Source organism: Aegilops tauschii, chromosome 3 (genome assembly GCF_002575655.3).
Source record: "Aegilops tauschii subsp. strangulata cultivar AL8/78 chromosome 3, Aet v6.0, whole genome shotgun sequence".
NCBI lineage: Eukaryota > Viridiplantae > Streptophyta > Magnoliopsida > Poales > Poaceae > Aegilops > Aegilops tauschii.
The window spans coordinates 365,174,895-365,246,983 of record NC_053037.3 but is presented as its reverse complement, the minus strand read 5'-3'; the positions used below and the strand labels follow the sequence as shown (position 1 = coordinate 365,246,983).

The 72,089-nt window shown below is 44.3% G+C and overlaps 3 protein-coding genes across 5 annotated transcripts; 1 reads left to right on the top strand and 2 right to left on the bottom strand.

Annotated features, from left to right (window-relative positions):
* Nucleotides 1-4,871: 4,871 nt before the first annotated feature.
* On the bottom strand, nucleotides 4,872-8,403 carry LOC141042410 (FBD-associated F-box protein At5g22730-like). Its single transcript, XM_073510611.1, has 2 exons — nucleotides 5,521-8,403; nucleotides 4,872-5,398 (listed from the first exon to the last, which is right to left on the bottom strand). Exon 1 carries the CDS (start codon nucleotides 6,624-6,626, stop codon nucleotides 5,649-5,651), a length of 978 nt encoding a protein of 325 aa, XP_073366712.1. The 5' UTR covers nucleotides 6,627-8,403; the 3' UTR covers nucleotides 4,872-5,398; nucleotides 5,521-5,648.
* A 43,966-nt stretch (nucleotides 8,404-52,369) lies between these two features.
* On the top strand, nucleotides 52,370-56,964 carry LOC120976748 (uncharacterized). 3 transcript variants are annotated; one of them, XM_073510610.1, is made up of 7 exons: nucleotides 52,370-52,455; nucleotides 52,554-52,620; nucleotides 54,311-54,376; nucleotides 54,469-54,936; nucleotides 55,021-55,076; nucleotides 55,149-55,239; nucleotides 55,732-56,964. In XM_073510610.1, the coding sequence occupies exons 3-6, from the start codon at nucleotides 54,338-54,340 to the stop codon at nucleotides 55,222-55,224; spliced, it is 639 nt and encodes a 212-aa protein (XP_073366711.1). In that variant the 5' UTR covers nucleotides 52,370-52,455; nucleotides 52,554-52,620; nucleotides 54,311-54,337; the 3' UTR covers nucleotides 55,225-55,239; nucleotides 55,732-56,964. The 3 variants fall into 3 exon arrangements, with proteins under 3 accessions (XP_073366711.1, XP_040260020.1, XP_040260017.1); XM_040404086.3 differs by having other exon boundaries at nucleotides 53,074-54,376; XM_040404083.3 differs by having other exon boundaries at nucleotides 52,435-52,620.
* Nucleotides 56,965-57,777: 813 nt separating this feature from the next.
* Nucleotides 57,778-60,214, bottom strand: LOC109732773 (uncharacterized). The gene is made up of 5 exons (XM_020291963.4): nucleotides 59,737-60,214; nucleotides 58,567-58,647; nucleotides 58,323-58,486; nucleotides 57,979-58,236; nucleotides 57,778-57,897 (listed from the first exon to the last, which is right to left on the bottom strand). Exons 1-4 carry the CDS (start codon nucleotides 60,044-60,046, stop codon nucleotides 57,982-57,984), a joined length of 810 nt encoding a protein of 269 aa, XP_020147552.4. The 5' UTR covers nucleotides 60,047-60,214; the 3' UTR covers nucleotides 57,778-57,897; nucleotides 57,979-57,981.
* Between the last annotated feature and the right edge of the window lie 11,875 nt (nucleotides 60,215-72,089).

Genomic DNA, 72,089 nt, shown 5'->3' with positions numbered 1-72,089 from the left:
GAAGAGCTAGGAGGTGGCCACTAACCACCAGGGCGCGCCAGGGGCCAAAGTGGTGGGTTGGTGGGTAGTGGGCACTCATGGCCCATCTCAACGTGAAACCGACGCAAAAAATCCTATAAATACAAAAATCCCTAGAAATAACCATAGATCAGAAGTCCCGCTGCCGCAAGCCTCTGTAGCCACGAAAACCAATTTAGACCCTGTTCTGGCACCCTGCATGAGGGGGAAATCATCACCGGAGGCCATCTTCATCATCCCGGCGGCAACCATGATGAGGAGGGAGTAGTCTACCCTCGGGGCTGAGGATTTGTACTAGTAGCTATGTGTTTGATCTCTCTCTCTCTCTCATGTTCTTGATTTGGCACGATCTTGATGTATCGCGAGCTTTGTTAATATAGTTGGATCATATGGTGTTTCTCCCTCTCTATCTTGTTCTGATGAATTGAGTTTCCCCTTTGAGATTTTGTTACTATTGGATTGAATACTTTTATGGATTTGAGAGCACTTGATGTATGTCTTGCTATGAATACCCGTGCTGACAACGAGGTATCAGATTGATTCACTTGATATATGTTTTGGCACTCAACTCGTGGATTCCCGAGGTGACATTGGGGTAATCTATGCATAGGGTTGATGCACGTTTTCGTCCTTGTTTCCCCGATAGAAATCTTGGGGCACTCTATGAAGTTCTTTGTGTTGGATTGAGTATTATGAATCTGAAATTGTTTGATGCATATCGTATAATCAACTCACAGATGCTCGCGGTGACATTGGAGTATCTAGGCGACATTAGAGTTGGTTGATGTGTATCATATGGTGTTATTTTAGTACGAACTCTAGGGTTGTTTGTGACACTTATAGGGATAGCTCAAAAGATTGATCAGAAAGAATAACTTTGGGGTGGTTTCTGTAGGATCGAAAGTATGTCTAGAGGGTGGGGGGGGGGGGTGATTAGACTATTTGACCAAATACAAATCTATCATTTTCGCAATTTTAGTTGTGAGCAGATTTTAGCAATTAGCACAAGTCAAGCAATCAACCTACACATGCAATTCTAAGAGTATAGCAGTGGAAGAACATTGCATATGAAGGTAAAGGGAAGGGTTTGGAGAAGGCAAAAGCAATGTTGACACGGAGATTTTTGGCGTCGTTCCGATATGTGGTGCTATAGTACGTCCACGTTGATGGAGACTTCAACCCACGAAGGATAACGGCTGCGCGAGTCCACGGAGGGCTCCACCCACGAAGGGTCGACGAAGAAGCAACCTTGTCTATCCCACCATGGCCATCGCCCACGAAGGACTTGCCTCACTCGGGTAGATCTTCATGAAGTAGGCAATCTCCTTGCCCTTACAAACTTCTTGGTGCAACTCCACATCTTGATGGAGGCTCCCGAGCGGCACCTAACCAATCTAGGAGACACCACTCTCCAAAAGGTAATAAACGGTGTGTTGATGATGAACTCCTTGCTCTTGTGCTTCAAATGATAGTCTCCCCAACACTCAACTCTCTCTCTCTGAGATTTGGCTATGGTGGAAAGATGATTTGAGTGGGAAGCAACTTGGGGAAGGCTAGAAATCAAGATTCTTGTGGTAGGATTGGAATGTCTTGATCTCAACACATGAGTAGGTGGTTCTCTCTCAGAAAATGTATGGTGGAAGTGTAGGCACGTTTTGATGGCCCTCTCACAAATGGAGAAGAGGGTGGAGGGGTATATATAGCCTCCACACAAAATCAAACCGTTACACACATTTGACCCATCTCGGTGGGACCGAATAGTAATACTCGGTGGCACCGATTAGTTAAAAAATGTGAATGTTAGGAATCTTGGTGGGACCGACTGGAACAACTCGGTGGAACCGATGTGCTAGGGCTTAGGGCAAACCTCATGTCGGTGGCACCGATTGCATCAACTCGGTGAGACCGAAGTGAAGCAATAGGGCAACTGATACGTCTCCAACGTATCTATAATTTTTTATCATTCCATGCTATTATATTATCCATCTTGGATGTTTTATATACATTTTGGTACTGTTTTATATCACTTTTTGGGACTAACCACTACTGCAGGATGCTGCTAATGCGACACTACAATCAGAGACCCTTGAAACTGTGTGCGATGCAATAATCGCAAACGGTGGTGTAAAAAACCGTCAAAAAGGTGCAAAACGTTTGCGATGGAGGATGCATCAAACACGGTTCATATTTAAGTTGCGTGTGCGATGCAGGGCATACGGTTCAGTTCAATTAACTGTTTGCGATGATGAGGAACAAAAGAAACGGGCAACCAGATGAAGGTGTGTGTGATATACATCATACGGTTCACTAGGATGAACTGTGTGTGATTAGGTAACACAATGGAAACGGTTCAACTGAACAAGATGTGTGTGATACGCGACAAACAGGTCCGTAATCAGAAATGTTTGCGAAGACCAATAATAACATAGACGATTGCTGCTAATAAGACGTGTGATTTGCTCTATCTATAGAAGAATAACATGTATAAGGACTTGATTCCATAAACAGATTGAACATCGAATTACATATGTGGCTAGTACACACATGACTTTTGCACACACGAAAGTAAGTTCCAAAATGCCTATGAAACTCAAATAATGTATAAAAAGGCAAAATGAACCGTGATTAATTTTATATTTTTAGGACGACACTACTATATATAGTTGCATGTTGCCTCTGTAAAATAAATCAAGGCGGGAAGAGACATCGTATGTCGTTTCACACACATAGGTGACAAGGTCCCTCTCGGAACCATGAGCCTTTTTGAGAGAAGCTCCGGTTTGTAAGAAGATTGTACCAAAACTTGTCCCAAATTAGACTAATTTTTTACCACAACATGTTGGTGCTATGACATAACACCATGCCAAGTTTCATGATTTTGAGGCGAGTTTTGGATTTACAATAATTTTAAAACCAGGTTTCTCAATGTTTACTGTCGAGTCGGCACCGCCCTGGATAGGCTTTTTCCTTGTGGGTCCCAAATGATAAATCCAAATCTGTGACTACCATGCAGCTTTTCTTATTAAGAATTACAGCCCTTGGTGTGCAAGCTGAAAATAAGTTAGTGGGTGCTGGTGGGCACTAAAAACTTGCGGTTCTGTAATGAACAAAGATCTCAAGGATCCCACGAGAGTGATGTTCTTTGCCTAGGTTGTGAATGCTTATAATATTTATGCCTTAATTAAAGAAATGGCAAGCCATTGACCCAGTATGAAAGAAAATATGGGTCAAAGCCGAGTTGAAAAGGGCAACAACATCTAACTGTTGGGGAACGTAATAATTTTAAATTTCCTACGCACACGTAGGATCATGGTGATGCATAGCAACGAGAGGGGAGAGTGTAGTCCACGTACCCTCATAGACCGTAAGCGAAAGCGTTATGACAACGCGGTTGATGTAGTCGTACGTCTTCACGATCGATCGATCCTAGTACCGAACGTACGACACCTCCGCGATCTGCACACGTTCAGCTCGGTGACGTCCCACGAACTCACGATCGAGCAGAGTGTCGAGGGAGAGCTTTGTCAGCACGACGGCGTGATGACGGTGATGATGAAGCTACCGGCGTAGGGCTTCGCCTAAGCACTGCAACGATATGACCGAGGTGGAATATGGTGGAGGGGGGCACCGCACACGGCTTGGAACAATCAACTTGTCTGTTCTAGGGTGCCCCCCTGCCCCCGTATATAAAGGAGCAAGGGGGGAGGCCGGCCGGCCTTGGGGCGCGCCAAGGAGAGGGGGGAGTCCTCCTCCTAGTGGGAGTAGGACTCCCCTTTCCTAGTCCAACTAGGAAGGAGGAAGGGGGAAGGAAGGAGAGGGAGAGAGGGAGGAAAGAGGGGGCGCCGCCCCCCTCCTTGTCCAATTCGGACTCCTAGGGGGGAGCGCGCGGCCAGCCCTAGGCCCTCTCCTCTCTCTCCCACAAGGCCCATGTTGGCCCATTAGTTCCCCCGGGGGTTCTGATAACCCCCCGACACTCCGATAAATATCCGGTGACCCCCGGAACTCATCCGGTTTCCGAATATAGTCATCCAATATATCAATCTTTATGTCTCGACCACTTTGAGACTCCTCGTCATGTCCGTGATCACATTCGGGACTCTGAACTATCTTCGGTACATCAAAACACATAAACTCATAATACCGATCATCACCGAACGTTAAGCGTGCGGACCCTATGGGTTCGAGAACTATGTAGACATGACCGAGACATGTCCCTTTATCATCGGTATGTTACTTGCCCGAGATTCGATCGTCGGTATCTCAATACCTAGTTCAATCTCGTTACCGGCAAGTCTCTTTACTCGTTCTGTAATGCATCATCCCGCAACTAACTCATTAGTCACATTGTTTGCAAGGCTTATAGTGATGTGCATTACCGAGAGGGCCCAGAGATACCTCTCCGACAATCAGATTGACAAATCCTAATCTCGATCTATGCCAACTCAACAAGTACCATCAGAGACACCTGTAGAGCACCTTTATAATCACCCAGTTACGTTGTGATGTTTGGTAGCACACAAAGTGTTCCTCCGGTATTCGGGAGTTGCATAATCTCATAGTCATAGGAACATGTATAAGTCATGAAGAAAGCAATAGCAATATACTAAACGATCAAATGCTAAGCTAACGGAATGGGTCAAGTCAATCACATCATTCTCTAATGATGTGATCCCGTTAATCAAATGACAACTCATGTCTATGGCTAGGAAACTTAACCATCTTTGATTCAACGAGCTAGTCAAGTAGAGGCATACTAGTGACACTCTGTTTGTCTATGTATTCACACATGCACTAAGTTTCTGGTTAATAGATTTCTAGCATGAATAATAAACATTTATCATGATATAAGGAAATATAAATAACAACTTTATTATTGCCTCTAGGGCATATTTCCTTCACTAACTCCAGTTAACAAACAGTACAAAAGCACGAGGATTAATTGCTCATCAGGTTTAGACAAAATCCAGATTGAACAGGTCAATGACATCTAACTCAACCAAAATTTTCGGCAGTCACAATCAAATGGATCGGTCTGATCCATAAAATCAAGATCCCCGGCCAGAAAATCTACTGGTCCATGATGACAAGCTGTTGTAAATAGAAGCCGAGCACGATCAGAAGCCCTTAGGTCCACATGAAACTTCTTTTTATGTTGTTCAACACCTGCAGCCGTAAGAAATTTCTTGTTGAAAAACTTAATCCTCACGGACAATAGTGCCCTCGCATTCAACATGAAGAATGTGACAAAGCTAGTGTTTGCATTGTTGGATGCACATCCTTCCAGTGTTAATGTCTTCAAACGAATGTCGTGAGATCTGAGAAAATCCCGGTGCTTCTTGAACCATCGATTGGTTATACCCTTTTCTCCATGTGTTAGTGCCTAAATAGAGATGAAGATTGAAAACAGTTAATGTCTAAAAAGGATTATGTTGAAAGAGTGATAGATGAACGATTAATTATAGTACATTATATATGGGCTTTCAATGTGTGTGAAATCATCACCTTCATATACAAATTCTCCAGACATGGAAAGCATTGCAGCAAGGCAATAATGATGTTGAGATCAAAACACCACATAGTGATATATAAGGTCTTGATAGAATCCACCACCACTGATAGGGACAAGCGCTTCATTGAGCATAGAACATAATATTAGCACTGAAAGTGTACTCCAAGATGTAACTTATGCGCACAAATGAAAAATGCAAATTACAAAAGTGTACGTGAATAATATACAGTACCTCAATAGGTGTGGAGGCAAACAGCATCTCGAACCATTCAAATGGATCACTAATTGCACCCAAGGTCTCCAGTTTAGGCGCAGAGACCACATTTATTTGTGAAGGTTTATAAGAACAATTAAGGAGCAACCTTTGAAGTGAAGGGGCGTCTTCGATGATGAGCTCCTGTCCTTCAAAATTAATTCCAATGCTTACAAGCTGAGACGACTTTATTTTGAGACAAGGGATATGGATTCCTAGTCCAAAAACAAGCACCAAACGCTGCAGTGCAGGGCAGCTAGAGTGGATGATGCTGTGAAGTGAGGCCACCGACAGATCAACCAACACAAGTGCAAGTTTTTTCAGCACTGGCAGTCGAAGCATTTGTACCAGATAGTCTGCTAGATGGCACCGGGTCAAGGTGGCGGTGTGGAGAGAGGGGGGAAACCATGAGATGGGCATCGGTGGTGAGGGCACGGATGGAGCTCTTGGTGGTAACCTATCGCTGTAGTAATGGTAGAACTCAAGCTGCTGGAGTTTATCGAATTGACGGGATGTCAGCCAGGCAGCCACCGTGCAGGGTATGTCCAGCAGGTAGCATGCCGGGATGCAGATGCGTTGAACGGAGCCCTCGTGGGAGGAGATGATGGCTCCGGGGAGTTCAGAATCATCATCGATAGATAGCTGACGACAGTCAAGATTAAGAGGCGCGATGCACCACAGAGTGCGCCACCGAGATGGGAGGACTTGTGTGCGGTAGCCATCCTTGGTGGGGAGAAGGGAGATGATCTCCCCAAGGATTCCGTCCGGGAGATCGCTGATGCTGTCCGCCGGAGATTCTACTGGTTCCTCAGGTCCAGGGGGGCGCTTGTGGGGACCCTGACTCATAAGTCGTGATCACCGAATGCACGTGTACAGTGATCCCAGAGATCAATGCTCACTAAACACACAGTAGCTGAATAACAAGAGTCTTACATCCATACATACCGTCTTACATAAATTATGACCATTATGGTCAAGTCTTGAGTATAACTTCGCAGCGGAAATCTTCGTCGATAACTTGGACCCATGCCATCTGCCTTAACCCTACATGCATTCTGACTGGGAAGCGTCCTAGCTCGCACGATCGTCACCAAAGAACTCTTCAATATATCTTGTCTCTCATGCCTGGCCAATAAAATAACCAGTGGCAAGCCAATGAGTACTTTGAATGTACTCGCAAGCAGCCCATGTTTTGGTTCAAGATACAACAATGCATGATATAGGTAAAGTTTTGCAGAAAGCTAGTTTCGAGTGCAATGGCATGTTCGACAACTTGGAAGACGTGCATCAGGAGAATTCAAGTAACCATGAGGACAGGTTACAGATATCAACATAAATAGAGTGGGCATCAACCCAACTCAATTATGTCAAGTCCTTTGACTTGACCCAAGTAGTTCTTCCACTTATCCAAACACACTCACCAGGTTTCGTAAACATGTGGATGTAGCCCAAGAGCGGTTACCCAACTGTCATTGACCATGGACACGGCTATTCGAATAGTTTTACACTCTGCAGAGGTTGCACACTTTACCCACAAGATCCGGGGAACTTCCGTGTCATCCACGACCCGCGATACCTCAAGTACCCGGGGTAAGCACCCGATCACTATCTTTCCCTAGACGACACTAACATGGAGTCCACTCGATTGGTAGTAACCCCCGTGCCCAACATTTCACATCTTAAAATTGTGGAGCCTCGCTCCCATATTTATCACATACCACTGGCACGGGGTACCAACGGTGTGTCCGGTGCCCCATAAAAATGTTCTTGGCCGCCCTACCTGGCACGACCCCATCCTGAGAGAACGCACCAGAAACTCTCCTGTCACTAGTAATGCGGGCTCCAAGCTAGTATCGGCCTAGGTAATCAATAATGCCCTTTCCCATATAAGGGTAGAGTGGTTGCGCATGTAAGGTTGGAATAACGGTCGCAACTTAAACCAATCCGTTTTTGAAACCACACTCACATATCCTTCTCCGGTACACCACTTCTTTGTCAAGTGGTTACCTAGCTCAACATCTCCCTCGGGCGTTAGTGGCACCCGACGGGGTTTTCAGAAAGTCTTTGGGAGCATACTTGCCTCCATCACCATGCATATACCCGTCCCATTTGCGTAGCATCTACTTTAGCATCCTATCTACTCCCACCCGCATAACCCTCGTAGGAAGGTAGGGTCATGCACAATGCAAGTATCAACAAGGAAGCAACAAAGGCAACCCACCGAAGTGGTTACCATCTCATCATGATTCCGATGCAACAATAGTAAAGTGCTATATGACATGCATAAAAAAGGTTTCATGGACATGGTCAAAGGGCTGCTTGCCTGGTTCATCAGAGCCTTGAAATCTTCTGGTCCTTCTCCAAGTACTCCGTCTACTTTGTCAACTAACGCCGGAAGCAACCATAATAAGCAACACAACAAGGCAGAAAATAAAAGTGCTCTAAAAATATTAATTTGACTTTTCTAGGACATCTCTGATTATATGAAAAAAAACCAGAGTAGTTTAATTGGAATTGGGTCAGTGGATATTTCTAAACATTTTGATATGATGGAATCAAGGGGTTTATGGATTTGCAAGAAGTGTACATAAATATATTTTTGAAAAATGAGCAAAGGCACCCATTTAACAAAACATGATTTTAGAAGCACCTAGGAGTTGGTTTCACTGGATTTGGAGTTCAAATGATTTTCCTATGAATTTGCAAAGTTGACAAATATGAAGAAATGGCTCCTTATTTTGTGTGGTACAGAAAGTATTAGTAAAAATGTTCATAAACTAAGTTATGAACTTAGAAGCATCTAGGAATTTGAATCATGGCATTTGGATCAACTTTGAGCTTTCTGTGATTTTCTAAAGTTCATCACAGAAATGGAAAATGGGGTTTTGATAAATATGTGTGAAGAAATTTTTCCTGGAAAAATGTGCAAACAACACCATGTGATAGATCATGCTTTATGGATCCCCTAGAAATTTGAATCATCAAATTTGGAGTTAATTTGATTTATTTAAGTGCTTTTGAAGTCTACTGGGAAAAAGAAAAAGGGAAAGGGGGCTTTACCCTTATCATGCGCGCAAGGCGAGAGATAGGCAGCGGGCCGGCCCAGCTGCTCGGCCGCGCGCGGGCTGTCGAAGCAGGAGGCGCACTCGAGGGAGTACGCCTTCCCCGAGCGAAGGCGGTGGCAGGCAGAGCCCGTCTCCACTTAACGAGGCGGGACGAGGCCCACTAGCCAGCGGCTCCGCCTTGCTGGCTGACCGACAGGGGGGGCTCGGCTGTCGGGTTCGTCTCCCTCCCCCCGCTCGAACAGATCAGCGGCAGGAGCGACTTGCCGTCGCTCGCGCCGGCGACCCAGGCAGCCTCCGGCGATGTTCCACCCACCAGCGTGGTCAGCGCGAAGGGGCGCATCCATCCATGTGTCACACGCATGCCGGAGAGGACCAGGTCAAGGAGAACGCCGACCGTGGCGGACGTGGCCGATGGCGATGGCGGGCACGGCGCTCCGGCCGTCGGGAGGAGTAACCGGAGTGCGGGGGAGCTCCGCGGGGGCAGTAGAGATGCAAAGTAACCCATAGGTGGGGAGGAGGGGGCCTGGACGACGAGAATTTAGGCGGTGGTCGGCGGCTCGGCTCCGGCCATGGACGAGGTTGGAGGGCGCGAGGAGGGGAGTGGGTCGGTCCAGGGGGTGCACGGGAGGGAGAGAAAGCCAAAGGAGTAGAGAGGGGGCTCGGGGGTGGCCTTAAATAGAAGGGGGCGAGGTGCACCGTGGACGGGTGCGTCGGCGAGGTCGTTGCCGTTGCTAGGGGTCACGGGGGCTCGCGTGTGCGTGTCCGGGGCGTTTGTAGAGATGGTCTACGGCCAGGGGAAGGGAGAGAAGGAGTGGGGAGAGCTCCGGGTGGAGCCACGAACTCGCGCCCGCATAGGCCGAGCCGGGCGGCTCTGGGCACGCGTTGCTGGAGGTGATAGAGAGGGAGAGAGGAGGGGGCCAGCAGGGCTGTCGTGGTGCGGACGTCGAGGGCCTCGACTGGCGCGCTGGGGCGGCCCGAGGTGGTGGGGGAGGGCGGCGTCAACGGTCGGGTGCTCTGCCAGGCGCTCCAGAGCGCGTCTTTGGCCGGCATCCGCGGCTTTTCCGCGCGCACTCGCGCGTCCACTTGTGTCTGGCAGCTGCAGGGGGTATGGGCAAAAGCTGAGGAGAGCCTTGGATGCTCTGGAATGTCAAGGAGGGAGAGAGAGGCTGCGAGAGAGAGAGAGAATGCTGCTGCCCAGAGAAGAAAAATGGGGTTCTACCCCCCTTATTCATGGCTCCTCGGGCAGGGAAAGATGCAGGAGGTAGAGGAGGAGCAGGTGAGGCCGTGGGATAAAGTTCAGCTCATGGAGATTAGTGGAAGAGGTCAAAAATGGAATTTTGGTAAAGTGGCGGAAGGTGTTTGATGCTTGTTGGTTAAGCAAATGATCTACATTTGGCATGAGACTCCACAGGGTGAAATGGCACATATAATTAGGTCCTTCAACCAACTTTGAGCTCATTTGGCCAAAGTTGCCAATGCAACTTTTGTAAACCCTAGAAATTAGCAGAAATGGACTTTCCAAGATTTAGTCATGCAAAACTATTCTCCTTGATTCACCACTTAGTGTAGTGTCATCATTTGAGGTTCTGAACATGTCCACAAAAGTTGAGATCAAAAGGAGAAAGTTGCCAATGTAAAGTTGTTCAAACTTGGTTCTGGACAGGAAGTGTTTTGGGGCACTTTGATCAAGTTAACTTGTTCTCCAACTTGTGCCACTTTGTCTAGATGCATTATTACACCATTTGAGCATGTGCACCAAGTTTGAGAGCATTTGGACATGTTTGATAGTGCAAAGTTGTTCAAACTTGAAAAAGGACAGAAGTGGTTTTGAGAGGGTTTCATGGGGTTATACTGTTCTTCATGACAGGAGACTTGGCAAGATCATCAAACATGTCATATGTGACATGCTATAATTTTCTTGGAATTTTTTTGGGGAATATTTCCTTTGTAAATATTTCAAAAGCTTGAAATATCCAGAAAGGGTTTTTGAGGGATTTGACCAATATTTTGAACATGACCATGTGTTGAAACTCTTCTATATGTACAATATATGTCCACTGAGTTTCCCTAGGTTTTTCCCAAATATTTTTAAAGCAATAAAATAATTTTAACCTATTAAAGACCATTTCTGGACTTAAGAAAAAGCCTTTAAATAAAATAGGAAAATAAATTTTAAAATTATTTTTTTGTCATTTCTGGGTGTCCTATATCTAATAGGAGTCAAATATATTTTTGGAAAGATTTTTACTGCCCTTAATTAAGTACTTGCAGTGCAAATCTCAATTTAGGGGTTTTTGGAAAACTAAATTTTGAAATTACTATTTAGCCAAATTATTTTTGTAAGAAATTATTTTTATGTCCTATACACATGGCATGATCATTGGGCAAGGTTTTGGATCAAGGAGAAGGATTATAAGAGTTCGAGAATTTATTTGATTTTTAGAGCGCTTGCAAACAGCAGTCAAACATTCAATGAAAGCAAAGACAAAACACTCAAAAGTTTTTCTCAAACCACATTTTATCATGATTCATTAGCTTAAGTGTTGTGGCATGAAAATCAGGGTGTGACAGACCTACCCCCCTTGCAAGAATCTCGTCCCCTAGATTCCCAAACTAGGCACGGAAAGGAGTATGGAGACTTGGATTTGGGGTAGTCTTCACGTCCTCACACTGCTTCTGCTTCCGAGTGGTGCTCCCTTGAACTTGAAGTACTTGATGGTGTGGCTTCGTGTATGATGTTCTTCTTGATCCAGGTTGCTAATGGGTAGCTCGCAGTAGGTTAGATTGGGCTAGGGGTCGATGGTTTGGTGATCGATATCCTTGTAGAGATCGGGCTTATCAGGAAGTTGGAAACACTTCCAGGGTTGTGATGCATGGAAAACGTTGTGCACATCAGGTAACTCAGGTGGCAACTCTAGCTGGTAACTGTCTATTTCTCGTTTTGCAGTGATCTCGAAGGGGGACGGTAAATCTTGGTGTGAGCTTCCTTTTGACATGGAAATGCTCGATTTCTTTAATAGGAGTGGTTTGCAGATACGCGTGGTCTTCGATGAGGAAGTTCACTTCTTGACGATGGTGGTTGGTATAATTCTTCCTCCTTGACATGGCAGTCTTCAGATGTTCCCTAACCAGCTGAACAACTCTTCTTCCGTCTTCAGGTGGACATGCATGTCCTCAAATAAAGATGATAACTAACTTTCCCAAGTACTCTATGAAGTATATGGGGTATGTAGAGTGGGCTGAGGCAATGGTGGTGGTCACTGTTGAGTATTGGCCAAACTCTCCTCGTCCTAGGTCCAAAGCCCATGGTCATGATCTAGCCATGTTGTGGCTTGGTAGGGCTTAAGGGTTTCAAGGATTCTAGGGTGCGAGTGAACGTTTATCATCTTATCCTTGAGCACAATTCCTGAGATGCCAATTGTTCTATCTAGTCCTCCAAACAGATCACCTTATACCGCTGAAAGCATCATTCCGTATAGGTCAACTCCAATCATCACTCATGTGGTTCATAACCTCATGGCTCCCGAGAGGAGGTCTAACGAAATCGTATATTTCTACGATCCCCGAACCCATATGTATGGCTACCCCTAAAAATCCATGGGTAGAGCATATAAGCTGCTAAGCTTGAATTTAATCACCACAACCCAAGTGCTCAGTCTATTGATCCAAGGTCCATGATAGTGCATCTCTATCCTAAGGAAACATGTCGTATGCCACTCCAAGATCTTGGTGCCTTCCTATGAATCAACTCCAGCAGCCCATTATCTTCCGTCAATCACTACACAATCCATTAATTCTACAAATCCAATGTTTATGGTGTTCCACATGATCTCCTAATGTCCTATAATCCCCAGATACTTGAAAGGGCTATCTTTGCTATAGTCAGTCCATCGATTCCCATTATCGGGGTCGAATAAACTCCAAGGTCAGGCTTATATAGATCCCTAAATCAACTCCAACAATTTATCCAATATCCTAGTTTACCGTCCACCGAGAACATGGTATCATGATCGAGATCTTTAATCTAAATCCAATTTACTCCGAACCATGTAGACTTACTCAGCACCTTTACTCCACTAGGGTCACCCTATTAATCCAAATCTCATGTCCTACGAGAATTCATACACGTTTCCCCCCAAGTCATTTTCGTAATGTCAACAACCTCCTATTGATATTATCTGATCAAGTCAAAATCGTATTCCTCCAAGAATCTCAGCTTGTGATCCGAATTGTCCAATTTACTCAGGGGCAATGAGAGTCATGCTACTGTATTAACTGATCCCACCAAGTTCATCTACCAACATGAAAGCCTCATAATCCACCAAATAGTCTCATATAATTTCTCAAAGTCATTGATATAAACTCATCAAGTCATTTGTCCTCTATTCCTATATCCTCAAATTGGTCTTCCCTATGGCATCGTTAGTTTGGTGCTATCTTAAGATGATAACGTGCTTGTTCACTATGCCCACTAGTTCCATAATGAACCCAGTGATAAGCAAGGCTTACTGTAGCTTAACTTGTTCTCTTGTGATTCTGTAGGTTAAGCTCATGGTTAAGGATTTGTTATGGGGTATCTTGTGAAATCTCGAAGGGTCTAGGAATGGGTTTCCAGTCTGGAGGGTTAAACATAATTCTACGGGTTGCACTTGGTCGTGGAGATTGTAGCAGAAGTCTTCATTGCTAGTTGGTTGCTGAGCAGAATCCTTGGTGTAGCTTGTCTTGCCGGTCTTCAGTTGAGGAGAGAGATGAGAGGGAAAAGTAGCATAGAGGAGGTGGGATGCCTAAAGGGGGCTTCTATAGTGCAAGCGCAAACAAACAGGTGCAAAAAGGGCCAAACAAAAGAAACAAGGTAAGGAAGGTGATATAGTCGCGTACCCGTTGCCTAGGGCAAAAGTGCGACTTATATCGAAACACAAACAATAAAAACAAGCAACACACAATCATGGTTTTATTCGAACCATCACACGGACTCGACTGCGCATAGGGGGTACACGACTCATCCTACCCTAGGGGTTCTCGGATTCAGTAGTCGTGCTTTGCTCCGTGCCTCGTGCAGTCTTCTGGGTTTCCCTCAGGTGTTGCTACGTCTCTTGTAGTTGTTCGATGAAACAATCCAGGTTGAGCCTGAAGATTCTTCAACAACTTCTCGCCTGTTGAAGTGGTGGGGTGAAGGTGGCTTCTCGTAGCAGGGCATTGACTCGGTCTTCTGTTGTCTCCTTAATCATGACGATCCCTTTTTGTCTTTTAAGGCGTCGATGGTACCATGTAGGTAATACTTTATGCAATGACCTTAACAAGGCATAGTAGAGGTCCAACATGTCGGTTATGTTGATGACAACACCGAGAGCGGGGGATGAAGAGAACCGTTTTCCTGCTCACTATAGTGAGGCGGACCAAATGGCGAGGTTCTCATCCACCGGTGGTTGCCGATACAACAACGGTAAGGACAGGGTTGCTCTATTAGCGATGTATATCATTATCTTGCATATCCTATGCCCTGATTATTGTAGGCCAAGGTTGCATCATCCTGGGGCAAATTCAAAGGTATCACCATCCTCTGGGTCTTCATGTCCTCATTCCTGGAAGACGTATCTTCTGTTGGCATCGTTTGCTCGGGTGTCGCCAATCTTGTGTTCAGAAGAGGTGGGTGAGTGTTTGGCAAGGTGTACTCCTTCGAGGATTACAAGGAATCCTGTGGTCAGGGGCATAAGGGTAGTAGCGACCAAAATTTTTGAAGGGGAAGAGATCAATAAGGAAAATATACCTTAGTTTTCGAAAAACTGAGAAGGGAAGAGAAGTATAGATAGTTTTGAAAACTAGTAATAGTTTTGGAAATAGTTTTACCCTAACTAACGGCCATGCTAACTAAGGCTTCCTACAGTCAGGATGGCTCTGATACCAGCTCTGTGGGGACCCTGACTCATAAGTCGTGATCACCGAATGCACGTGTACAGTGATCCCAGAGATCAATGCTCACTGAACACACAGTAGCTGAATAACAAGAGTCTTACATCCATACATACCGTCTTACATAAATTATGACCATTATGGTCAAGTCTTGAGTATAACTTCGCAGCGGAAATCTTCGTCAATAACTTGGACCCATGCCATCTGCCTTAACCCTACAGGCATTCCGACTGGGAAGCGTCCTAGCTCGCACGATCGTCACCAAAGAACTCTTCAATATATCTTGTCTCTCATGCCTGGCCAATAAAATAACCAGTGGCAAGCCAATGAGTACTTTGAATGTACTCGCAAGCAACCCATGTTTTGGTTCAAGATACAACAATGCATGATATAGGTAAAGTTTTGCAGAAAGCTAGTTTTGAGTGCAATGGCATGTTCGACAACTTGGAAGACGTGCATCAGGAGAATTCAAGTAACCATGAGGACAGGTTACAGATATCAACATAAATAGAGTGGGCATCAACCCAACTCAATTATGTCAAGTCCTTTGACTTGACCCAAGTAGTTCTTCCACTTATCCAAACACACTCACCAGGTTTCGTAAACATGTGGACGTAGCCCAAGAGCGGTTACGCAACTGTCCTTGACCATGGAAACGGCTATTCGAATAGTTTTACACTCTGCAGAGGTTGCACACTTTACCCACAAGATCCGGGGAACTTCCGTGTCATCCACGACCCGCGGTACCTCAAGTACCCGGGGTAAGCACCCGATCACTATCTTTCCCTAGACGACACTAACATGGAGTCCACTCGATTGGTAGTAACCCCCGTGCCAAACATTTCACATCTTAAAATTGTGGAGCCTCGCTCCCATATTTATCACATACCACTGGCACGGGGTACCAACGGTGTGTCCGGTGCCCCATAAAAATGTTCTTGGCCGCCCTACCTGGCACGACCCCGTCCCGAGAGAGCGCACCAACAACTCTCCTGTCACTAGTAATGCGGGCTCCAAGCTAGTATCGGCCTAGGTAATCAATAATGCCCTTTCCCATATAAGGGTAGAGTGGTTGCGCATGTAAGGTTGGAATAACGGTCGCAACTTAAACCAATCCGTTTTTGAAACCACACTCATATATCCTTCTCCGGTACACCACTTCTTTGTCAAGTGGTTACCTAGCTCAACATCTCCCTCGGGCGTTAGTGGCACCCGACGGGGTTTTCAAAAAGTCTTTGGGAGCATACTTGCCTCCATCACCATGCATATACCCGTCCCATTTGCGTAGCATCTACTTTAGCATCCTATCTACTCCCACCCGCATAACCCTCGTGGGAAGGTAGGGTCATGCACAATGCAAGTATCAACAAGGAAGCAACAAAGGCAACCCACCGAAGTGGTTACCATCTCATCATGATTCCGATGCAACAATAGTAAAGTGCTATATGACATGCATAAAAAGGGTTTCATGGACATGGTCAAAGGGCTGCTTGCCTGGTTCATCAGAGCCTTGAAATCTTCTGGTCCTTCTCCAAGTACTCCGTCTACTTCGTCAACTAACGCCGGAAGCAACCATAATAAGCAACACAACAAGGCAGAAAATAAAAGTGCTCTAAAAATATTAATTTGACTTTTCTAGGACATCTCTGGTTATATGAAAAAAACCAGAGTAGTTTCATTGGAATTGGGTCAGTGGATATTTCTAAACATTTTGATATGATGGAATCAAGGGGTTTATGGATTTGCAAGAAGTGTACAGAATATATTTTTGAAAAATGAGCAAAGGCACCCATCTAACAAAACATGATTTTAGAAGCATCTAGGAGTTGGTTTCACTGGATTTGGAGTTCAAATGATTTTCCTATGAATTTGCAAAGTTGACAAATATGAAGAAATGGCTCATTATTTTGTGTGGTACAGAAAGTATTAGTAAAAATGTGCATAAACTAAGTTATGAACTTAGAAGCATCTAGGAATTTGAATCATGGCATTTGGATCAACTTTGATCTCTCTGTGATTTTCTAAAGTTCATCACAGAAATGGAAAATGGGGTTTTGATAAATATGTGTGAAGAAAAGTTTCCTGGAAAAATGTGAAAAGAGAACCATGTGATAGATTATGATTTATGGATCCCCTAGAAATTTGAATCATCAAATTTTGAGTTAATTTGATTTATTTAAGTGCTTTTGAAGTCTACTGGGAAAAAGAAAAAGGGAAAGGGGGCTTTACACTTATCATGCGCGCAAGGCCAGACATAGGTCGACGCAGGAGGCGGACTCGAGGGAGTACGTCTTCCCCGAGCGAAGGCGGTGGCAGGCAGAGCCCGTCTCCACTTAACGGGGCGGGGCGAGGCCCACTAGCCAGCGGCTCCGCCTTGATGGCTGACCGACAGGGGGGGCCCGGCTGTCGGGTTCGTCTCCCTCCCCCCGCTCGAACAGATCAGCGGCAGGAGCGACTTGCCGTCGCTCGCGCCGGCGACCCAGGCAGCCTCCGGCGACGTTCCACCCACCAGCGTGGTCAGCGCGAAGGGGCGCATCCATCCATGTGTCACACGCATGCCGGAGAGGACCAGGTCAAGGAGAACGCCGACCGTGGCGGACGTGGCCGATGGCGATGGCGGGCACGGCGCTCCGGCCGTCGGGAGGAGTAAACGGAGTGCGGGGGAGCTCCGCGGGGGCAGTAGAGATTCAAAGTAACCCATAGGTGGGGAGGAGGTGGCCTGGACGACGAGAATTTAGGCGGTGGTCGGCGGCTCGGCTCCGGCCATGGACGAGGTTGGAGGGCGCGAGGAGGGGAGTGGGTCGGTCCAGGGGGTGCACGGGAGGGAGAGAAAGCCAAAGGAGTAGAGAGGGGGCTCGGGGGTGGCCTTAAATAGAAGGGGGCGAGGTGCACCGTGGACGGGTGCGCCGGCGAGGTCGTTGCCGTTGCTAGGGGTCACGGGGGCTCGCGTGTGCGTGTCCGGGGCATTTGTAGAGATGGTCTACGGCCAGGGGAAGGGAGAGAAGGAGTGGGGAGAGCTCCGGGTGGAGCCACGAACTCGCGCCCGCATAGGCCGAGCCGGGCGGCTCTGGGCACGCGTTGCTGGAGGTGATAGAGAGGGAGAGAGGAGGGGGCCAGCAGGGCTGTCGTGGTGCGGACGTCGAGGGCCTCGACTGGCGCGCTGGGGCGGCCCGAGGTGGTGGGGGAGCGCGGCGTCAACGGTCGGGTGCTCTGCCAGGCGCTCCAGAGCGCGTCTTTGGCCGGCATCCGCGGCTTTTCCGCGCGCACTCGCGCGTCCACTTGTGTCTGGCAGATGTAGGGGGTATGGGAAAAAGCTGAGGAGGGCCTTGGATGCTCTGGAATGTCAAGGAGGGAGAGAGAGGCTGCGAGAGAGAGAGAGAATGCTGCTGCCCAGAGAAGAAAAATGGGGTTCTACCCCCCTTATTCATGGCTCCTCGGGCAGGGAAAGATGCAGGAGGTAGAGGAGGAGCAGGTGAGGCCGTGGGATAAAGTTCAGCTCATGGAGATTAGTGGAAGAGGTCAAAAATGGAATTTTGGTAAAGTGGCGGAAGGTGTTTGATGCTTGTTTGGTTAAGAAAATGATCTACATTTGGCATGAGACTCCACAGGGTGAAATGGCACATATAATTAGGTCCTTCAACCAACTTTGAGCTCATTTGGGCAAAGTTGCCAATGCAACTTTTGTAAACCCTAGAAATTAGCAGAAATGGACTTTCCAAGATTTAGTCATGCAAAACTATTCTCCTTGATTCACCACTTAGTGTAGTGTCATCATTTGAGGTTCTGAACATGTCCACAAAAGTTGAGATCAAAAGGAGAAAGTTGCCAATGTAAAGTTGTTCAAACTTGGTTCTGGACAGGAAGGGTTTTGGGGCACTTTGATCAAGTTAACTTGTTCTCCAACTTGTGCCACTTTGTCTAGATGCATTATTACACCATTTGAGCATGTGCACCAAGTTTGAGAGCATTTGGACATGTTTGACAGTGCAAAGTTGTTCAAACTTGAAAAAGGACAGAAGTGGTTTTGAGAGGGTTTCATGGGGTTATACTGTTCTTCATGACAGGAGACTTGGCAAGATCATCAAACATGTCATATGTGACATTCTATAATTTTCTTGGAATTTTTTTGGGCAATATTTCCTTTGTAAATATTTCAAAAGCTTGAAATATCCAGAAAGGGTTTTTGAGGGATTTGACCAATATTTTGAACATGACCATGTGTTGAAACTCTTCTATATGTACAATATATGTCCACTGAGTTTCCCTAGGTTTTTCCCAAATATTTTGAAAGCAATAAAATAATTTTAACCTATTAAAGACCATTTCTGGACTTAAGAAAAAGCCTTTAAATAAAATAGGAAAATAAATTTTAAAATTATATTTTTGTCATTTCTGGGTGTCCTATATCTAATAGGAGTCAAATATATTTTTGGAAAGATTTTTACTGCCCTTAATTAAGTACTTGCAGTGCAAATCTCAATTTAGGGGTTTTTGGAAAACTAATTTTTGAAATTACTATTTGGCCAAATTATTTTTATGTCCTATACACATGGCATGATCATTGGGCAAGGTTTTGGATCAAGGAGAAGGAGTATAAGAGTTCGAGAATTTATTTGATTTTTAGAGCACTTGCAAACAGCAGTCAAACATTCAATGAAAGCAAAGACAAAACACTCAAAAGTTTTTGTCAAACCACATTTTATCATGATTCATTAGCTTAAGTGTTGTGGCATGAAAATCAGGGTGTGACAGCGCTTCTGGCCGCACAGTCGGTTCCAAGATCTACATCCGGCGGCGGCGCTGGTCGGACCCTCATCTGTGTACATACCAATCTGAAAGAAAAAAATGGCATAACATGTAGGACATTCGAAATCAATTCGCAAGACTACAAAGAAAAAAGGCACAAACATATATGTAGGACATTCAAAATCAATTCTCAAGATCTGGCCATGAATTATTAGCATGCAAGCTAACCCTAGTCGGATTATTAGCAAAAATCATTTGTACAGAACAAACAATTAATCACTAACTCTATACGGGTAACATTCAAACAATCAATACACTACGTGCATCTAACGGATCTTACTTACTCTGATTTCATGGACTAAGAGAACATAACCGTAGGATTTGTATTCCAGGAAAATTATAGAGGGGCCGGGTGGGGGGGATTAACCAGAGAAAACACTTGATATGTTTGCTGCACAAATGGGTATATAGATGACTAACCGGTTTTCTGTCGGAGTCGCAGTTGTTGCCGGAGTTGCTGTTGACCTCCGGCTCCGGTTGGGGGGGGGGCATGACGGCGCCGATGAATTCAAGATCGTGCTGCTGCCCGCGTGAGACCTCGTCGGCGGCGACGGAAACCTCTGTGGCCAGCTTCACGGGTTGTGCAGGTGCTTCACCAGGCCCGACGTCGCCACTCCCTCCGATGGTGCGCTTCGGCGGCATTGCCATACACTCCGGAGTCCAGACGTCGGTGACCACTGTGGAACGGGGGTGCGGCCGCTTATTATGGCCGACGGCTCGGGCGCGCAATTAATATGGACCAGTGGGAGCGAGGCAGGCTGCGGTCAAAAGTTGTCTCGCCTCCCGGTGAGCCTGCGTAGCGGACGTCTGCCATTCCTACCATCGTTGCACACAGCTACTCGCACGCCTCCCCGTCAATACACACATCTGCACGCACGCCTCCCGGTATGCATGCGCGGCGGACTGCTCGCATGCGTCCCGTCAACTCACGCCTGCTCGCACGACACACGGGGCGTGTGGCAGCACGTATATTTTTTGGTTTATTTTCTGCCGCTTTACTGCTTCACTGAACCGTTTGCGTTGAAGAGATGCACAAATCCTGCGTTGAACATCTCGCACGCTTCCTGGTGAACCTGCGCACCGGACGAGTTTTGGATTTACTAGAATTTAAAAACCACGCATCTCTATGTTTTGCCGGCAATCAACAGTGCCCTGGTGTTTAAAATTCATTCCCATTTCTTGCATGGGACCTAAGCATGCACATAAGGACACATATTTGATTTTTCAACCAATTTATATGCACTGGAGCATGTGCATGTAATCAAATTTGAATTATGCACATAAATGCATTGAAAACTCAGTTAATGCATAAAAATGTCCAAACGAACCCCAAAAAATCACAAAAATTGACACAACACTCCTGTTGTTCTATGTTGACACGAGAAAATTTTTGAAAGCAATAAGAGGCAATGGATATCGTTTCGTCCCCAAAGGTGGGACGTTCCCTACCGAAACCATCATGCTTGTCGTGAGAAGCTCTAGTTTGTGAGAAGCATATACCCAAACCTGCCCCAAATGGGACAAAATTTTTACCACGGCATGTTGATGCCGCTCCATGATAGCATGCCAAGTGTCATGAATTTCAAACGAGTTTTGGATTTACTAGAATTTAAAAACCAGGCATCTCAACATTTTGCCGGCAATCAACGGTGCCATGGTGTTTGAAATTCATTCCCATTTCTTGCATGGGACCTAAGCATGCACCCAAGGGCACAGATTTGATTTTTCAACCAATTTCTATGCACTGGAGCATGTGCATGTAGTTCAAATTTGAATTATGCACATAAATGGATTGAAAACTCACTTAATGCATAAAAATGTCCAAACAAAACCCGAAAAATCACAAAAAAACACAACACTCCTGTTGTTCTATGTTGACACGAAAGCAATAAGAGACAATGGATATCGTTTCGTCCCCAAAGGTGGGGCGTTCCCTACCGAAACCATCATGCTTGTTGGGAGAAGCTCTGGTTTGTGAGAAGCATATACCCAAAACAGCTCCAAAATGGGACAAAAAATTTACCACGGCATGTTGATGCCACTCCATGATAGCATGCCAAGTTTCATGACGAGTTTTGGATTTACTAGAATTTAAAAACAAAGTATCTCAATGTTTTGCCGGCAATCAACGGTGCCCTAGTGTTTGAAATTCATTCCCATTTCTGCATGGGACCTAAGCATGCACCCAAGGACAAAGGATTGATTTTTCAACCAATTTATATGCACTGGAGCATGTGCATGTAGTTCAAATTTGAATTATGCACATAAATGCATTGAAAACTCACTTATTGCATAAAAATGTCCAAACGAACCCCGAAAAATCACAAAAAACACAACAATCATGTTGTTCTATGTTGACACGAGAAATTTTTTGAAAGCAATAAGAGGCAATGGATATTGTTTCGTCCCCAAAGGTGGGACGTTCCCAACCGAAACCATCATGCTTGTTGTGAGAAGCTCTGGTTTGTGACAAGCATATACCCAAACCTGCCCTAAATGGGACAAAAAATTTACCACAGCATGTTGATGCCGCTCCATGATAGCATGCCAAGTTTCATGAATTTCAGACGAGTTTTGCATTTACTAAAATTTAAAAACCAGGCATCTCAACATTTTGGCGGCAATCAACGGTGCCCTGGTGTTTGAAATTCATTCCCATTTCTTGCATGGGACCTAAGCATGCACCCAAGGACACAGATTTGATTTTTCAACCAATTTATATGCACTGGAGCATGTGCATGTAATTCAAATTTGAATTATGCACATAAATGCATTGAAAACTCACTTAATGCATAAAAATGTCCAAACGAAACCCAAAAATCACAAAAAGAACACAACACTCCTGTTGTTCTATATTGACACGAGAAAATTTTTGAAAGCAAGAAGGGGCAATGGATATCGTTTCTTCCCCAAAGGTGGGGCGTTCCCTACCAAAACCATCATGCTTGTTGTGAGAAGCTCTGGTTTGTGAGAAGCATATACCCAAACCAGCCCCAAATGGGACAAAAAATTTATCACGGCATGTTGATGCTGCTCCATGATAGCATGCCAAGTTTCATGAATTTCAGACGAGTTTTGGATTTACTAGAATTTAAAAACCAGGCATCTTAATGTTTTGCCGGCAATCAACGGTGCCCTGGTGTTTGAAATTCATTCCCATTTCTTGCATGGGACCTAAGCATGCACCCAAGGACACATAATTGATTTTTCAACCAATTTATATGCACTGGAGCATGTGCATGTAGTTCAAATTTTAATTATGCACATAAATGCATTGAAAACTCAGTTAATGCATAAAAATGACCAAACGAACCCCGAAAAATCACAAGAATTGACACAACACTCCTGTTGTTCTATGTTGACATGAGAAAAAATTTGAAATCAATAAGAGGCAATGGATATCGTTTCGTCCCCAAAGGTGGGACGTTCCCTACCGAAACCATCATTCTTGTTGTGAGAAGCTCTGGTTTGTGAGAAGCATATACCCAAACCTTCCCCAAACGGGACAAAAAATTTACCACGGCATGTTGATGCCGCTCCATGATAGCATGCAAAGTTTCATGAATTTCGGACGAATTTTGGATTTACTAGAATTACAAAAGCAAGTACGTCGACGTTTGCCGGAGAGCCACTATGCCGTGGTGTTCGAATTTCATCTCCATTTCTTGCATGGGAGATAAGCATAAACCCATGGACACATATATGATTTTACAACCCATGTTGGTGCACCGGAGCATGTGCATGTAGTTTAATTTTGAATTGTGCACCTGAACAGGGGCGGATCCAGCCCAGCCCAGCGCCCCGAGCCCCCTTCGTATACTGCAGCAATTGCTACAGTATTTTCGCTACAGTCTCTGAAGGAAATGGGCCTCACGCCCCGGGCCTGGGCCCCCCGGCCTGGGGCCTAGATCCGCCACTGCACCTGAAATGGCTAGAAAACCAATTTAATGTATAAAATGTTCAAACGAACCCTGAATAATTCCAATTCTTTTACGACACACATATAGTTGCATGTTCAGTCCAGATAAAAGGTCTAGCAATTCAAACACCTTCCATTGCCGCCGTGACCCCATTATGTAATTCAAATCAAGATGAAAAACAAGTATATCACACACAGTTTATTATCACCAATTGTGTGAGATGCAACACAAAATATCCTGGAGCACCGTTGGTGTATAGTACGCCTATGGCTTACGCGAGGTGGGTCGGCTACAGTCCACAGCCGGCGTCTCAAGCACACTAGCTCGCTCCCCAAATATCGTTTCACTGTTCAATCGTCGCCGGTGAAAGATGGGCACGTGGACCTGCGTCGTGAGGGCAACTTCGGTGGCCCACTCCGGCGAGAGCGCGGCCGCAGCCGCCATGCGCGTGCTAACAAGGTGCATGAGCGCAACCGCATTCTATGACCACGCGGCCATGGCAGTCCAAACGGCCGCTGTTGCTTCTCAGGTGGTGGCAGCAACATCTGGCTCGGGGATAACAACTGGCGAGAGCGGCACAGCAGCTGTCCGTTCCGCAGCGGCGGCCTTAGCCCTGATGGAGGCCACCCACGACCATGTCGAGGCCGCCCATGCCCAGCTCCTGGCGGTCACCACACAAATCGAACGAAGCTTCTCCGACAACGGCCAGCAACCCACGACCGAAGAGCTGGCAATCGCCGAGAGCGTTCGAGCAGCCGTTCGTTCCTCCGCCGCATACCTTGCGACGATGGAGCCCGTCCAAGCCCAGATCGCGTCCGCCCACGCCCAGCTCATGGAGGATGGCGAGATGCTTGCCGAGTATGGTGCGATGGATGACATGGAGCCCCTTCCCCAGGAGACCATCGGGCGCGAGCTGGACATGGAGGCGGCGGCGGAGATCGACGAGCACCAGCCGTAGTAGTACTCTTTGTTTTGTTTAATTAAGAGCACCGGTCTTTAATTTGTTAGAGTAATGTTTAGGTCAGCTAGCTCTGTTTAATTGCTGAACTTGCTCGATTAAGAAGTGTGAGTGTGCTATAGTCTCCTTTGTGTACCCAAATTATGCAATGACATGGATGACCACTGTAACCATGGAAATTCGAACCAAAATTTTTGACGTTCAAACTCATCACACACGGGTTAAGCTATCTGAATCGTTTGTGATGTTCACATATCGTACATAGTTCTGAATAAGGGACCGTGTCTGATGACACTTTGCGCGCCAGTTATTTCACTGAAGCGATTCCAAATTTTCGGCTTCCGCGGAAATATTTACCTCCCCGCCCCACCCCCTTACCAAAAGCCACATTTCCCCTATTTCTGCCTTCCTTTCCAAGTTGAAACCTTCACTCCTTGCTTGCAGCGCCGCCTCCTCGCCGGCAACCCTCCTTCATGCTGCTCAGCCTCGCCTATCCAGGCAGGTAATCCACACCCGACCCCTATCCTCCTCCTCCTTCCACATCCCACATGCCCCGACCACCGGCGCGAGCGCGACACCTTCCACCCAAATCACTGACCCCTCCACCAAATAAGCGCCGCCCTAAGCCATGGTGCACGCAGTATAGCCAGGATCTCAAGGAGCATTTGGCAGCGGAGAAGTAAATCGCGGTCGCACGCGTGGATGAGGTCGCGTTGGCTGCCATTCGTGCTGACCCCCAGATCTTGGAGGAGCACCTCGCCGTCGAGGCCACTGTTGATGCCTCACGCGCCGACGCCGCGACGCGGTTGGCTGCTTTAAACGACAGTTCGTGGCATTTTATTGAGGCCACTGTCGGTGCCTTCGACAAAGACTACGAGGTGTTTTCTCAGCATGCACGTGCTTACCTCATCTCGAGAGCCAGCAGGTTGGTGCCTGGAGCGGCTCAGGAAACTCACCACTACAACGAGGGCACCCACGATGTAGAGGCCTTGCCCTCTTCCATGTCCAAGGAGCCAATCGTCATCGATATCTCCGACAATGAGGAGTAGCTTGTCTTATTAGCTCACTATAAGGACCCATGTTCAGTTTGCTAGCTACTGCCTTTCCTTAACAAATTCTAGTGAATTGTGCTATCTACTTTTACCATGCAATCTTCTGCTATAGTGTATATGTTCTATATGTCATTCAATGTGGTGTTCAGTTAACTGCTTGGTTCAATTCTGCAAATGTGATGTTCAATTCTTCAGGGTGCAATATTTCCAAGTTGTTAAGCATGCTTGGTTTGGTTAACTGTCTGATCTTATATTACGAGTATGTTATATTGTGCAATGTGGTGCTCAGTTAACATTTGGTTCATTTGTTGTGGTGTTTAGTTAACTGCTTGGTTCAATTCTGCAATGCGATGTTCAATTGTTGTGGCTGCATTCTGTTATTATATACCATGTGAGGAATAAATCGAATTTGGCTATACTAAATACACGAGAAACAAATACAATTGCTATATTTCCAAGTTGTTAAGCATGCTTGGTTTGGTTAACTGTATGATCTTCTATTAGGAGTATGTTATATTGTGCAATGTGGTGCTCAGTTAACGTTTGGTTCATTTGTTGTGGTGTTTAGTTAACTGCTTGGTTCAATTCTGCAATGCGATGTTCAATTGTTGTGGCTGCATTCTGTTATTGTATACCATGTGAGGAATAAATCGAATTTGGCTGCACTTAATACATGAGAAACATATACAAGTGCTATATTTCCTAGTTCTTAATCATGCTTGGTTTGGATAAATGGGTTTTCCATGTGGCTTGAATTAATCTGATGAATCTGCAATGTGCTTATTTTTCATCAACATATTTAACTGATAGCATGTGAACCCTTACTTAACCTGATGACTAACTACCTTATATGTGTTGCAGAGAAACAATGGGAAGCACTGAGGTTTACAATCGAGGTTAGCACGTGCATGGTCCGTTGTCTAATAGCACATTATTGTGCAATTGCAGGAACCATTCTAATATTTTGGTTTTTAACAATTTGGTCTTGCACATGTAGGTCCTGCTGTCAGAGGTTTTGACCCACTGTTCGACCCTTTTTGCATATGGGGAAATGAGTTGTCCATGAATATCAGTCAAGTCAAGAAACTCGGAAAGATTGTTAGGATAAAGAAATTAGCGACAAAAAACAACAAGATCTTTGTCTGCACAATGTTGAAGACATCAGTTCACTACAGGATGGTACTAACTATTATACCTTGCCTTTATTCCTTTGCCCCATTTCCAATATAGAGAAGATATTTATGCACATCCTTGTTTTCAGGCCTTTCCAAAGCAGTTCACTGATGATTACCTCTCAAACCACCTGTATGGTCAGGAGGCGAGGAAGGTATTCATACAACACCCACGGTTCAATATTGAAGTGTTCCTGAAGAGGACGAAGGATGGACGGTCAATCATCCACAGGCACTGGCCTAAAGTTACAAAGACCTTCAACATCAATGAAGGCTCAATATTCGCCTTCTGCTTCAGCAGTTTTCCAGATGAGATACATCTATCTATGTACTGACTATGATGCTAATTTCGAAAGGTTATAGATGTTGCATGTGAAACTTGGTCCTAGTGTAGTTGTGTAATGGGGTAGCTGAGTGCTGAAGCTATATGATGTTGTACTCTAATGTATTTCAATTATGAAATTCTGCTTCCTTAATATGGAAATGAAATATATTATGTTGTTAATATGAATGTCAATTAGATTAATAAATGGATTATTAATAATAGGGCAATTAGCTTGCTAATTGGGTTTTGCTATTGCAAACGGTTGTTGAAAAAATACTGTGGGCGATGACCTCAGGCAACGCACACATTTTCTAGGAATAAACCGTGTTGGATCAATGAACAATCACACACGACTTTCTCTTGAAAACTGTTTGCGTTAGGCCACCTTGCGGAAACGTTTACCACATAAAAACTGTGTGTGATGGACAACCTTTGCCACATAGTTTCTTCTACGGACCGTGTGTGATACATTCAATAACACAAACGCTATAACGGGAAAAATTGTGTGTGATGTACCTGTGAACGGAAACGTTTTTCTTGGAGCGACTGTGTGGGATGTACATACGAACGAAAATGTTTAGCAGGGACTGACTGTGTGGGATGTACTTGCGACCGGAAACAATTTCGCCATATAATTGTATTTTTTAGCTCTATGATACGTCTCCGCCGCATCTATAATTTTGATTGTTCCATGCCAATATTCTACAACTTTCATATACTTTTGGCAACTTTTTATACTATTTTTGGGACTAACATATTGATCCAGTGCCCAGTGCCAGTTCCTGTTTGTTGCATGTTTTTTGTTTCGCAGAAAATCCATATCAAACGGAGCCCAAACGGGATAAAAACTAATGGAGATTTTTTTGCAATATATGTGAATTTTGGGAAGTGGAATCAACGCGAGACGATGCCCGAGGGGCCCACGAGGGTGAGGGGCGCGTCCTGGGCCCTCATGGCCACCCCTTAAGGCGGTTGGTGCCCTTCTTTCGCCGCAAGAAAGCCAATATGCGGATAAAAATCGTGTCCAAACTTCATCCCAATCGGAGTTACGGATCTCCGGGAATATAAGAAACGGTGAAAGGCCAGAATTAGGGAACGAAGAAATAGAGAGAGACAGAGAGACAGATCCAATCTCGGAGGGGCTCCCGCCCCTCCGCCACCATGGAAGCCATGGACCAGAGGGGAAACCCTTCTCCCATCTAGGGAGAAGGTCAAGGAAGAAGAAGAAGAAGGGGGCTCTCTCCCCCTCTCTCCCGGTGGCGCCGGAACACCGCCGGGGCCATCATCATCACCGCGATCTACACCAACACCTCCGTCATCTTCACCAACATCTTCATCACCTTCGCCCATCTATCTACATCGGTCCACTCTCCCGCAACCTGCTGTACCCTCTACTTGAACATGGTGCTTTATGCTTCATATTATTATCCAATGATGTGTTGCCATCCTATGATGTGAGTAGATTTTCGTTGTCCTATCGGTAATTGGTGAATTGCTATGATTGGTTTAATTTTCTTGTGGTTATGTTGATGTCCTATGGTGCCCATCATATGAGCGCGCACGTGGATCACACCATAGGGTTAGTTGTATGTTGATAGGACTATGTATTGGAGGGCAAGAGTGACAGAAGCTTCAACCTAGCATAGAAATTGATGCATACGGGATTGAAGGGGGACCAATATATATTAATGCTATGGTTGGGTTTTACCTTAAGGAACTTTAGTAGTTGCGGATGCTTGCTAATAGTTCCAAACATAAGTGCATAGAATTCCAAGTCAGGGATGACATGCTAGCAGTGGCCTCTCCCACATAAAACTTGCTATCGGTCTAGTAATGTAGTCAATTGCTTAGGGAAAATTTCACAACTCCTACCACCACTTCTCCACACTCGCTATACTAACTTTATTGTGTCTTTATCTAAACAGCCCCTATATTTTATTTACGTGCTCTTTATTATCTTGCAAACCTATCCAACAACACCTACAAAGTACTTCTAGTTTCATACTTGTTCTAGGTAAAGCGAACGTCAAGCATGCGTAGAGTTGTATCGGTGGTCGATAAACCTTGAGGGAATATTTGTTCTACCTTTAGATCCTCGTTGGGTTCGACACTCTTACTTATCGAAAGAGGCTACAATTGATCCCCTATACTTGTGGGTTATCAAGACCTTTTTCCGGCGCCGTTGCCGGGGAGTTATAGTGTGGGGTGAATATTCTCATGTGTGTTTGTTTGCTTTATCACTAAGTAATTTTTATTTGATGTTCTAAGTTGTTCTCTATCTTTAGTTATGGATATGGAACATGAAATACCAAAAAATTAGGTTTACTTGCTACTCATGGAGATGGGTGTCACGCCCAATATGCGATACTATCCTAAAGAGACTCGAAGGCCCCACCAAGGATAGAACCGCATATTGAAACGCTTTTGCAAGGTGGATATCATTACATCAACATTACATAATATTTGGGGATACATACAAGGCATACAAATGCCGCAAGAATACATCAATACATCAATACATAAGATCAACATCCGGCTACGGATGAAACATAAACAGAAACTCAAACGACATCCACCCTGCTAGCCCAGGCTGCCGACCTGGAACCTATCCCCTGATCGAAGAAGAAGCAGAAGAAGAACTCCAAAATAGGTCATCGTAAAACCTGTACCTGCAACTGGTGTTGTAGTAATCTGTGAGCCACGAGGACTCAGCAATCCCATTACCATGGGTATCAAGACTAGCAAAGCTTAATGGGAAAGGAAAGGATAAGGTAGTGAGGTTGCAGCAGCGTCTAAGCATGATATGGTGGCTATCTTACGCAAAAGAGAGCGAGAAGAGAAGCAAAGGAACGGTCGTGAACTAGCAATGATCAAGAAGTGATCCTGAACTCCTACTTACGGCAAACATAACCCAGAAACCGTGTTCACTTCCCGGACTCCGCCGAGAAGCGACCATCACGGCTACACATGCGGTTGATGCGTTTTAATTAAGGTCAAGTGTCAAGTTTTCTACAACCGGATATTAACAAATTCCCATCTGCCACATAACCGCGGGCACGGCTTTCGAAAGATAATACCCTGCAGGGGTGTCCCAACTTAGCCCATTATAAGCTCTCACGGTCAACGAAGGATATTCCTTCTCCCGGGAAGACCCGATCAGTCTCGGAATCCCGGTTACAAGACGTTTCGACGATGGTAAAAGAAAACCAGCAAAGCCGCCCGATGCGCCGACATCCCGATAGGAGCTGCACATATCTTGTTCTCAGGGCAACACTGGATAAGTCAAGCTACGAGTAAAACCAGAGCTCGAGTTTCCCCGAGGTGGCCCCGCAGGCTGCTCGGTTCGGACCAACACTTAGAGAAGCACTGGCCCGGGGGGGGGGGGTTAAAATAAGATGACCCTCGAGAGAGCGACTCCCTAGGGAAAAGAAATAGGCTGGACAAATGGTAAAACCAAGGTTGGGCCTTGTTGGAAGAGTTTTATTCAAAGCGAACTGTCAAGGGGGTCCCATAAATCACCCATAAATCACCCAACCGTGTAAGGAACGCAAAATCCGGGAACATAACACCGGTATGACGGAAACTAGGGCGGCAAGAGTGGAACAAAACACCAGGCATAAGGCCGAGCCTTCCACCCTTTACCAAGTATATAGATGCATTAATAATATAAGAGATATTGTGATATCCCAACATAAACATAATCCAACATGGCGCAATCTTCATCTTCACCTGCAACTAGCAACGCTATAAGAGGGGCTGAGCAAAGCAGTAACATAGCCAAACAACGGTTTGCTAGGAAGGGTGACAAAGGTTAGAGGTTCATGGCAATTTGGGAGGCTTGAAGAGCAAGGGAATAGGTAGCGCAGCATAGCGATAGAACGAAGCAACTAGCATAGCAATGATAGTAATGAGATCCAAGGTGACGGTCATCTTGCCTGAATTCCCGCTAGGAAGAAGAACGAATCCATGAAGAAGATGAAGCCACGAAGACGAACGAATCCTCACGATCGCAACGACACGGGAACTATCGAGAAGAAGCACACAACAAGGTAAACACACCACACATGAACAAGGCATGATGCTCAACCAAGTATGATGCATGACAAGGCTATATGAAGCTACTCATGACGAGAGATGATGCATACAAGAACAACACATCAAAGCAAGTTTAAATGAGGCCGGAAACAACATATAACAAATCCGGTAAGTCCTCATATGCAAATTTCGAAATTGGTCCAGAACTGAACAAGCATTAAGTTGAAGTTGTTAAACAGCAAGTTAAAGAGCACCAAGATGATCTACACGAAATTCTAGTCAAGTTACATATAAAGTTCATTAGATTCGGAGCTACGGTCTAGAAGATACGAGCAAAACAAGGTAAACATGACATTGATGCAAAATGTATACAAACATCAAGCAAACACCTCAAAACAAGAATTCAACATGATAATATGAGACTACATACAAATCTAAGCAAGTTTCATATAGAGCATGCTCAAAACGGAGCAACGGTGCAACACATACACTCCAAACAAGACATAGCAACAATCTGTCCAAAACAGCAACTAGGCAACTAGCAAGCATCAAAACAATATGCTACAACAGCTTAGCATGAAAAAAAAGGCATGGACATGATGTACAGGTAAAGCACAACAAAACATGAACACTGAGCTATCTCCAGAAATCACTAGAACAAGCTCAAAAGGACATGACAAGATTGCAAATAATAACAGGTTCACAGACTTGGTGAAACTACTGGACATGACTGAAACAGCATCAGGTAGCAATGTTTAGAGCACGAAATCAACATGCTACAGGAACTTAACATGATAAAACAAGGCATGGCATGAATCTACTAAATACGTATGACAAAAGTCCCTTACTGACCCTAAGCCAAAAAGGATCAGAAGATATGATGGCACCCATGTAAACATAGCAAGTTTCGTTATCAGGTTTCAGACTTGGCAGTAAACAGAGCATGGCAGAAACTATAATATGAAGGCATGTTGGTGAGCTTGATGCACTCACCACAAGGCAATGCATGACAAAACAAGCATACCTACAGCAAGATGGTATGTTTATGAGGCTAACCATGGCAAGAGCAAATACATCGGAACATATAAAGCCTCCTACACTACCCGCCATTTCAGCGCCATCGCGGTTTGGAAATCATCCTGCGCGCACGATTGTCCTCGCTGGCAGCGGTAATAGTGATTATCATCGACCTGGTAAACATCCCGCCGTTCGTTCATTTGTACGCCACGGTTTCGGCTCAGGAGCAGCTGACATGTGGGCCACTCGTACGCGTGGGCCCGGCTCGCAGCGACGCGGTCGGTGCGCGTTTCTGTCGGTGGAAAGCCAGCGGGTCGGTCGTGGGCTGTGGTAATGGGCTGTGCTAATCGTGGCCAGTCGCTCGTGGGATGTCAGGGCATTTTTCACCGTCGTCGCTCGCACCCGCCGGTGACGTCTCCGTTTCAGCTGCGCCTGACCCCATCTGTCTGTCTCATGGGTGCGGGCCGCTCTGATTCTTTTTGACCGTGTGGGCAGCTCGGCTCGGACCGTTGGTGAAAGAGGGTTTTCGTTCTCTTCGCGCTGCTACGCGGGGTTGGCTGTCCTCGTCTCGCTGCAGGTGGTCCCTCCCTATCCTCGGTCCCATGCGTCGGGCTGGTTGGGTTTCTTTTTAGGTTCCTCTAGAAGTTACAGCGCCTCGGAGAGGGGTTACTGACCGGGTTCGTGGGTTCCTTCTGCTCCTCGTTGCCTCTCTGCCTCCTCGGTCACCTCACTTCCTCACGCCTGCGCCTCTCTCATTCCCCGTCCAGTCGCCATTGTTGCTCCTCCTCGTTGGTTATTCATCGCCGGCGTCTTGCTCGTTGCCTGCTTGGCTCGTCGTCAGCTTGTTTCGTCATGGCTCCTCGCGCTGCTGCTGTTGCGTTTGGCTAGGGTGAGTTCTTTGATTTGTCTGCTTCATTCCTGCTGCTCTCGTTGTTGTAGATTAATCTGTGCTGACTTGTTCTTCTCTGTTTCCTCTCCTTTCTATTCTTTCACAGGGCTACTGCGTCTCCTTTGTTGTCTGCTTCTGCGTCGCTTTCTTCCTTCTCTGTCGGGTGAGGTTCTTCCTCTGCTTCTTATTTGTTCGATGAAATGCCTGGCTGGGTTTTCCCCGGTTTGTCGCGTTAGATCTATCCTGTGATGCTTTTAGGAGACGCTTGTCATGCACGTCTCCTTTGTTGTCTGCTTCTGCGTCGCTTTCTTCCTTCTCTGTCGGGTGAGATTCTTCCTCTGCTTATTATTTGTTCGATGAAATGCCTGGCTGGGTTTTCCCCGGTTTGTCGCGTTAGATCTATCCTGTGATGCTTTTAGGAGACGCTTGTCATGCTAGATCTCTTTTTGTGATATTTTCAGCAGATGCTTTTATGCTTTTGGGAGATGCTTCTATGCTTACTTATGTCCGTTCACATTTACACGTGCTGCAGGTCTTCCTTTGGGACGGTTTGGCTGCTTGGTTGGCTACTTTTCTTACTCCTGGTCTGTCTGCCTTCTACCGTGATTCGATTTATCTCAGGGCTGGCGGTCTGCCTTTCATTCGCGCAAGGTTCCATCTTTTTCATTGGCTTATCTTTTTCTGCACTCCTTTAATATTTACTTTCCTGTCTCATTCTAACCATGTGTGTTACCTGCGTTGCGTGCTGTCATGTTTTCCTTTGTTGTTACTTGTTATTCGTTGTTCTTTGTGCCTGTTCATTGTCCTTTGCATATCCAGGATGATTGCTATAGTGTCTACTGTTGTTCCGATTCTAGAAACTGTGATAGCCCATTGCGGGCTTCCTCCTGCTAGCTACCTGTGTGAGGTTGATGGGAATGGCGATGTCCTTGCTGGGGTAGAGGTCGAGATTCCTGGGGACGGTATACTGTCAACGCCGCAGAGAGTTTTCTTTTGGAGCCCTGCGTGCCTGGGTTGTGCAGAGTCGTACGAGCGGGCTGCTCTTCAGGCAATTAGGTTTTTGCAGGGACTGTATGGATTTGTGGTTAGAGATTACAATTATGAATGTGTTGTTCTCTATAGGAATTGTGGTAACGCTGCCATTGCTGTTGCTGCATCAGCTGTTCGCTATGCAGCTAATTTGGAGAGGGTTCTTGCTTGCACACACTCATCCACCACAGCCCCATCCAGGAGAGTTTTCAGTGGCCCAACGCAAACGCCTGCAAATCTAGCGTTGCTGTATTCAGGCCTTCTTGCATCTTTGTACTCTATTTAGCCGCCACTGGTTGTTACTGTTTCATTATTCTATTTAGTTGATGATGATGATGCTACACTTGCTGCCGATGAGTTTAGTTCATAGATTTGATTTTCTTTCTGGTGTCTTCCATGGATTGTGGGCTGTGCTTCTTTTTCTTTACTTTTCATCATGCCGATTTTAGAAAAAAAAGTGTTTGTTTGTCTTCTCTTCTGTTGCAGAGACATGCTATCTCTTTTCTCATGCTCTTAGTTCCTTTGCCCGCGATATGGCACCGCGACGTGCTGTGCCTGCGCGACCTCCTGTTCCTGGGCAGTCTCCTGGTCCTTCTGGGAGAAATTCCGCTTTGGGCCGTGTGGTTGCCCCCCGTAGGCCTACTCATGGTGCTGCTACTTTGGCTGTTTTCCCAGTAGGCCCTGCCATTGCCCTTGTTCGAAAGAGAAAGCGTATGTTCTGTTCCACTTGTCCTCCTGTGAATTCTATTAGACAACTGTTAGTAGCCAGGCCTTATTTTTTGTGTGTGCTCTCTCTTCTTTATATCCATAGGAGATGGCTTCTTTCCTTTTCTTTCTTCTACTGAGACTGCGAGGAATCGTAAGAGATGCAAGTTCTTATTGAAAAGGCTACGCGCTCATAACAAGGGTGGTTAGTTCTTATTCCCCTTGGTTGGTCATAGGTTACGTTCTTCCTCTTATCTGCCGTGTTAGTATTTTCTTCTTGTGGTTTGCACAGAGGATGCCCCTGCATCACCTCTGCATCCTGATTGGGTTGGTTTTTCTCCTGATGAGGTGCTCATACTTAAAGGTACGTCTGTCTGCTGTTGTCGGCGATGGTACTTCCTCTTTTCCCAGTGTCGTCCATTCTTATTAAATGCGGTTCTCGTACAGCTTTTTATCCAAAAAGATCCTACTATGGAGGTCCCGACTACCGATGCAGCCGCTGCCAGGCTAGCTTTTGGTGGCGTGAGAGGGTTAGGTCACAGTCTGCTATTACCAAGAGACGAGTGGTCTACAACAACTGTTGTAAGACTGGCAAGGTCTTTGTTAAACCCTTTGAAAAACCACCGCCATTCCTGGCAACCCTGCTTGATTATGAAGGCCCACCCCGCAGCCAAAAGTTTATTAAGCAAATACGCCAGTACAATTGCCTGTTTGCTTTTACATCCATGGGGGCAAAAATTGACCGCTCTGTAAATGATGGGGGGGGGTCCAAATTATTTTAAAATCAATGGTCAGGTTTGCCATCGTATAGGCTCGCTGCTTCCAAATGAGGGTGATTCTCCCAAATATGCAGAGTTATACATACATGACAGAGAAAATGAGGTTAACAATAGAATTCAGGCTTTAAACCATGAAAATGAAACTGGTGCAGGGTTAGACAAAGAGATTGTGAAGGGTCTTATGCAGATGCTTGATGTGAACAATTCTTTGGTCAAGAAATTTCGTATGGCCAGTGAGATTCTGAAAAATAATAGGCATGAAGTGATTTCAATAAGACTTATAGCTCCTGGTGAAAATGATAGTGCACAGTTTAATTTACCTGCAACTGATGAGCTAGCAGCCTTGGTTTATGGTGAATTTACGTTGGAGGCACCATGTAGAGACCTGATAATACGTACTAAAGAAGACCGTCTTCGTCGTATTTCCTCCTTAGATACTACTTACATGCCTTTGCAATACCCTCTGTTATTCCCCTATGGTGAGCGTGGCTTTCAGCTCGGTGTGCGCTACATTGATTAAAATACCGATGATCCAAACAAGAGGGTTAAAATGACCATGCAAGACTTCTATTGCTTCTGCTCGCATTATAAACCGGAGCAGCATAACCCATATCTATGCTGTGGCCTGTTATCCTCACAGGCTGCTGTTGATTTCTGAGCTTGCATTGATGAATGCCGGCTCAATTTTATTCTTAAGTGTAATGATGACATGCAGGCTGAAAATCTTCAGGTATCGTCGATGCGGTAGGCCAGGGTATGGTTGGTGGGTCAGAAGTTGGGAAAAAAATGTTTTGCCGTCATCTTATACCGGTGGTCGCCGGTACATGTATGAAAATTTCCAAGATGCTATTGCTGTGTCGCGTGTTCATGGGTCACCAGATGTCTTCACTACTTTCACATGTAACCCAAAGTGGGAAGAGATCCTTGATTCTGTTGATCCCGGGCAAACAGCGACAGATAGGGCTGACATTGCTGTTAGGGTGTACCACATGAAACTTCTGCAGTATCTTCATCGGATAAAAAAAGGGAACGCCTTTGGTCCAGTTGTTGCTGGTACTGTTCCTCGCAAGCTTTCCTCAATTCTTATCTTCCTCCTTGTATCTGCTTCTTATAAGTTTCTCCATCTTTTCCTCCTGTTTTCAGTCCTGCACACTATTGAATTTCAGAAGAGGGGGTTGCCGCATGCACACATTCTTGTTTGGCAAAAGAAGGAGGACGATAGAGTTGTCACACCGGCCTTTATAAATTCTTATATCTCAGCTGAGATCCCTGATCCTGTACAGGATCCTTTGGGATATGCACTTGTTGCTGAGTTCATGATGCACGGTCCCTGTGGTGTTGATGGCCCAAAATGCCCTTGCATGAAAAAAGGTTTTTGCTCAAAAAAATTTCCAAAACCATTTCAGGATGAAACTACCATTGATGAGAGTGGTTTCCCCTTATATAGGCGGCCTGATAATGGTCGTTTTGTAATGAAGAACAATGTCAGGCTGGATAATAGACATGTGGTTCCTTATAACATGCTTATATTAAAAAAGTGGCAGGCGCATATTAATGTTGAATGGTGTAATAAAACATATGTTATCAAGTATCTATATAAGTATGTTACCAAAGGCCCGGACAAGTTAAACACCCTGTTTGAAAATATTAGGCGTGATGGCGACCAGGATGTTGATGAGATCAAAGAGTATAGAGAGTGCCGTTATATAGTTGACTACGACTCTTTCTGGAGGGTTTACGGCTATGACATACATGGCAAAACACCATCTGTTGAGAGATTACCTGTCCATCTCCTGAACATGCATGTTGTACGCTTTCATACCCAGGCTACTCTGAGTTCAGTGATTGATGATGCCTGGCTGCAAAAAACAATGCTAACAGAATGGTTTGTGGCAAACAGGCTTCACCCTGCTGCTAGATCCTTAACTTACTGTGATTTCCCAACCAGATGGACGTGGATGCCAGAGGACAAAAGATGGAAACCTAGGACAAGAAGCGATAGAATTGGTAGGATATACTCTATGCACCCAGCGGCTGGTGATCTTTTCTATTTTAGAATGTTGCTGATGATTGTCAAAGGTGCGACATGTTATGAGGATGTCAGGACTTACAATGGCATCGTATACTCGACGTTTAGAGAAGCCTGTGGAGCAAGAGGGTTGCTTGGTGATGACATGGAATGGTATACTGCTTTTGATGAAGCTGTCAAGTGGGGCATGGGAAATCAGCTGCGCCAGCTATTTGTTACTATGATTCTTCACTGTGCTGTTAATGATGAAGCTCTTTTCTTTGAAAAATACGAGGTTTACTTAGCTGATGATATCCAACATAGAATTCGGCACGCTAAAAATAATTTGAAATATGATGTTCCTCCGGTTGATTTAAGAGACATGCTGCTTGATGAATTGACTGTTATATTTGCTAGGAATAGTGCATGTATCCTAGATCATAAATAACCTGTAAAATCTGCATATGGTGAAGCCTCGGTGCAAAATGATATGCTTTCTGATGCGCTAGATGTCGATGTTGTTAGTATTTTAAAAAAGGCAGAGGACATGTATGGTAGATTAAATAGAGACCAGTTGCATGCTTACTCTGCTATAATTGATCGCGTTCGGTCTGGAAAACCTGGTTTCTTTTTCGTCTCTGGGTATGGTGGCACTGGAAAAACATTTCTTTGGAATGCACTTGATGCTTATCTTAGAGGTAATAAGAGGGTGGTGCTGTGTGTTGCGTCCTCAGGGGTGGCTGCCTTGCTTTTACCTGCCGACAGAACAACACATTCTAGATTTAAAATACCTATTGACCTGCCTGATTATGGCACCTGTGAAATTAAACGGTCTACCATGCTCTCCACTCTAATTGAATCAGCTGATCTTATTATATGGGATGAAGCGTTGATGTCCCATAAAAAATGCTTTGAGGCCTTGGACCGGTCATTTCGTGATGTTCTATCGGCTAATGATCCTGCCTTAGCTGAACTTCCTTTTGGAGGCAAGGTTGTTGTTCTGGGTGGCGACCTTAGGCAAATATTGCCAGTCATTGAAGGTGGATCTCGAGCGCAGATTCTTGCTGCTGCGATCACTAATTCTCCTCTCTGGAATATTGTAGATGTTTTGCACCTAAATATAAACATGCGTCTGACTGCACACACGAATGATCCAATTCTCCAGTCTGAGGTAGCTGCCTTTACGAAATGGGTTCTCAGTTTGGGTGATGGCACGGCAGCTGCTGTCGCTCGGGAGGGTGAGTCAGAGCCATCATGGATAACTATCCCTGATGAGCTTTTGATACATGCTGATGCGGATAAAATTGATGCCATTGTTCAAGTTGTATACAAAGAGATTCCTATTAGGTACTCTGATGTTGATTACCTAAAAGAAAGGGCAATCCTGACACCAACGAACGAAGTGGCTGAAAAAATTAATGAGCGTATTCTGTCTTTGGTGCCTACCAATGAGAGAGAGTATTTGAGTTGTGATACTATAGGTAATTCATCTGATGCAGTTCGCAATCAGGATGCTTTCTATCCTGTTGAATACTTGAATGGGATTAAAGTTAATAATTTCCCGTATCATAGATTAGTACTAAAAGTAGGCGTTCCCATAATGCTTCTGAGAAATCTGAACCAATCAACAGGCTTATGTAATGGCACAAGGCTTATAATCACAAAACTTGCTGATAAGATTATTGAGGCAACTGTCATGACTGGTTCTAACATAGGCGACATTGTTTTAATTCCGAGAATAGGCTTGACCTCAAAAGATCCTAAATGGCCTTTCACTTTGCAGCGTCGGCAGTTTCCTATTAGAGTGTCCTATGCAATGACCATTAACAAAAGCCAAGGACATACTCTTTCAAGTGTTGGTTTATACTTGGATACACCTGTGTTCACGCATGGGCAGCTGTATGTCGCAGTGTCCCATGTTACTTCAAAGAAATCACTAAAAATCTTGATCAAAGGAGAGGATGATAAACCTGCTTCTCAGACAAGGAACATCGTGTTCCCTGAGATATTTCGTTCCATTTGCTAGATTGTGCTGCCCTATAATATATGTAGAATAAATTTTCTTATATATACTTTTATGATTTCTATATTCTTCCTATGATACAACTTCAGTCTTCGTATGTCTATCCATTCGTTTGCCCTGTCCGTCAGATTCTGCAATTTACCGAGTCAAAAAACTTTTGCAATTCTGTGTGCTGCTTCCTTCACCTGTTGGGTCATTTTTTTTGCGCCCTGTCTTTCAATTTATCAGGTGAATTCATATAAATGGCATCTTTAGACTTGATTCTTCTTTATCTCTTTTTACTGATCTCTTGAGGTTCTATTTGCATACTGCAGATGTCGAACCAGAGGAACCAGAGGATCAGCCTTCTCTCGCAGATCAATGAAAGAGAACCGTTCTGGAATGCTAAGGTTCCGGTCTCTCGCATTTGGTATTACCGAGGTGGAACCGATGAAGGTGATATTATGCATACTGATATTGTGGTGCTTGACAAAGAGGTTCGTTTTCTACTGCAATACATATGCTCATGCTGCTAATCTTACCCTGTGGATCTAAGTTGTGATGGAAATGTGTAGGGCACCCACATGCATGGCCGGATTCCTGCTGACCTGTCGGCCCGGGTGAAGGATATCTTAAAGGAGGGCGATGTTTATTTAATGAAGAGATTCGCGTGCAAACAATCCAAGCCCACTTTCAGGGCTGTTGAGAGTCCATATATGATGCAGTTCACTCGCTTTAGTACTATTGATCCTGTGGTGGGTGATGAAGAGGATTTCCCATACTGCACTTACAACCTCATATCCTTTCTGGATATCCCCATGCCAGGCCCGCACACTCCTCGCTTTATCGGTTAGTCATTCCATGCTGTCATCATGTATGCCCTGTTCTCGCTTCGGGTTTCATTGGGTGGTTTTACATTTGTCCTCCCATATACAGATGTGATTGGTCGAATTGTTGCAGTCACAGACATTGTCGCTATTCACTCTCAACATCAAGCTGAGCCTTCAGATACTAGGACTGTAGTTCTCCAGGATCAAGCGTAAGTTCCTTGTTAATTTTTCCTTTATTCTCTTGCCCGCTGCCTTTTCCCTTTCTTTACTTGCTCCTGTTGGGTTGTAGAGGAAATGAGATCAATCTTGTTCTCTGGGGTGCTCGAGCCCATGAGTTTGAGGCGGAAGAAGTCCGTGCTGCAAGTGAATTCGGAGCTGTCATTGCTATCTTTGTAGGAGCACTGCCAAAACAATACTGAGGTGATTGTTTAGTCTATCTGTCACTTGTCGCATCGTTTATTATGCCAGCTTGATATACATTTGTGTCTGACTGTGTGTCCCAATAGGTGTTAAAGGACTGAGTGGTATTTCTGCATGCCGCTGGTATATTAATGAGGACTTGCCAGAGATGAATGCCTTCCGTGCTAGGTATTTTCTCTTTCTATGTGCTTGCCAGTTTTCAACGTTTGTACAGTTGTTTTGCTTGCATTACAGTTGAGCTTGTTTCATCCAGCCTGGTGGAAGGACTTCCTGCTATTGCTTCTCAAGTTACAGGAGACCAGGCACTTGTTCCAGCGCCTGTTCGTGAACCTCCTATTGAATTGAGTGTTCGGGAGCTGCTTGCCCTTGATCCGTTTGACAATATGGTACCTTTTGTTTTTACTTTCTTTATGGTGTTCCTATCTTCTTTCTGTCATCCTTGTCATCACACTTGTGGTTGTTCTTTATCGCAGAAGAAGCAGTTTATCGTCAAAGTTGCTATCACAGGCTTGGGCTCTGACAACCGTTGGTGGTTTCTCTCATGCCGGAAATGCCATAAGACAGCATACATCTCTGGGAGGCAGTACCGTTGCTCGGACTATGGCTGTTCTTCTATTGCAGCAGATCCCTCGTGAGTGCCTCTTTACAATAACTTCCACTCTCTTCTGTCTGCTGGATTGCTTCTGACTCTACTTGCCTTGCAATGTCTAGGTACTGTGTGTGCACCTATGGAAGCGATGGCGCAGATGAGGCGGAATTTATATTCTTTGATAGAGCAGCAAAAAGCATCGTTGGCAAGCCACTCATGACTTTGATTTATCGCAAATACCCGGGTTTTACAGCCGCACTTGATCTTTCTCAGATAGGAGGTGCCGATGTAGGTTTTCCACTTGAAATTTCCCGACTTGTTACCCAAAAATACAGACTTGTCGTTACTATCTCCACCAAGAGCTTTCAGCCTACAAGCACCCAACTGTCATTCCAAGTTGGTAGAATTGATGAAACCTTTAAGCCTGAGCTTGTGCCCTTTGCAACTGTCGGTGCATCATGCGTCTCTGGAGCATCATCTTCTGCTGAGGGCTCAGACATAGCAATGTCCATACCTACCTCTTTCGCTACAGGATCATCTACACTTGTTGTACTGCCTCCTGATGAGGTATAAGTGCTGCTTGTTTTTTTAAAAGTATCTTTCAATCATTTAATTTCTGCCTTGTTTCTTTTACAGTTGAACACTCCTATATCTGCATTCAAAGGAAAAGGACAGACTGTTATGCCTAAAACTCCCAGGCATTGACCCTTCCTTTGTCCTGTCATACATTCTCAAAGATTCGTCCTCTTTGCTTATGAGTGCGGTTCTTTTTCAAGCAGCAAATCGCCATGCCCAAAAAGTGCTCGCCGCAAACTTTGCCTTGGGCCCTCTAAATCTAAGGACACTGAACTATCTGCCTCTGCTATCAAAGTGGCCTCTGCAACTGAAGAAGGTGCCGCTGATGGAAATATTGTTCAGCTCGGGCCCTCTGATTCTAAGGACACTGACCTATCTGCCTCTGCTATCAAAGTGGCCTCTGAGACTGATGAAAGTGCCACTGTTGGAAATATTGTTCAGCCTGCATCCGTGCTAAATGTTCGTACCTATGCTTATTATGCAAATAACATATCCATTCTGCATAGATCATACTTGATGTACAATGATCTTACATAACACCAAATTATACAGGTTGGAGAGGGAACTGAAGGTGCATCTGCTGAGGACCCAAAGAAAATCTTTCCTGACCCCTCTAAGGTCAAAAGGTGAAAACCCCTCTTATAAAACAAATTAAGTTGTTGTGTTAAATTGTGGAATGGCTCCTGCTTTGGTGTACACATTTGATCTGTACTTTTTCTAATAGAAGTTATAAGGTTCAGTTATTTTTCTGCTTGCTTCTTGATCACAACTGTTACAAATTTACTGAGCGCGGGTTTGTTACCAGCCTCAATGTCTGTTCTATACCTCACTGATGTATGTGAATTAATCACTTACTCGCAAAAAAGTCACCACCTTTTACTATTGTGTTCCTCGCCAATGAATTGCAGATTAGATGCCTAACCAGTAATACTAGCCCCTCGTTTAGGAGCTTACAAGGCCTTTCCTTCTTTGCAATGAAAAACAGTGTTCCCTTTCTATGTTGACTATGCTTTCTTCTTCACTGATGCGTATGATGCCGTTTGATCAGAATTTCCTTTCTAGCATTGCTCTTCCTGGATTCCTGAGAGGCTTAGTAAACTATTTATGTGCCTCCAGCATTTTTATGCCTGTTCCTATTTCTTTGCTGTTGCATGCGCCTGGAAATTGATTATCTATGGAGTTGGTTTCCTATGTGCTAGGGTTCAATGGGTCTTCCGCTTGTGTATATTGTCTTGCAATTTTTGTGTCTAATCTTTATGTACTTCCTGTGTATACAACATTCTAAAGATCTAACCTTTATCACCACGAACAAAGTTATTAATGTACCCTTATTTTTGCTAATTGATCAAATTCAGAACAAACAATGCCATCAAGGGAGCTGGCGCACCAAAGAAAGCGAGGCAGTAGTTGTTCCATGGAACACTTCTTTCATGCCGTAATCTAGATATGTACATACGGTATGGCTAACATTTCTTTGGTTCTACTTATTCTGCAGCTGTAATTAATGGTATGGTGCACTATGCTAATAACTGTGATATCTCTTCTTTGCCAGGGTATCTTCTATGTTCTGCTTACTTACCAAGTGAAGTCTATGCTGGAAGGGTATCATGCTGACCAGAGCTTCTCTGCTCTATTACGTCAGCATGACGGTCTGGCCATCGGGTTTGAAGGCCGTCGACTCAACGTACTTTTGCATGTGCACCGAATTTATTTTGTGCTGCTTTACAAGGCTGGGCTTTGACACCTGTGGACCTGTGTTGAGCCATTGTCATGAAAATTCCTCTATTTAGGTCTTTCGAACGAATCAAGTATCATCATTGTAAATATCACTATTACCTCTGCCTATCTTATCTTCTTATGCCAGTTTCAATCCAATGTAAATGCCGCTCAATCATGGTACTTACTCTAAGTCCTCTTGTTCTTCCTATGGTGTATGTGCGTCTTCTTATGTCTTATATTTACTGCTGCCATTGCTGATCTAACATCCATCCTCCTTTGCTTATTTACCTCAAAAGGTGGATATCATGTGCCTTACTGTTAATTCACTACCGCAGTTAAACGTTTAAAGTATTTTCTGTACTTCTCTGAATACCGATAGGCTGAGCAAATTGAAAAAGCACCGGCTAAAACTGATGCTTCAACACCGTTCGTTCCTTGCTCTCTTCCTCATATTGTTTGTTTGATTTTTCCAACAAAATCTATGAACTTTATTTCCTATCAGGTTCAGCCTTCAGTTGGCTTTGCAAGTTTGTCATTTGTAAGTTACCTTCCACTGTTCTATGCTTTATAACTGGGATGTTTCCTTTTGGACAAAACTTAGTGTGTGCTTTCTAGACTCATATTTGTTCCCCTAACTTCTCAGCATGTGTGTATAGTCCAACTAATAGTTCATTCAATGGTTGTATAGTTTTGTAATCTACAGAATATCGAGAAAAATGTTCACCCCCTTGAAGTATTTTTTTATAGTTATATGTATATACTATAAAACTTATAATTAATTATGATGTATACTTACTATTAACATACGATAAATTAATTATTCATACCTCTTCTTATTTTATCACAATACAACAATTATCATATTTATGCATCAAATACATACATAATTGATAAGAGCATCTTCCTTTCAACAGTGATACCTCCAGTCTATAAAATCAAAATCAAATAGCAGTGTTCATGTATAAACCTGTAAAATATTCTAGCTATTAGAACTTCGACTGCCTGCTAAAATAAAAATGTGTTTTCCCTATAAGCCCATCCCTTCTCTCCTATGGGCCCTTGGCCTTCTCAAGCCCAAGCAGGGTAAATCTATGCTACGGCCCTCTCTCTCATCTTATCGCCACACCGAACTCTACCTTATCTTCTTTGGATTCGTCTTCTCACCCTCACCAGACGTGCTCCCCCTCCCCCCTCCCCCATCCGCCCCAGTCTGCTTAGAGCTCCTTTGCATTGGATGCTTCTCCCAACACACCAGATCCCCGGGTAACCACATCCTCCGACGAGTCTCTACAGCGCTCTGCTATTTCTCAGGTGGACACCTCCTTTCCATACCCATTACCGTGGCTTACTCACTGTCAATAACATGTCTTCATGTTCAGTAAGAGTAGATCTTTTCTTTCATTAATTTGCCTTCCATTGCCCATGATTTTCCTTCCTAGGTGTTCGATCTGTTTAAATCCTAGACAAAACTGGCCAGGAGATTCTAGAAGCACAACCCAGGACTGCAAGGTATATCCCTCTGTTTCCAGATCCAGATCCAACTATGTGTTTTATTCATGCAGATGAATACATATTTCGTTTTTCCCTACATAGTTTAGTATCTGGTCTGTGTGCTATCATATAGCTATCGATAATGTACTTTAATAAAGCCAGAAAATCATGTAATCTGGTGCCCTTTATTGATTAATTCTAAAGTATTCATCTTGTTTTTCTTCTAAATTTGTTTAATGATAGCAAACTACATCATCCATGTCTATGCTTTGCCTATACTCTTTTGAAAGAAATTGTTCCAGGCCATATGAATACTTTCTCATTCCTGGATTAAAACCACTAATTATCTCTGTTCATAGCCTAATTATATTATAACTTCATTTCATCTAGGCTTAGTAAAGCACTATTACATCATTACTGCATATCAATTTTCAAACTTCAATCTCCATTATTCTTAATGCGCACTGTAATTGTGGCTTCTGCCAGCCTCCCGAGTCTTATCTTTTCAAGCCATTCTCATGGAGTTGGTTGAGCTACGCACATCTTTGGCTGAGGCAATGTTTGACAAGCTTGGGCTCCCAAAACCAGTCTACTATGTGCGTTTGCTTGAGCAAGGTGGATATAGATCACAGATTGAATTTCACCGCACAAAAGAGCGTTATGATGCTTCAGCGCCCCGCACTAAATTGTTCAGCCATATATGTGTAAGCGGGGAGGCAGCAATGGACCATGCAGCTAACCTAGCTATTGGATACATGGAAAGCTATGGAAGAAAGGTTCTTGTTGATTATAACTACCATTGGCTGCAGCAAGAAAAACAAGCTTACGCAAAACTTTCAGACAGGTTGTCAGAAACAACAGAAGAAATCAATCAGCGCAATCAAACCATCAAACAGGTGACTAGAGAAGCATCCAATTATCTAGAAGAAGTGCATGTTGCATCAAACAAAATCCACACCCTTGCTGATGCTGCCTTAGACCCTGCTGCCGGCCTCTCTCTTTCCACTCTAAAACAAGCTATTCTACAAATTCAAAATGCAACTGTTGCTCTCCAGAGCACTACAGCCGCTGCACGTATTTCACTAGAGGAAAAGGGCATATACTCAGAGGATAATGTGCCTGAACCAGTCTATGATGGTCTTTCTGATGAAGAAACCAATGAAGATTATCATCAGGACATGGATGATGACTGCGCTCATTACGTGCGATCCCCATAAACAATGTGTAAAGCCCACTGGACTAATCAGCAAGTGAAGCTTTCTACATATAGCTTCACATCAAACCTTGCTTCTTTCTGTAAAGAGCCAATCTATTATCATACTTGTCCTGCTAGGGTGGCTAAATAAAATGTGAAGCTCAGTGTTTATAGCTTCACATAAGAAACTATCTCATTCTCAACTACTCTCTCATTGTGTACAAATGTGAACTATATTGTACTATCTAAGACCAGTGTAATATATCTATGTTGTACCTTCGTATTCCCTTTCTAAGATTCTTCGTTACACTACTTTTACCATTTACCTTTGTTTGCATACCCTGTTTTTCAAGTACAAACACACTGAACATTGGTTATCCCAATGCACACGCAGTCATTTATTATTGATATTTGGTTTTGTTTGCTTATGAACAGATGAAGCACACCGTGCAGGCTGAAAACATAAATCTTGATGATGTTATTGTACCTGGTATGCTTAATGAAGACGACAACATTCAAAGTAATGTAATACCATTGTCCTATGCTGGCAGAACTCGTTCTATGATTCACGCATATCGTGATGGAATGTCTGCTTCTCATGTCCACAACTCACCTGACATAATCACCACCTTCACATGTAACCCTAAGTGGGCTGAGATGACAATGCCGCTTAAATTAGAGCAACAACAAATCAATAAGGCTACTGAGACTAATCGTATCTATCGCATGAAGCTACTTGAGTATCTGCAGAAGATCAATGAAGGGAAGATATTTGGGCCTGTAATAACTGGTACTGTGCCTAATGATTTATCTCTGCTTTCTCCATTTTCCTTCGGCATGCTCGGCTAATATCCTCTTCTGTAGTTCTCCATGACATCGAATTTAGAAAAAATGCACTGCCGCATGCCAGAATCCTTGTTTGGCAAAACAAAAAACATAATAGATTGGTCGTGCCAACTTTCATGAGAACCTTCGTTTCAACCACTGTAAGCATTTCTTTTGGACCTACCTTTCCTGCTTCTTTTTTCTTGCTTCAATTCTACATGCTTTGCAGTAATTACCTTAACTCTATCACAGGGATCTGAGCTAATTGATGGTTATGATGATACTCCTACATATGGTCTGATGCCTCGGCTACAAAGGCATGAACTGTCTATACACTAAAACATAACATACCACTGTCTACTTACCAAAGCCATTAATTCTCATATAAACTATAGTTCATTTCACACTATAAATCCATCATCAAACAAATTTATATCCTATTGTGCTTAAATCTATGAAACCTCTGTTTCTTCATTCTATCTTGTATAGTTTCTATTCATGTTCATATAAATATAGATACATGCTTCCCAGGTAATCCTTTTAATGAGAATTTGATAAACGTAGGAGTGAGCCGACTGTTGAAGGGTCCAATTCATCAAACATATTACAGTCCTAGCTCAGTCAAAGTTTCCAATGAGCATGCGAAAGTGGTATGTGTGTTCTTGCAGCCTCTTCTTTCTACTTATTTCTCCGTTACCATCCTCTCCGTTCTGTTATCTTTAGCATGAAACACAGGAATATGGCCTACCATATCAACGTCTTGGCTTACAAACTTTCCTGTTTTTCATGTCAGCCTGTTCTATGTATGAAGCCTTGCTACCTTGATGCTTGGTGCTTCAGTCCTCACTATCTTCACCGCAAGACAAGTAACAATCGCCTTTTGAACAACGGCCATCCTTCGCACTCGTGGAGATGCACCAAAGCTCTCTTTGATCAACTCCCTGCTTAAGATCTGTGTTAAACTACTTTTGAGTCTTGTACATATCACCGCGACCTGTCCTGTTTTATCTATCTCCTTAGTAACTGTTTGTATCCATTGTAAATGCTCATTCACTCATACCACAGACTAATGCTGCTGCAATACTAAGTTTTCTCAAGTTTATGTCTATGTGCTCGTCCTTCTCATTCTTTTATTCAATTTTAAACTTCAATGATCAGCCTTTATAAAATTCATTAGGTAACACTTAAATTAAGGATAAAACTCCTTTAGTAAGTACAAAAAATTCTTCTATTGAAACACTGAACACTTAGTATGAAGGCAGAATATTTTAACCTTACAAGAGCTTTAATAATCAAATTAAGAATACATAGTGATATACTTTGCACTTCCTATCCACAGGCACTTAACCCACTACCTATAACAACTATAGTTAATATTTTTCTTACTCTGCTACTCAATATACACGTACGTACATATAACCAGACAAATCGAAGCCAAATACAAAATCAAGACTCAGCAACACAGAGACAAGCCCATGATAAAGAGTTATAAAAGCCCATATAAGTCCAGCCCATCCAGATTTTACCGTCGCTCTCGACCGTATATAACTACTGCACGAGCACACTTTTTGACCTAAATCCCCAATAGATAAACTCATGGTTCTTCTCTCTGCCGACCAGCGGCTCCACCAACAATCCATCCATCCCTATCCCTACCACAGAAAGAGGTAATTCGTCCTTTCCTTTTCGATTTCCTGCTTCGTTTGCTTTCTCCTCACTGCACTATCCCTCTTCAATCTCAGATAAAAAATCTCACGATGGAGGACATGGACATTGGCATCGTCTGTGACAACGGTTCCCCAGGATCAGCAGCATCAAGGACAGCAACGCCTGCACCCAATGTAATCTTCTGATCACCTGTTGTAGTTCATTCATCGGTCTTTATAAACTTGACTTTCTGTTTTGCTCCATCGCCGGCTTATTTGCCTTGCTTCTGTGTTCTTGGAACAGTGAATAAAAGATACATGCATGATGAAATACAGATAGTTAGGTTCGTGGAAATTGGTCTCTCAGAACTCGTCCTAATTGTTTTGAATGAGGTGATATTGTAGTAATCATATTTGTTTCCTGGACAATATTTTCCTCATGTGTTGCATTCTGGAAACAGTGTCTTTGGCCAGTTTTCTGTTCTTTCATTGTTTTAATTGTGTGACTCTACACATGTATCCTCACAATTAGTGGCGCCTACAAGAATGTCAGGCTTACCTGTAGCTTTTCTTATGTAGTTAAATAAAACAACTCAGGGTCTCACACTCAATCAAACTACCATGCCCAATTGAATCTTCATCTGTCGATTTAACTATTATTTTGTCAGACAAAATTTTTACCCTTACTTTGCTTGTATAGGAGAATGACTATCTGATAGTAATTCCTTATGCCCACATATTCGACCTCATGCTGAAAGCTCTGAAGTTGCCCCCTGCAACTTACTATCACAAGATATGCCCAGGCGAAAAGAATCGTGTGACGGTTACTTTCATTTCTTCTTTGGAATTGCTCGATGGTGCACTTGTTCCAAGTTCTCTGTCAGGTGCAATCTTAGATAGCTATGAAGATGCTGAAGACAGTGCTGCTATTGAAGCTATTAGATTCATGGAAAATGCATATGGCAAAGAAATGAGGGACTACCACTACACTCATGTCAAAAAGCTTGAAAATCAAGTGAAGCACCTGGTCAAATGGTTGGTTGCATCAAATAAAACAATCAAGAAGCTGCGCAAAACATGCTACTACGCTGTCAGGTATATGAGCTCATATTCTGCCCAAATAGAAAACACAACCACCGCTCGGCATTTGAAAGGGAGGGATAGCACCAAGGGAATTATGAAAACAGCGCTAGCAAGCATTGAAGGACTGACGCAGAGGCTACGCTACATTGCTATGAAGTTTGAGCGCCGCCTTGAAGCAACCAGAAATAGTTTCTGGTGAGCTTTGGTCAATGTGTCCTGACCAGCATGCTTCTGTAGTTACTAAATCAGGCACCTTTTGTTTCATATCGATCAGACCAGGATCTTTCGCATTTTGGCGTACTCCGAGCAAGATGTGTGTACGCTTTAGTCTTCACTTGCTGCCTCTATGCTGAAAAGTAGTGTATGATATAGCCTATGATCTTTAAACTTTGTTGTTATCTCTGTACCCAGAAGCGGGTTATCATCGCTTACTGTATATATGTGAAGGCCTCTTCTTCTGCTATTCTTTCCAGGCCACTGCGGCTAAAGAACAACCTTTTCTTTCATGTATGCTTTCACTTCAATTCTTTCATCAAAACTACCTTCTAATCATGTCTTGTGATCACAGTGTGTACAAAAAATAAGAGCAATTACATTCCTGCCTATTTTACAAAGCATTTGCAACTATAAGTGCATATCTGCAAAATATCAAACTCCATTCAATTCACACCAAAACAATACTCACTTCCCTAGCTTAACCGTACACAATAGCCACTTCTTTTTTAAATAATCTAACCACCGTCAAGCACGCTCTCAGTAGGCATGCTCTCAGTTCTGAATATAACACACTTTTCAAGCGACATCGGACATCCTATAATTTTGGGCAGCACCTCAAAGCAACCAGAAATAGTTACTGCTAGCCTTTGGTCAATGTATCCTGGCCAGCATGCTTCAGTGGTTACTAAAACAGCCACCTTTTGTTTCATATCAATAAGACCAAGATCTTTCCCCTTTTGGAAAACTCCGAGCAAGCTTTATATAAACTTTAGTCTTCCCTTGCTGTTCCTATGGTAAAAAATACTGTATTATATAGGCTATGATCTTTAGATTATATTGTTCTCTCTGTGAAGGACTCCTCTCCTGCTATTGTTTCCTGAAAACTATGACTCAAGAAACAAACTTCCTTTTATGCATGCTTTTGCTTCAATGCTTTCATCAGAGCTTCCCTGTGATCACGTCTTCCAATCATGGTGTATGCAACGAATTAAAAGCAATTAAATTCCTGTTTATATAACAAACGATCATCAACAACTACTACATCTGAAGAAAGTCAATAGTACTTTCCTACATGACTTAGTGCACCATTTCCAATCTTATCTGCTCACTGCATATAGTACATTAGCTATTCTTTTGAAGCAACAAATATATTAATGCATTCTCTCACAATAATTAGCTTCCACACGGCTTCCCATTATATCATCTGCTCAGTGGTCTTACGACAAAATAAATCTTAGATTGATAATCAAGGCCCTGGTTTACAATCAAAGTCGAATTCTGCCCTTCAAATAGCAACAGCTGCCAAAATATTATATGTACTTTATTTTAAAATCCAAATTGCCATTGTGCGTTCACAATTTGTTTATGCATAAAAAAGCTATTTTAAATTTGGCCGCAGGTTGAAAAATTATTAGCAGCTTGAAAACTTTTTCATTATTCTCAAAAAGTACTCTCTTTGCGAAAGGTCAACAGTTAAAAGTTTTCCCTGTTCCAAAATTGTTTGTAAATTAAGAAATTTTGCTTCTTCTTACAAGTGTTTAAAATTCAACAGTTGTTCATTGCTGTGAAGAGTTGCCCGTAATTTTTAAAAAATGCTCCTGCTTTCCCATCGTTTGTTCGCAAATTCACCAAATGTTCGTGCTTTCCTATTTTCTAAATTGTCTTCATTTCTACCATAAAATGATCATCGTTTCAGAAAAATGTTTCTGTTTTTCAATGGTTGTCCAAATCTTCAAAATGCGTGCTATTTTACAAATTCAGAACATTTCTAGCATTTTTTTAAAGCTCGTGTCTTCTGTACTGAAAGCAATCGTGCTTTTGAAAAGAAATTGTTCACATCTTACAAGAAAAGATCCACAAAAGAAAAATTAATCCAATCTGCCGAGGTGACTAGGTCCAAAGTATTAACATTGCCATTGCACCAACAAATTACATCAGGCCTGGTGGAATGGGAATAATGCAGAGCTTCACATAGGAATTCTGCTGTTCCACAGGAGCATGAGCAGTTCGCTGAGTCGACAAAACAAGTATTGTGTTCTATTCAGGCCTAATGAACATGTAGCTATGTACGGCCCAGATACAGCCTGCCTACAGCCCAGTCGCGGAGAGTGGAGGTGACACTAGGACCAATTATCCCCTCCGGTAAATCTTTCACGCAACAGGACATATACCTGTCCTGTGGCTACTCGTTGAAACCTCGGACATTCTCTGTTCATCGACGGTGCATGCGGTGAATCTCACCGCCGAGGCCCACAGCGGGCGAGGCGCTCTTGTCTTCTCCTTCTGTGCATCTTATCCATTCCTCTCCTCCCCATTCTCTCTGGTAGCACTCTCAAATCCAACCCTCAGCGACGGCCATTAGAAGCTTGCCATGGAAGCTATGAAGACCGCCGCCGACTGACTCTTCCCCATGGTATTCCCTTCGCCGCCATTGTATTTTACTACTCTACTATGTTCCCTTCTCTTACTGCAAATTGGATGCTCTAATCCGGTTTCTCATGCTTCTTTTAGATCCACGATTTTTTCTGCCGACCCGCCTAGCAGTTCTTCTACCACCGGTCACCATCGTCTTCCTCAAGTATATATCTATTCCGTTCTGGTCTAATTTACTGTTAAGCTGGCTTTGAGGCACCAGTACATAATGTGGCTGAAACCCCTTGTGCCAGTGCTTTTGATTTTTTTATCCTTAGTATTGTGTCTGACTACCTAAGACATGGTGGTGTTTTAGTGTGGTCAGGCTTAATATCCTTTCTGTCCAAGGTAAACAAAATAGATGAGAGCGATGGATCTACCTAATAATTTACTTCAATTCCACAACCTTCCTATAAGCTGTGAATTATATATTATAGGAAAATGATAGTAGACATCCTGATCCACCTGCAGTTAGTCTTCTCATCACAAAATCCAAACTGTAGAACCCACTTGTCACCTATCATGTTTTCTTCCCCTTCCAACCCATACAGACTTGAGGATGATACTATACGTCAAGCCAGCTCTTTGTGATAGTGACATTCTCTCTCACTTGCGGCAGGTCCAGACAATGGCTTCTGTTCCAATTTCATCTAAGATCCTGCTTGATGCTATGTTAGCGAAGGTTGGCCTGCCAGGGGCCACCTACTCAGCAAGCCCAACAGATGGTTCCCATCTGCAAGTCACTGTTACCTTCTATCCAATCAAGATCAGGCTCAAGCGTTCACCTGTCAAGGTTTCCATTTCTACCTCGGAGCACCAAGATCTTGAGGAAGCTCAAGATTATGTAGCTGCAGCAGCAATTAAATACATGGATGCTTATGAGGGCGTGGTTCCAAAAGACTATAGTTATGATCAACTGAAGGCTGTGGAAAAAACAAATGCAGTGTTGTATCAGTAGCTTAAGGCAATGAAGAGGGACAACGCATGTCTGAGACAGAAGCTAAAAGAGAGCATTGGAAAAAACAAACTCCTGAGCAAAGGATCGGATGGATCCCTGGACACAGAACAGAGCGTCGCCAACAATCTTAAGCATTTGGTCAGTAGCAGGATGAGCCCAGGATCTGGTCCAGATGACCTGGAGCTTAACAATGTTCTTCTCAATGTAGAGGCCAACAGCGAACATCTTCAGCAGTGCACTAATGACACAATGGTTAACCTTCAGGAGACTGGCGTTTATCCATACGGTCAGGAACAGCCAATAGATGAAGATAAAGGTCTGTCAACCCAAGGCGATGGAAATCCACCGTCACACCTGGAACTAAGAACCTCATTTTATGATGAGGAGGTCTTTGACGACAAAGGGTGCTGCTCTGATGACTTCCGTGCCCTGCCTGAAGATCGCTTCTAATCTCATAAGGACCATCAGATCGCCATCATCATCGTTAGAGCCAGTCACTGTTCCCTACTAATATAGTTATCTATAACCATATGTCGTGTGTGTCTTATCGAACCATGGTACAATCAATGCGTCCGAATCTATCTATTTAGTTGTGATGGTCTGTATGTAAGTGTGCACCTGATAATGTAATCTACCATATCGAACCATATCCTATCGAACCATGGTACTCTCGGTTATGCAGCATATGCTGCCAAAGCTTGGTGCTTTGTCTATTTGTTTCGCTGCACGCTATTGTATTTGAATCGTGTGTTGAATTGCATTTCTATGCTTGCAAATTTACTTGAGCATTCTGCCTTTACTATCATACTTCTGTTACTTTGCTTACATAGGTCCCTGTGATTGCCTTTAAATAGTTTTAACCTGTGCTTTATTCCCATGCCACTGAAATTTTATATAGCCCCGTCCTGCGGACATTGCCAGCTCAATGGACGATGATGATTTCATAGTCAAGGGGCTTCCACAGGTTATGACTAGGCCATGTATATGCATCAACATTCTTTGTGTTACCGTATCCAGTTGACTTGATAAATTCTTTCGTCTTTCTATTGAATGCAGCTCTCTGCCATCTCTGTTACCATTAGCAGAAGGTATATGCTTGAACAGGCTATCAAGCGAATCCGCGCTACAATGCATGCATTTGAGCTAACTGATGATGATGACGCCACGGTGATGGCATCAGTGAAAATCGATCTACAACCTCACAGCAAAAGCATATTGCCAACCCAACAGGTGTTCTTTGGAGAATCAACTCAATTTGCCAGCGACGCTGTTGAATCAGCATGTTCTGCTGCTTTGTCCTATCTGTTGACGACGGGCATAATTACGATAGATGACTACAACTCAGCAGATCTGAATAATTGCCAGAGACAACTCAAAGCTGAGCAGTTCTGGTCATCAGAGCTATATGATCGTGTGGAGTCGTTTCAAAAACAGCTCAGCTCCTTGACTACAACAAAGAAGAGGCCTCGTTCAGAGAGTAATGATGATAGCACTCCAACAGCTAAATGTGTGAATAAATCAGAGGTAATCATTGCTTTGTTTTGCTCTCCGCTTGCGTTCCTCCAATACCACATACCATTTTACATACAATTACTCATTGACTTGTAGGATGGCCTCAACGACACTCCGGGTTCGCTGCCGCCAAACAAAGAAACATCAACCAAGTAACATGCCCTCCCTCCTGCTCTTTAGACTCATGCAATTATATAGATTACTCATGTCTATTGCTTTCCCAGTGAAACAGATCACAGCTCCAGCAAAGAAATAATATCTCAGCCTGTTGCCCGCAGAGCTTTACTCTTTAAAGACTAAATGCACGGATCACATGTAAGATAGCTTGTAGGATCATTTCCTGTATAGCATTCTCAAATGCACTGCCTAGACCTTGCTCGCCTTACATATAGTTCTGTGCTTATCCTTATAAGTTGCTGTACAAATCCCGGTCGTGCACTATTAAAATATGCACTTTCTTTTAGAATTCAGCATACCCTGCTTGTCATTAGCACTCTCTTTACAACATCTACATCTCTCTTTACAGAAGATTATCTGTTTCTTACTTTCCAATAGTGATCATCCTCATCCACCCATACTTCGTCTAGAAAATTATTAGAGCATTTCTTTGACAACGTAAAGCATCGGCAAAAAACATCAAAATGTAGCGTACTAACTTGGCGTTTGTTCCCTTATCTACTGTTTCATACATATATAACCAATGTCTTTCAGTGAGGTTTTTTTATCTGATATTGCATACTTCGATATCGCCTGTTGATGTGTCTTTGAATGTAAATGTCTAACTGCTATATCATCCCCAACATCCAGGGTGCGTAGACAGGACTAATGTTGCTCAAATGTGAGCATACGTGCACGTGTTCAAGGAGTTTTGCCCTCTGTCTATGCCTCAAGTCTCAATGATGGCTCTCCATATTATCGCTACCATGTCTTATTTGTTTTGTTTGCTCAGCAAATGTTTTGTTGTACAAGAATTAGACGACACTGGACCTGTATAATTATATCCTACTCATGCAGTTTATTATGTAAGTTTCGAATGATGTTATCTATTTCTATTAATATCATATCATGTATTGGAAACTCTTCTCTAAAGTAGTCCTGCTCTATGTGAACTTTTAAATGTTTCAGAGTTTTTTGTGTTAATCCTTGCAATGTTCCAGTGGTTCTATAAATATGCTATATGTAGGTACACCCATCACTTCCCACCTGCTAAAGTTATCTTTTACTAACTTTTTGTTTCTTGCTTCATTTCTTAGTGTTGTGTAGTCAGCTGTATTCCATAGAGAATTATTTCATATTCTGACAGTACTCCTATTCAAATTCCAGCGTTTGCCCATTTGACCATTTTTATAATGACTTTCTAACAATTTAAATGTATTAATATTGTACTCACAAGTTATTTGTATCTGGCCCAACAAAAACACATATTCCCTGTCCACAAAAAATAGTAAACGCATCTGCTTTTGGATAATGGCACCGTTATCTGTAAAACCAAAATTGAATAGCACTATTCATACATGCTACTGTGAAATGTTCTACCTTTTAGAGTTTTAAACGCTTGCTAAAGAAAAATGAGTGCCGCCTATTTTTTTTCCCGGCCTGCCTTCTCATGCTTCTTTTCCTCGCTAAGTCCATTGCTTCAGAGTACCCCTTTTCTCCTATGGGCCATCCGCCTTCTCAGGGCCGAGACGTTGGCCCTTTCCATCACACGCACCAACCATTCGTATTGTCCATGTATTCAAGTTCATAGGCATATATATTGACATACCATGTATAGTTTTTTTGCATACAATGAACTACCACTTTGTTTCAAGAAATTTATCTTACGTATTTGTCCTACTTCATACTAATTAATTGCTTGGAATTTATAAACGCTTACAGAATATGATGCCCTATTCCTAAAAAAGCAAAAAAAAAAATTCAGATACTCCTATTTTCCCACCTTCTTACACACATCGAACTCCATGGAAATTGGCCTTCATAAAAATCACATTCTTATTTTCCTTTATTATAGCTAAGCTGTTGTGATGTTCCACCCTAGGATGTTTGCTACTGGCAAAAACCATATCATGTGTTTTCGATATTCATGTTTTCTTTCGTGAGCTTTCAGTATATATGTGCAACCGAAACTTATTTGCCAATAACTCATTTGTTAATTCTTAAATTTTATTGTGTGTTGGCAGCAGAGTTGGTGCAGAACAATAAACTTAGCCATTAATTTATGAGAATTCTTTGCTTCACATGATACCATCTGTTCAATACTCTTACAACAAATCCGTAATAGCAAGGTCATATATAAGTAAAGAAATTACAGCTAAAATCACAATACGTCCTTCAAACTATTTATCGTGTCTCTTATGCCCCAAATTGCCATTGCATCTTCCTTCGTCAGATAAATAATGGAAACATCATGGTAAAACCGTGACCATACAAGCTACAGATCTTCATCCAAACAAAATGAACTGGGAATTAGCACATTGTTGCCCAAAAAATAGACCCGGTTCAGCTGCCAGGTCTTTTTTTTTGTGGGTAAAAGGAACAAGACTATGATGAGCAAAAACACAAAGACATGTGACATCAAAATAATGCTGGCCAACACAAATCCGGTCACAGAAACAGCAGCAAAGCAAGACCCCAGCTAGCAACACCTACAAGATTTATATCACTAAAATTTCTTCTCCTGGTGAAAGTTACTTCATGCCTTAAAACAAACAGCATTGGAGGCTTAGCAAACAGCGCACAGGTCACACATGGTTCACAATTTCAATCACCGTTCCATTACATGAACATCATGACAGATAGATCACTACCAAAAGGAATGCATACTGCCCCCCCCCCCCAACTCAGCACACTTGACTAGAGTCCATGCAACACCTAAACATAACTAGACATGGAACCATAACTAGACATAGGTATATATACATAGCCTTATGGAACACCTTAGATACACGTCCTTAAACGCTGCGTTGTAGACACCTGCACAAGTACAAACTTACTTACACCAGGCAATAAAATAGCAATCCTTGTACAAACTAAACGCACGGTGCATGTACAAACCTTCTAAATCTTGTGAACGGTGAATTCTGGTTTCCCTTTGCAAGCTCGAACAGAGAAAACACATATTTCCCCTTTTGTCAGCTTCGCTTCCTTTGCAAAGTCACTCCAGTTATGTGTTATGGCGGCCCTGTTGTCCACGCCATTAATAAGGCGAACACGTCTTGCACACCGACCAACTGATAGCTTGATCTTCACCCCATCAACTGGAGTGGTAATGAAATCCACCAGATACTCTTTAGTGAAGGAAGTAGAGAAGTACTACAAAAACACATCAGAGCTATAGTCAAATGATATGACAGGCTAATACGCTGATGCGAATGTAAGTACACTCAAAAAAGTCATACCATTCTCTGCCCAGCCTTGGTAAAGGTTTTGTTCATCTCACACACGTAGTGGCCAATAGCAGGCTTAACTGACTTAATATAGTGGCTGAGACGCTTCCGAGCACACATTGACATCTTCAAATTCTTTGAATACATCCATCTACCATTAGAGTCTGGATTATAGCCTGCAACCAAAACCAAACAGATTGATTTGATTCAGCCAACGAACAGCAGAATCAGTTAATCATGAGCAAGCAACGCTTACCAACTGTGTAATGTTTAGGACGGTCACACACGGACATGCATACCTTCCAAGGCTTCTTTACCTTCATCCGCTTATGCACTCCTACATAATTGAACAAGCCAGGAAATTATAAGTGCAAAGGATAACAATAACTGGCACGGTTATATGCAAGTTAGGCTGTGAATTTAAAAAAGCATTCCAAACAAAAGTAACCCAAGACAGGATAGTTTCATCATTGCTGAACAAATAAAATAGCAGAGATGGTATTTCTCTTATGATGTTGTTGATCATATGGAGATGTATAACATCATGCCAGCACAGGTTGATCATTCGTCGCCTTCACGATGCTATACATCTGTCACCCAAACAATAAAATACATACTATACATATACATACATCCTCCAATTTCCATAAATTATAACAAATAGTCTTCAGCCAAGAACAGAGCTGGGAGCAACAAAAACGATACAATTAATCAAAGCATAAACCTAAGAATAGGTCGCAATGTTACATAGTGTTCAAAGAATGTTCATCCGCTACTTTTGCAGCCTAAAAACATTCTCTGTAGTCTACTCTCCTCCATTTGTTGCCTATCCCAGCAAGTACATGGCATGAGGGTTGAATAATGAATATATGTGGCTAAAAAGACAGAGAGTTGAGGCATCTTAAAATATAAAAAGGAAACCTATACAATAAATGTGATGAAAGCCACCAAACTGATACTTCCATCACAAACTGTATCGCAAATTGAGATCATATAACCACTGTTAACGAATTGGACCTAAAATCATACTTCCATCACACACTATATTGCAAATTAAGATCATGTAACCACCATTAGCAAATCGGACCTAAAATCGTGTCGGCCAGTTCGGTCGTACATATCTTTAATACCAGATTTTGAGAATAACAATAAGCTAATAACCACACCAAAGTACTGCATGCCTTTCTTCTGCTTTATACAAACTGAATTTCTCTAAAATCCTCACAATTCCTGTCAAAGCTCCTGCCTTGAAAGTGAAAGCTTTCATGCCTTTCTTCAACTTTATATAAACTAAATTTCTCTCAAATCCTCATAGTTCATGTCCGACCTCCTCCCTTGAAAGTGAAAGCTTTCAGTTCTAGAATTTGTGGCTCTAAGTACATGCAATGAAACTCCAGGATACTGAGATGCACGTGTGAAAAAGTACCTTTAGAAGAGGTGGTATGTGCACCTCCATCAAAGCTCCTGTATGAATCTTCGTCAGAGCTCGTGTATACACCTTCATCAGAGCTGGTGTATACGCTTTCATCTGAGCTGGTGTCCCCGCCTTCATCAGAGCTTATGTGCCTTTCTTCATCAGAGCTGATGTACATCACTTCATCGGAGCTCATACGCATTCCTTCATCAGAGGAGCTATCAGCACACCCATCTGAGCTGCTATTCGAGTGTTCATCAGACCTACTGTCAGTGCTTCCATCAGAGTTGATGTCCATAGGATCGGTTCGAGATCCCCTCATGATCCCCCGTCGCAGGAACCTACAAAATGATGGATCTTCAATCAAAACAATGCCGCCATTGAAATAACCACGGCGATTTACTTCCCTATGGGCACATCCGTAGATATAAATAAATACAACTCGAGATCTATCATGGCTAAAAAAGGAGACAGGAGGGGTGGAAATCGACACATAAATAGCGGAGACGCAAGTTCCAGATAAATCAAAGCTAAATCCAAACATGCAGACAAATCCAAAATCAGAACAGAGCAGAAATCGCACCGGGCGGTGGCTTCGGAGACGCCTCTGACGACGAACTGAAGAGACGAGGAAGAAAGGGGATACACAGGCTCGCTGGATCCACTCGCTGCCGCTTCATATTCGGCTCTTCACGGGCCACGACTGTCGCTATTCGTGGGCCGGGGTACATAACATTGGCCCATCGAAATACTTATCTCCATATAAAGAGAACAAAAAGGTGTTTCTTTCTTTTTTCCTTTTGTTACTCACAAGAAAAGGTCTTTCTTTTCCTTCATGTAAAAAAACAAACATTTGCAAGGCACGGTTCTGTTCTTCCATTTACTATTACATCTACTTCAATTCCTCTTACAGAAGCCAGTATTCATTTATTCAAAGAGCATCGTTATTTCATATTTGTGGCATAACTAAAAAGGTTATTTACCTTTCTGCAAGACATTGGCCATCCTACATGACTTAGTGCATCATTTCCAACCTACTATACTTACTGCATATAATATATGAGCTATTCTTTTCGAACAATAATATGTTAACGCACACTCTTACAACGATTGGCTTACACTCGGCCTTTGCGCCATTGGCGCAACGGGTCATCTAGTAGCATGAAAGGATCAACTACAACAAGCTTGGAAAAATTGAATAACACGTAAACAATCTGCCAGAAATATTTTATAGCAAAAGTAGAGCAAGATTGAGTCATGCTATGGCACTCCATAATTGCAAATAAGGGCAGGAATGGATCAATTACAACAATAGCTACAAAACATCCTTACTGAACATCTCCAAAATATGCATGGATCTCTCTGTAGCATCAAGTTTACATGGCAAGAAAATAACAGCAGACAAAGACTTGGAGAAATCACTAAGTCCCTGAAATCAGAAACATTACGGGGTCTAGTTTGCATGCTTGTGCTAGTCACCACAGAGGTCACAAAAATACATGGCATACGCCACTGGAAAGATGGCATGGCATACAACAAAACACATGTACAACTCATGCCCAAAAGATGCACAGATAAAATGATACAAAAATAACAAATCACCAAGTTCTGATAAGTAACAGCAGTTAACAACAACTAGCACTCTTGCAACGATGATTTGGGCATCAAGATGGACTCAAATGAACATGGTGCAATTTAACAAAATGTAGAGCATCACGATACGAACAATTCGATACATTACACGCGCGAAACGGAACTATATGCATGAAGTTATGATAGGTCAAACATGCTCACATAATGCAAGAAACTGGGGACTTGTAGAAATCAACCTCGAGGGGGGCGAAGTCAACGCGGGCGGCAGTGACTCCGGTGGTCGGGGCAGTCCGGCGAGGCACGAGGGAAGGCGGAGGAGGCCGGGGACGGGCTCTGCAGAGGGAGAGAGCTCTGAGAGAGAGAGAGAAGCAAGAGGGAGAGGGACCTCGGGGAGGCGCGGGCTCGCCGGAACGGCGGCGGCGCCGGCGCGACGCTCGCCGACGGTGGCGAGGCGGCGGGGCGGAGGCACTGGAGGCGGCGGCGAGGCGTCGGGGAAGGAGGCGAGCGCTGGCGGCGGCAGGCCTGGGCGTCTCGAGCCCCGATGGGCCTGGCGGGCCAGCCCCTGGCCCGGGCGGGCCGCGGCGGCGGGGAGTGGGCAGGGGGCGCGCTGGGACGCGTGGCCGCCCCTGGTTGGCTCCAGGCCGCTGGGTGGCGGCGCTGGCCAGTGGGAACGCGCCACATGGCAGCGGGGAGGTGGCCGGCGCCGGATTTCGAGGAGGGAGGCGGCGGCTGGGCTGAGGAGGTGGCGGCTGGAGGCGCGGAAAACGGGGGGGGGGGGGGTTGGTGGAGGCCAAAAATGGCATGTGGGGGTGTATAAATAGGGAAAGGGGGGGGGGTTAGGATTAGGGTTAGGAGGGGTTTTTAGAGCGTCTCAGAGCCTTCGGAGCTCTCCGATCGTGATCGGGCGACTCCGAACGCGAGGCGAGGTTTAGTGAGCTGGACTTGGACTGTGGGAGAGGAGAGGGAGAGACCCGGCGACGTTTTCGGAGACCGAAATGTCCGACGAAGGTACCGGCAACGGTACCGCTATGAGTTCAACGGTTGGGCTATCGAACGGACTCCGAATGCGACGAAATTTGACAGGCGGTCTGTCGGTGCTATACCAAGGCCACTCGGCAAATACCGACCCATTCCGAGAATCGTTTAACACCCGCACACGAAAAGAGGCAAAAGGGGGCGCCGGGGAACATAGGAGTACCGGATTGCAAAACGGACAACGGGGAAAATGCTCGGATGCATGAGACGAACACGTATGCAAATGCGATGCACATGATGACATGATATGAAATGCAGATGATGACATGGAAAAATGCAACACACAAGCAAATGACATGGCAATGACGACGAATAACTGGGTGACACCTGGCGCATCGGATCCAGGGCGTTACAACACTCCTCCACTAACAAGAGATCTCGTCCCGAGATCTTAGGACCGAGACGGAAGGAAAAAGGGAAGAGGTGAAATAAGAACCAAAACAGTGAGGATGAACAAAGTCAAGAACACTCGAGAAGAAAAGAGGAATGTTGAATGAGACAAGAAGCAAAAGCTCAAGGAATAAGCCTGAATTCGAAACCACTCCGGTTAGACAAGATAAGAAACGAATAAGACTGAAAGGATTTAAGCGGCACTCCGGTTGAAACAAAATCGAAAAGGAATAAAAACGGAGGACTTTATGCAGCACTCCGGCTGAACAAGGAGAGGATCGAACATGAACTAGAGAAGATGGAATGATACTTGACGAAGACACGACACAAAACCTCCGGAAAGAATTGAAAAAGTTGAATGAAAAGAACGGAGAAGAAAATGACAACTTGTGCCACTTATGAAATTGAAAGCAACCTTAGAAGGAAACATTGAACGTAATTGTTGAGAAAATCAACAACGAAAAGAATAAGCTTGTTGTGGACTTATGGATAACATCTCAAAATTTATGAGGTGGTAACCTACCACAAGCGGAATAAAAAAAATGAATAGCTGAGAGAGAACGAAGAAATGCAAAACTCCACTTCAAAAGAATACGGAGAATTAATTGCACTTTGGGAAGCAAGAAGGAAAAATACTTGAGGTCCTCCAAAAGAATCTTGATGAACACTTGAAGAATGGATTAAATCATGATGAGCCACCGTGAAGAACTCCGGTAACAAAAAGATGCCGAGATAAAATTGAAGGAAGATAAGAAATAAGATTAAAGCCTTGCGATGATTTAGATGGGGATTCCGACGAGATGGCCGAGGAAGCTTGGAACTCCGGAAAAGAAAAGATGAAAACACTTTGAACTAGGATTTATTCATCAAGAACAAACTCTAAAGAAAAGGAATTGCTTGGCGACGATGAAATAAGAATAAGAATTACGTTATGCTATCCTCCATCGATTAAATCGATGAGAAAAACAATGGATTTACATACTACTTATTCGGGTTGGAAAGGATTAAAGGGAGATATAGCGACAAAACTTGCGAAAGTCTTCATGAACCACCGGTAGGATTTGGAAAGAACGAAATAATTGATATGATAACAACCAAAGGAATCTTGAACGAACCACCGTTAGAATTCGAAATTGACTGACGAAGGAGGATGACTCACCGGGAAAAATAGGAAAAGCACGAATATACATGAGGGAATCAAGATGCAATTGAAAGAAGAGATCGCGAGCTGATTGAAGCATACTTGAACGCAGCACCGGAAGAATATGGAGACGAACGAATAGGCATGAATATCGAATAATCGGAGAACGGATTAGAAAACTTAGGACGACAAAATATTCTGAAATGAAGGCCTCCGGATAATCGAGATGGGAAGCAACTCCTGAAAAGCTCCGGATGGATGAAAATAATTGCACGCCTTGTAACGATTTGATAGGATAACATCGAGTTAGCACCGCGAATCTCCGGGAGAGCGGACAAGATTTAAGAGAAATTCTTCTTCGGTCTTCAGACATTGAGAATGACGACGAGAAATAGCACCAAAATTGTTGAGATACTCCAGGATAAAAATGTTGACCCGAACAAGAAAGAATTTGAAAGCGATCTTGAAGAAACATCTGACTGATGAAATACATACTTACGTCAACTTCGAAAAGAATTTGAGAATAACTCCAGAAAACTTAGAAGAGTCAGGTAAATCCTGGGAAAAGACCTGTGGGTTAGGGCCCACTGAAAAGAAACACCATTAGGAAAGGATTGTTGAATGAGAAATGATGCACCGGAACAATTGAAATATTTGAATGAGGTGACAACCTCGAATTAAATCGAACACAGACGAATCTCCTGAGATGTCTTCATCACTCCGAAACGATAAAATGACGAGAGGGGAACGAGCAACGAGAAACATTTGAGCCGAGGAAAGAATATAATCACTACCGAAAATTGGAATTGAATCCACCGGAGAAGAAAAGAGAGATGCAGAATGTCGAACGAGACGAGAAATTCACCGGTTGAGATAATTGAGGAAATAACTGAAGATACTCCGCATGAATGAAATTGATGCTTGAATAGCGGCTCAGACTCCGGGAATAAAAGGGGTGGGAGGGCGGGAAAACAACGGCAACTAGGAAGGGGAAATCGACGAAAAAGTTTGAAGAGAAAAACACCGGTTGAAATCATTGAGGAAAGAATGCAAAGACTTCGCACGAGTAGGATGGATACTCGATTACAGACTCCGGTTCCGATAAGAAGAAGGGTGGGCGGGTGGGAAAAACAAGGACAACTTCGGGCAGGGTAACAACATCGGAAGAGAAATAACTGAGGACTGATCTCGCAAAAGATGACGAGGACCAAAAACACTCGAAGAGAAATGCGCCGGATTGAAAGAGAGGATGGACAACGAACGAAAACTAACCACGTGATCCTGAAGAAAAATTTGAAGGGGAAGAGAGGTAATTCAAAACACCTACGTCAAGATTTCTCACCAGAGCGACGAAGGGGCAGAGTAAAAAGAATTCCTACTCTCCGATATAACTAGACTCAGAAAAAGTTTTCTTCTAGACTCGACAACGGCCAAACTACACGATCAATCAAGGGGGGCTCCTAGGGTCGGCCGAGGCTCTGATACCAACTTGTCACGCCCAATATGCGATACTATCCTAAAGAGACTCGAAGGCCCCACCAAGGATAGAACCGCATATTGAAACGCTTTTGCAAGGTGGATATCATTACATCAACATTACATAATATTTGGGGATACATACAAGGCATACAAATGCGGCAAGAATACATCAATACATCAATACATAAGATCAACATCCGGCTACGGATGAAACATAAACAAAAACTCAAACGACATCCACCCTGCTAGCCCAGGCTGCCGACCTGGAACCTATCCCCTGATCGAAGAAGAAGCAGAAGAACTCCAAAATAGGTCATCGTAAAACCTGTACCTGCAACTGGTGTTGTAGTAATCTGTGAGCCACGAGGACTCAGCAATCCCATTACCATGGGTATCAAGACTAGCAAAGCTTAATGGGAAAGGAAAGGATAAGGTAGTGAGGTTGCAGCAGCGTCTAAGCATGATATGGTGGCTATCTTACGCAAAAGAGAGCGAGAAGAGAAGCAAAGGAACGGTCGTGAACTAGCAATGATCAAGAAGTGATCCTAAACTCCTACTTACGGCAAACATAACCCAGAAACCGTGTTCACTTCCCGGACTCCGCCGAGAAGCGACCATCACGGCTACACACGCGGTTGATGAGTTTTAATTAAGGTCAAGTGTCAAGTTTTCTACAACCGGATATTAAAAAATTCCCATCTGCCACATAACCGCGGGCACGGCTTTCGAAAGATAATACCCTGCAGGGGTGTCCCAACTTAGCCCATTATAAGCTCTCACGGTCAACGAAGGATATTCCTTCTCCCGGGAAGACCCGATCAATCCCGGTTACAAGACGTTTCGACGATGGTAAAAGAAAACCAGCAAAGCCGCCCGATGCGCCGACATCCCGATAGGAGCTGCACATATCTTGTTCTCAGGGCAACACCGGATAAGTCAAGCTACGAGTAAAACCAGACCTCGAGTTTCCTCGAGGTGGCCCCGCAGGCTGCTCGGTTCGGACCAACACTTAGAGAAGCACTGGCCAGGGGGGTTAAAATAAGATGACCCTCGAGAGAGCGACTCCCTAGGGAAAAGAAATAGGCTGGACAAATGGTAAAACCAAGGTTGGGCCTTGCTGGAAGAGTTTTATTCAAAGCGAACTGTCAAGGGGGTCCCATAAATCACCCAACCGTGTAAGGAACGCAAAATCCGGGAACATAACACCGGTATGACGGAAACTAGGGCGGCAAGAGTGGAACAAAACACCAGGCATAAGGCCGAGCCTTCCACCCTTTACCAAGTATATAGATGCATTAATAATATAAGAGATATTGTGATATCCCAACATAAACATAATCCAACATGGAGCAATCTTCATCTTCACCTGCAACTAGCAACGCTATAAGAGGGGCTGAGCAAAGCGGTAACATAGCCAAACAATGGTTTGCTAGGAAGGGTGACAAATGTTAGAGGTTCATGGCAATTTGGGAGGCTTGAAGAGCAAGGGAATAGGTAGCGCAGCATAGCGATAGAACGAAGCAACTAGCATAGCAATGATAGTAATGAGATCCAAGGTGACAGTCATCTTGCCTGAATTCCCGCTAGGAAGAAGAACGAATCCATGAAGAATATGAAGCCACGAAGACGAACGAATCCTCACGATCGCAACGACACGGGAACTATCGAGAAGAAGCACACAACAAGGTAAACACACCACACATGAACAAGACATGATGCTCAACCAAGTATGATGCATGACAAGGCTATATGAAGCTACTCATGACGAGAGATGATGCATACAAGAACAACACATCAAAGCAAGTTTAAATGAGGCCGGAAACAACATATAACAAATCCGGTAAGTCCTCATATGCAAATTTCGAAATTGGTCCAGAACTGAACAAGCATTAAGTTGAAGTTGTTAAACAGCAAGTTAAAGAGCACCAAGATGATCTACACGAAATTCTAGTCAAGTTACATATAAAGTTCATTAGATTCGGAGCTACGGTCTAGAAGATACGAGCAAAACAAGGTAAACATGACATTGATGCAAAATGTATACAAACATCAAGCAAACACCTCAAAACAAGAATGCAACATGATAATATGAGACTACATACAAATCTAAGTAAGTTTCATATAGAGCATGCTCAAAATGGAGCAACGGTGCAACACATACACTCCAAACAAGACATAGCAACAATCTGTCCAAAACAGCAACTAGGCAACTAGCAAGCATCAAAACAATATGCTACAGCAGTTTAGCAACAAAAGGTATGGACATGATGTACAGGTAAAGCACAACAAAACATGAACACTGAGCTATCTCCAGAAATCACTAGAACAAGCTCAAAAGGACATGGCAAGATTGCAAATAATAACAGGTTCACAGACTTAGTGAAACTACTGGACATGACTGAAACAGCATCAGGTAGCAATGTTTAGAGCACGAAATCAACGTGCTACAGGAACTTAACATGGCAAAACAAGGCATGGCATGAATCTACTAAATACGTATGACAAAAGTCCCTTACTGACCCTAAGCCAAAAAGGATCAGAAGATATGATGGCACCCATGTAAACATAGCAAGTTTCGTTATCAGGTTTCAGACTTAGCAGTAAACAGAGCATGGCAGAAACTATAATATGAAGGCATGTTGGTGAGCTTGATGCACTCACCACAAGGAAATGCATGACAAAACAAGCATACCTACAGCAAGATGGCATGTTTATGAGGCTAACCATGGCAAGAGCAAATACATATCATGAAAAGATCAACTACAACAAGCTTGGAAAAATTGAATAACACGTAAACAATCTGCCAGAAATATTTTATAGCAAAATTAGAGCAATATTGATCATGCTATGGCACTCCATAATTTCAAACAAGGAAAGGAATGGATCAATTACAACAATAGCTACAAAACATCCTTACTGAACATCTCCAAAATATGCATGGATCTCTCTGTAGCATCAAGTTTACATGGCAAGAAAATAACAGCAGACAAAGACTTGGAGAAATCACCGTATCTGAAATCAGAAACATTACGGGGTCTAGTTTGCATGCTTGTGATAGTCACCACAGAGGTCACAAAAATACATGGCATACGCCACTGGAAAGATGGCATGGCATACAACAAAACACATGTACAGCTCATGCCCAAAAGATGCACAGATAAAATGATACAAAAATAACAAATCACCAAGTTCTGATAAGTAACAGCAGTTAACAGCAACTAACACTCTTGCAACGATGATTTGGGCATCAAGATGGACTCAAATGAACACGGTGCAATTTAACAAAATGTAGAGCATCATGATACGAACAATTCGATATATTACACGCGCGAAACGGAACTATATGCATGAAGTTATGATAGGTCAAACATGCTCACATAATGCAAGAAACTGGGGACTTGGTAGAAATCAACCTCGAGGGGGGGCGAAGTCAACGTGGGCGGCAGTGACTCCGGTGGTCGGGGCAGTCCGGCGAGGCACGGGGGAAGGCGGAGGAGGCCGGGGACGGGCTCTGCAGAGGGAGAGAGCTCTGAGAGAGAGAGAGAGAGAGAGAGAGAGAGAGAGAGAGAAAGAGAAAGAAGCAAGAGGGAGAGGGACCTTGGGGAGGCGCGGGCTCGCCGGAACGGCGGCGGCGCCGGCGCGGCGCTCACCGGCGGTGGCGAGGCGGCGGGGCGGAGGCACTGGAGGCGGCGGCGAGGCGTCGGGGAAGGAGGCGAGCGCTGGCGGCGACAGGCCTGGGCGTCTCGAGCCCCGATGGGCCTGGCGGGCCAGCCCCGGGCCCGGGCGGGCCGCGGCGGCCGGGAGTGGGCAGGGGGCGCGCTGGGACGCGTGGCCGCCCCTGGTTGGCTCCAGGCCGCTGGGTGGCGGCGCTGGCCAGTGGGAACGCGCCACATGGCAGCGGGGAGGTGGCCGGTGCCGGATTTCGAGGAGGGAGGCGGCGGCTGGGCTGAGGAGGTGGCGGCTGGAGTCGCGGAAAACGAGGGGGAGGTTGGTGGAGGCCAAAAATGGCATGTGGGGGTGTATAAATAGGGAAAGGGGGGGTTAGGATTAGGGTTAGGAGGGGTTTTTAGAGCGTCTCGGAGTCTTCGGAGCTCTCCGATCGTGATCGGGCGACTCCGGACGCGAGGCGAGGTTTAGTGAGCTGGACTTGGACTGTGGGAGAGGAGAGGGAGAGACCCGGCGACGTTCGGAGACCGAAACGTCCGACGAAGGTACCGGCAACGGTACCGCTATGAGTTCAACGGTTGGGCTATCGAACGGACTCCGAATGCGACGAAATTTGACAGGCGGTGTCGTGGAATTGTCACGGCAGATGTCCTTGAGCTAGGACTTAGTCGTGGAGCCATCGCAACTAGGAAGCTTGAAGGGGTTATACGGGACAAGGAACATGAGGGTTTATACTGGTTCGGCCCCTTACGGTGAAGGTAAAAGCCTACGTCCAGTTTGAGGTGTTATTGATTAGGGTTATGATCGCCAGGGAGCTAAACAGCTATGCCCGGCTCTTGATGAGATTGTTCTCCTTAAACCGCTGCCGGGTCGTCCCTTTATATAGGGAGGCTGACGCCCAGCAGCCCTTAGAGTCCCGGCCGGCTCATAAGAGTGTCCGGCTCGGACTCTAAACCATACTTGCCTTACACTACAAGTCTACTATAACAATGATTGTAACTACGGGCTTTAAGCCATATCCGGGTCTCAGCCCATCTCTGGCCCATTATCCTGAAACTTAGCTCCGGGCTTCTGGTAATGATCCTTAGAGTAACCCGGCCCTCCTGGCGGGTGACCCCCAGGTCTATATCCTCAACATTAGGCCCCAGATTGACTTGAGCCGGCTCGTGTCAATCTTCAGGTCTGTAGACAGAAAAAATCTCCGGCTTATCATTCATGTGAAGGTCATAACCCGGAGTGACGTCATCCTCTGGACTCCGGATAATCCGCCGTGACGTCATCCTCTATTAAGTCCGTTTTTTACTCCGCCAGATCCACAACGGATCTTTGCTTTTACTGTCTTTGCGAAAATCGAGGCGCCATGAGGGGGAGATAACCACACCGTGGCCTCCTTGAATCCCGCGCCCACTTATGACTCGGCCTTATAAATAGGCCGGCCCGACACTCTCTTCTCACACTCTCCTTCTTCCTCGCGCTGCCGTTCCTCTGCCCGAGCTTCTGCCGCCGCCGCCGCCGTCGCGCCCCTGATCTTCACCGACCCGGCCGCTGCATCACCCTGACCCGGACCAGATAACGACGGCGACCTTCGCTCTTCCTCAACTCCGGTGAGTCTTCCCTGCCTTGCTAGAACAAATCTGTGGTAGGGTTCATCTTGTGTTCTTCGCGTTCTTCACCATTGCCGCAAGTTTCGGTAACCCCTGTAGCCACTGCCCCCGTTGACCTTAACTCTTCATAGACCCTTTGCGGTAACTGTTCGAGATCCATTCTATCTGCAAAAAATCCTCTTTTCACTGCTTAAAAACCATGTTCCACCTTAAGAACTTCTCCTGTTTCTGTTTCTTTAGGTCTAGAAAATTTTCATCTTGCCCGACCATTTTGATCCGAAAAAGTTACTGTAATGTATGAAATCTGTTTTACCACACTTAGTAAAAACTGCAACCCTTGAATCTTGGCGGCTTATATTTCCGACTTAAAGAAAACACGCGCCGTAGAACTTTTCCGGTTTAAAGAGAACCATGCTCTGTAGTATCTTCCGACTTAACCGCAGTAAGCCGCAGATGACCAACTCATCCTGAATGCTCTGACGGCTTAAATAACCCACCATGTCAATACATACCATTAGTCCCCTTCATAAGCCGTCATTGTAACTTGAATGATAAACTCCGGCTTATAATTAACCCGGACACTTTCCTCTTTATCATAGATCACCAACCGTCACCATGCCTCCCAAAGCTCCCATCACTTGCAACTGGATGAGATCCAACATCACTGATGAGACCCTGGCCAACTTCGTTAAGTCCGGATATCTGCCCAGGAAGGAAGTGATGTCCTACCGTGCCCCTGACCCGTCCGAAGAGAGACCTCAGCCGAGGGACGGGGAGGTAGTGATCTTTGCAGACCATATGAGCCGGGGCTTCGCACCGCTCGGCTCAAAATTCTTCCGGGACGTGCTCAACTTCTTTGACCTTCGGCCTCAGGATATAGGACCCAATTCCGTATCCAACATCTGCAACTTCCAAGTTTTTTGTGAAGTATATCTTGGAGAAGAGCCGAGTCTGCTGCTCTTCAGAGAGCTGTTTTATTTGAACCGCCAAACCGAGTGCGCAAACGGTCCAAGTCTAGAGTTAGGCGGCATCTCCATCCAACGGCGCAGGGACTGCCTATTTCCTTACGCAGAACCGCCAAGTCACCCCAAGGACTGGAACATGACTTGGTTCTACTGCCAAGACACGTCCCCGGCTGATGAGAGCCCGCTGCCCGGCTTTCGCCCAACGCGCCTGGAGCCGACTCATCCGCTATCCGACAAGTTGACTGCCGCGGAACGCCAGCCTCTGCTTCCAACGATCAATAAGATCAAGGCCCTGCTAGGCAACGGTCTGAACGGAATAGACTTGGTCCGGGTCTGGATCTCTTGGCGGGTGATCCCATTGAGCCGCCGCCCCGGCTTAATGTGTGAGTACACCGGGCGAAAGGATGACCCGCAGAGGCACAGTCGCAACGACCTTCCAGAAGACGTTGCTGAGGAAGAGACCAAGGCTCTGTTAAACGAGAGCCTGGCAGA

Bases quoted from the DNA above. Each gene is read 5' to 3' on its own strand.
- LOC141042410 (XM_073510611.1), bottom strand. From the start codon at position 6,626: ATGAGTCAGGGTCCCCACAAGCGCCCCCCTGGACCTGAGGAACCAGTA.
- LOC120976748 (XM_040404083.3), top strand. From the start codon at position 52,453: ATGGTATTCCCTTCGCCGCCATTGTATTTTACTACTCTACTATGTTCC. The intron at 52,621-54,310 runs GTATATATCTAT...AATTTTATATAG, and splicing joins GTCACCATCGTCTTCCTCAA to CCCCGTCCTGCGGACATTGC. The intron at 54,937-55,020 runs GTAATCATTGCT...ATTGACTTGTAG, and splicing joins AATGTGTGAATAAATCAGAG to GATGGCCTCAACGACACTCC.
- LOC109732773 (XM_020291963.4), bottom strand. From the start codon at position 60,046: ATGAGGGGATCTCGAACCGATCCTATGGACATCAACTCTGATGGAAGC. The intron at 58,648-59,736 runs GTACTTTTTCAC...TCAATTATGTAG, and splicing joins ACATACCACCTCTTCTAAAG to GAGTGCATAAGCGGATGAAG. The intron at 58,487-58,566 runs GTAAGCGTTGCT...TTTTGGTTGCAG, and splicing joins TCCTAAACATTACACAGTTG to GCTATAATCCAGACTCTAAT.